Raw genomic sequence first — 68,474 nt, forward strand, 5'->3', positions numbered from 1 at the left:
TGGAGGGGACCAACCTGGGCTCCTTCAAGGGGATCCGTCCCCTGAGGCTTCAGGTCAGGCCCCCTTAGGAGGCCACATGGGGTCCAGGGCAGGAGGTCAAGGGTTGATGGAGGGTGTCCCACAGGGGGAATGATTAATTCGGCCTCGAGCCAGTTTCAGGGTTCTGGCTGCCCCGTCTCTGAGAGCAAGGCGGGCATGGGGCAGGCCCTTGCTCTCTGAGGGTAGCAAGGGTCGGTGGCATTGAGATCCTGATAACACTTTATGGATCCTGATCTCCTGGGAGGGCCCAGGTGGATTGCTGCCTGATGGTCCTGACACGGCCTTCCTGGAGAAGCAGGCAAGGGGCCTTGGGGAGAAACCAGGGCTAATAATTAATCAGACAGTGGACACACACTTCCCTTGTCTAGCTCATTCCCAGGCTGGGATCAGACTCAGTGCTGGCTTTGCAGAGTAAACCCCTCCACCAGGGCCACGTCCCTGACCCTTCAGTTTTTCAGTTGTGGTAGAATACACATGACTTAAGGTGTCCTGTTTTAACCATTTCCAGGGCACAAAGGTGCTGAGCGTGTGCCCCTGCCGGTGGCCTCACCACCTCCACCTCCAGGCCACACCAGGCAAGGCTCCACCACTGAGCCGACCCCCAGGTCCAGGCATCTGACTTTCAAGGCCAGTTTGGACCTTTCTTTCTGTAGCACTGGGCTACACCTTTAGGAGAGCTGGTGCCCGTCAGGCTGAGCAGGAGTGGCTGGCTTCAAGGGGGAGGTGCTTCCTCCTGGACCCTGGGGATGGGAGAGGCCCTGCCTGAGAACAATGGACACAGGATACCTGGTGAGGGTCTGTGGGTTTTGGGGGGGCCGTGGCAGCAGGCAGCCTTGTGGGGGGGCTCAGACTTGGGGCTTTTCACCCACAGCCTCCGAGACCATTGAAGGTAGTTTGTTGGGACTGCCCTGGCCCCAGGGATAGGCCAGCACAGTAGTTCTCAGGTAGCCAGGCCTGAGTGAGGCTCCTCTCCTGCCCCTGGCCACAGGTCCCAGCCTCAGCCCAGGCCTGTGTCCGTGTTCAAGGAGGACAGAGGCCAGAGAGGTGGAGAGCAAGGGACTGCGTCTGCTCCATGAGGCCTCCACCCCAGCTCCCTCTCTCTCTGTGACAGTGTCCACTTTATGCTTTGGATATAACCCTTGCTGCTTGACCACTGCAACTGATTTTTAAAGTGGACATGTTTCTTTTCTCTTCCTCCCAACCTGCTCTTCCCTAACCTCTCCCCCTCCCTAATGTCAGGGAAACAGGATTAAACTTTCTTTTTCCTTTTTCTCAAAACCATGTCCTCATTATTGGGTTGGCATTGGGGACAAGGACTAAGCTTTTGGTGACAGATCTGGCAACCCTGATGGGAACCAAGAACAGCCCCCACTCCAGCTTTCTTGGGTAGGCCTGGCTCTCCAAGGAGCCCCACTTCCATGCTAAGGATACGTGGTGACTGATGAGCTTGCTGAGAGTTAACTGCAGGACAGTTAGGAGACAGGTGAGTCTGCCTCAGGTCAAACCAGAGGAGCAGTTCCTGTGAGTAAAGGGAGGGACTGAGGGACCGTCCCAGTAGCTGCTGAAGTCACTTTTGATTCAGGGAATTCCTGTCTTCTCTCCCTGAAGTACGCAAATTGCTCCATCAGTTGGCCCACTTTGAGAAAAAGGAAACTGAACTCAGGGAGGTCATGACACTCTTGGCCATTTGGTAAGTCCCCTATTGTGTATGCCAACCCTTGATTCCACACACCTGGTTTCTCTCTGTGGGAACACCTGGTCCCTCTTTCTGGGGATATCTGTGGCTCCAGTGGTGTAGGAGTCACGGTTAAGTGGGACTAGAACCTATGGATATGTACTCCCTTCTGATCTGTTCTAGGTTCTCATCAGTTTTTTGGCCTTGGGCTTAGGAATTCCCTCTGGTTATCTGGCTTGTTAGTATCTGTTACCGCCCCTTTTAAGACATGGCCAGTACTGCATTGATCCTATAGGTAGTCTCTTGGGAAAGATCTTGGCTGGTCAATTTAAAGGTTCCCATCTTTCAGTCATGGTTTTGGGGCTCCTCTTTGGAGGTCTCTCTTTCTTTTTTGAACAATCTTGCAATTGGAGTTGATCTGCCACAGGCAAAGTGAGTTGAAGAAAGGGCCACCTATAGGTATAAGCCTAAGGTACTGTTTTACTGTAATGATCTGGCTTTTGAATAGCTTTCTGAATTATCATACAATCTTGCCGTTGGAGGTGGTCTGTTAAAGGAAAAGTAAGTGGAAGAAATTTGTACACGCAGGTCTGTCTGTTTCAGAGGTTACCATCTTTCAGCCCTGGTTTTGGTGATCCTCTCGTCTGTTTTTTTGTCTGTTACTGGCCCTTTAAGTCATGGGCCATGCTGTGTTTTTCTCACTAGTAGTCTCTTGAGCAGAGAGATCTTGGCTGCATGAGCCACCTATGGGTACGAACCTGCCTAAGAGAAAGAGGGTTTGCTGTAATACGATCTGGCCTTTAATGTTTTTTTCTGGACTACTGTACAATCTTGACATTGAAGTTGGTCTGGCAGGGGGAAACTGTATGATAGAGATTCCGTGTGTACAGGCACTTATGCAGTTGCATGATGAGGGGTCTGAACAGTCAGGAACTAAGTTGAAGGTGCCAAAGGCACTGCCCCTGGTGTGCAAGGACAGCAGACACCAGAAGAAAGGGGTAAAAATATTTCCACCTTTTAACCCCAGCTCTGGCACTCCCAGCACTGTTTCTCAGCCTGGCCCCAGGCAGCCACAGGTCATCTCACTGTGGGTCAAGGAAGCCAGACCTAAACTGGTGGGGGGAAATGCCAGAAAAGCTGCCTGTGCTGTAGAAAAACGGCCAAAGAGAACCTGGCCTCTGCCCTGCCTTCCAGCCCCTTCTGCCCCTGGCAGGGAGGTGGGGGTGTGGAGGCTGCTGGCCACAAAGGATGTGGCAGTAGGATCCAGCACTGTCAGGTTATGACCTGGGGACAGGAATAGTGTCCCCTCTGAAGATCTGACAGGACACCCCATTTGGTCATGTGATATTCATCACCGGGGCAAAGCAGTTCTTGCTATAATAGTATCCCATCAACCAAATGCCTGGGGAGACTGGCAGAATAAATAACTCACCCAGGAAAGAAAAACACAGAAACTAAGGCCAACCTGTGTCTTGTAGGCAGCCTCTGCAAAGGATCTCAAGGAAGGCTGAAGAAAAGGATGGAAGGGGCTCCTCCACGCATATCAATAGGCCTAGTGTAAGAGAAAGGCCTCTGGGTACAAGTGACAGGGGGGGACTCACTTAAAGTTGACGGCATTGTGGTAATGATAATGGAGACAGGTCAGGCTCAGAAATATCCTGTGCTCCAACCCCTTGAATGCGACCTGGGAGAAAACAGATTAAGGCACAATTTATTTGTATATGCTGAACTGTACAGCCCTCTCCTAAAATGAAATTTGTTGTGTAAATTAAATGCACAGATGACATTCATAACGTCTGTTTCAGAATATGAATTTAATAAAGGGTCCAAAACTAGAAAAGATAAAATAAAGTTATAGGTATGGAAATGTATTTTAGTGTGGAAAATTAGAAGGTAAAAGAAATGTTTCTGGATGAGAAAGTATTTTGTCTGGTGAAGTAATAGTCTTGGGCTAAAGTCTAAGATGAAAGAGGGCAAAACTAAGGATGTAAAGAAGTTGTGGATGTTTAAGTAAGTCACAGAAGGTTTTGGAAGGTAAATCTCAAAAGTTTGCATTTGTGATTAAATTGGCTATAATTAGCACAGTCAGTTATTTGAACTTTAATGTACTGATATGAAAGTTTGAAACATTGATCTGCTTTTATCTCTGGGTAATTTTCTTTTATTTGTTCAGTTTTATTATTTGGGGAAACTAAATCTTAAAGGAATTAATGTTTATACCTGTTTTAAAGTCTTAAATGATTACTTTGTAACTGGTTAAACAACTGTTACTTTAGGATATAACAATATAGTTGACATTCTAAATAAATGTGACTAGGTATATGTAAGCATCTGAGAACTCTCTTTAAGCCTTGTGTAAATCTTCTGTAAAAGTTTATAAATGAAAGTTTATGTAAGTTTAAAGGCAAGATAACCAACAGATGCTGTCTTTTATACATTGTATCTGACATAGAAGGGCCACACTGTCCTTTGAAGACCTGTCTTCTATCTGTTTGCTCTGACTCGGTCAATTCTTGATGATTAACACTGTTTGCTAAGCACATAAGAGATTTAAGGCTATCCTTTGATTTCTGTTAATCCATGAAGACCTGTGGTTATTGTTACTGTACACTCTGGATTCTAAATTATACTTTAAAATTTCAACTTGGTTAAATGTAATGCATAGAAGAGCATTTTGCCAAGTTGGTGTTATCCAAACTAAAATTATATGCTGCAAAAGTCTCAGATTTGTATAAAATAACAAATTTGGTTGACATTTATTCATGTCATTTGGTATTTTATAGCTAGATACAGTAACCTGTTGCCAACAAGTTATACATACAATTTTGTGTTACTCTTCACCCTGGCATTAGAATCTAAGTGCATTTTAAAAAGATAACAAGGAGAGCCTTGTGGAGAGCAGGATGGGAGAGCAGTGTCTGAGATCAGGGGTCTCTGATGACCTCATGGCTGTGGCATCCCCGGTGCCTGGGAATGTTTCTGTGCAAGGGCTCAGGATGCTCAGCTACTGTAGCAATGCCCTGCACAAGGAGGCTCTGTGCAAGAGCCCTATCAGCTCTGACCTTGATCTCAGGCACACAGCTCCTGGAAGGAAAGAACTCTTATGTTAGACAGCCACAGTGTTTCACCAGCTCCCTTCTCCAGTTCCTGCCCTCCTTACAGTAACTTTGAACAATGGACTTTCTTGAGAGCTACACAAAGCTCCTAATATTGCACTTTGCAGCTATGGAATGCAACTACAGAAAAGCTACATAGGATGTCCTAGTTTCTGTAACCTTCTGAATACACAGAATAATGGTTGCATAGTCTTTAACCTGATAGTGAGACATATATAAATAATGATTGCTGGTGTAACTCTTTAGATCTGCATCTCCATCAGACAGCAGAGCTCCACCTGATCCCAGTTTAATCTTCAAGATCTGTGTCTGTGAATCTTTATTTTCCAATCCCCCTTCACCCATCACTGGACCTGAGAGTTTGGTTAAACTGGTCAAGACAGAGCCTGATCTGTTTAAAGGTGATATTGTAAAACATGGGCACATCCTGTCACTTTTTCCACAAAAAGGGAGTTAAAAGCTCTCATAGCCTTTCTTTGATTCATGTTTCAGGTGTAATATTATGTTATTTGTGAAAAGTCCCACTTCACCTAGATAAGACTCTCTCTCCCACCTTACTCCATGTTAGAATGGTTCCAAAATAGGCTAGACTTCAGTTCATTTAAAGTTGTGTTCAAAAGATTGCTTTTGTTGTAAAGATTACTGTGATCTCAGACAGGGAATATAATATATAACTAGGTTAATGTTCAAGATTATAAAAATCATTTTTTCTTCGTTCATAGCTATTACACAAAGGGAATATGTTAATTTCATTTTCCTTGTAAACTTTATAACTGTTGCCTGTTAGTGTTTTGCAGAGGTACTGCTTCTAAAAACAACAACAACAACAAAAGCCTGGGTTAATTTGAGATAATAAGCCATCACCTACAGGACAGGTAGTATATAATGTTGACTACCAGTACCAACACTAACCCCAATTAGATGAAAGGGGTATTTGTAAAATTATAGATAATGAAGTTATAACCTGTTATTTCCTCTTTAAGACTGGTGAAACTGGCCTGCTGGGTGTTTAAAACCAAAAACTTGGAGACCAAAGTCAATGAAATAAAAGGACCAAGGAAAAAAGAGCCAGCACTTTGGCCCTTGCTCCCTAAAGTCAGCTAGGACCCAGAGAATGATGGAACCTCTTTCTGGGCCCTGCAACTCTGAGTCACCCAATCTGCTGATCAGGGAGACTGAGAGGACCCTAGAAAACAGGAAGCAAACCAGTGCACATTCTGCAAAGAAGAGAGTCATTGAAATGTCCCTGATGCTTCCAAGGCAAACCACACATGGTCAGCCAGACCCCAACCCATCCTGGCAAGTGGCACCACTGGTGGAGGGAAGGGAAAGGAGCCAGGAGGCTTCACCCATGTCCCCAAGAGTGTCTCTGAGGAATCTCCGCTGACTCTTAAGAGTAGATAGAAAAAAAAAAAAAGAAAAAAGAAAAAAAAATAGATAGGAACAAGGTCAGCTTTGACCAAGCTGGTCTTACACACCTGGTAGGAGAGCACAGCCTGAGCACAGTCCTACATGAACATTTAAAAAGGAAAACAATTGTTTTTAATGTAACCTAAGATATATACTGGTGTGCACCCTACCAAAAGTAAAGCTGGAGGCTATAAAGGAAGAGTTCTGGTGTGGGAAAGCCTAATAATAATGATCACAAAGAACTCTAGAGTTGCAAGTTCATCCTGAGTCAATTTGAGCCTGATCGAATAGACCTATAAATCTTCCTAACCCTCTATATTGATAAACTCTGTTTTTCACTGATAAGAGTGCATTACTGTCCTCATGGTTATCAGAGACTGAAATACTAATTGCTTTTGTGCTAATTGTTTACAAAAAGCAATGCTTTGCTGTCTTGTTTACTGTTGTCTTAGCATGATCCCTGCCCTGTGTGTGCCTTGTCCAGTCACCTGCCATCTGCCACTGTGGACCACGGGACTGCTCTGGTGCTGAGTGCCCTTAACTGTCCACACCCCACCTTAGAGAACAAGAACTTTGGGTTACTTCCCCCAACTTTGCCCCCTTTCAGCAGGAAGCAGCTTGGACATGTTGTCACCCATTTTTTCCATAAAGAATGGAAGCTAGAAATGGGCAGTGGGGAAATGTAACATTGGTTCACTTTAAATTTTGAATGCAGCCCTTGCTGCTCTGCCACTGGGACTTATTTTTAAAAGGACACGTTTCTCTCCCTGCTCCTCCCTAATCTCTCCCCTCCCTAGTCTCGGGGGAAACAGAATTGCTTTCCTCCCCATCCTAGGCAGAGCCATCTGTCCTGAGCACTCACCCCCCACAGGAAAGAAGTATCCAGACTTGGGGATGGCACCAGAAGTTCTGGGCAGTCACCATCTCCCAGATGGTGCATCGCAACTCCAGCAGAGAACACGAGGAATGTGGCCTTTGAGTCTCCCCTTTAAAAGGTCCCTGTTCCTGCTAATGGGCAGAATCACAGCCTCTGGGACGGGAGTCCCTGTGCTTCTCCTTTGCTAGCAAAGCAATCAAATTAGTTCTCTTTTCTCTGCTATTATGCTGAGTGCTATCAATTTTCTTGTAAGATCACTTCTGATGAGTCCTAGAAATTTTGATAACTTGTACTTTCATTTTCCTTTAATTAAATATATTTAATTCCATTAGACTTCTATTGTGACCCATGTATTTCTTGGTAGTAGGCTGTTCAATTCCCAACTATTTGGGGATGTTCTACTACAGTTCTCATCTATTCCTCCTGGTTTGTTTGGTGGTTTTAATCATGTAGAGTTGTTGGCTACTGTGATATATATATATTTTTTTTTTGCATCATTGATGACCAGGTAGTTTTTGTCCTTCTTGATATTAACATGGTGTATTAATGACCGGGCTCCTGGGAGGACCCACCCATATTGCTGTTCCTTCTACCTGTTACAGACTCATTTACTGCATGGCTGGTTGAAGGTTTTGCATGTCTGTGTTCACAAGGGACACTATCTCTTCCTTGTGAGCGGTTTGCTGACTTGGCAGCAGGGTGGTGTGAGAAGCCCTTCTGCTCATTTCTCCTGTAAGAGTTCGTGTATAGTCCATGTTGATTCCTCTTCAGATGTTGGTAGAGTCCAGGACTCTTCTTTGTAGAAAGTTATTTTAAATTTAACACCTTATTATAGATCTAAAGATTATTTCTTCTTGAGCCAGTTTCCACAGTCTGTGTCTGTCCGGGAGTTTGTGCACTTCACCTGGGTTGTCTGATTTGCTCCTATATGGGGAGGGTGGGCTGCAGGTCCTTGGCCCTCTCCTTGACCACCTCTCCAGAAGAGATTTGTGGGACCTTCAAGCAACTCTTTTCCAGGCTAGGATGTGAAAACGGGATGCCCAGACTGCTGCAGGCATGTGAGCACTCAGGAACCAGGCTTTTCCAAGGAAGGACTACAGAGTGGATGATGCTCAGGTTGCCCAGGAGACCTGGGATGCTCCTTACTCCCCAGTATGAGGACATACTGGGTGCGTGCTGGAAGATTTCCATGAGGCTCTGTGGGATAACAAAATCCCTGTAGGAGTTGCTTTTGAGGGATTTGTGGAGAAGTCTAAATCTGTGTGACAGATTTCAAGTCACATCTGGGTACGTGGCTTTGCTCAGAAGTTACCCCTGGGAAGACCCTAGTCCAGAAAGGACTGGCTACCCTCCCTTCCTTCCTTCCTTCCTTCCTTTTCCTCAACCATTCTTGCCCCTCTTCTCTCTTTGCTGACCTCCTCCAGGACTCTACCCATGGCCCCTGCCTGATTCCTCCCTGCTTCTGCTCCAACCTCCACTCCACATCTTGAATACGTGTCCATCCTCCATGGCCCAGGATTCTTGGAAGTGCTCACTTCTGTTATCAGGCTGCTCTCCAGGCCTGTTATCAGCAGGGCTGAGAGCTCATGGGCAGAGTTCACTTGGGATTCCTTCCAGTGCAGATGGGAGGCCAACCACAATGGGGCACCCCCACATCTCAGCTTCAGGACCTCCTCGCCCTCCTGGAAGAGTGCCCAGGAGCCAGTGTCGTGGTGTCATGGTGGCCCACAGGAAAAGAGCACTTCAAGGAAAAGGTGATGGTCAGCCGGGCTGAGGGCTGTTGAGAGGTGAGGTGGGATCAGAAGGAACGTGTGCAGGAGCTGAGACGTTTCAGCCTCTGAGGGCAGTACAGTCCTGCTGCACTCTCAGGACACAGGCTGGCGAGTGCCCAGGACACGCCAGGTGTGTGCACTGCAGCTCCTCACCTCTCAGCCCTGACCAGAGTGCCCAGCCTCCCATTTCACAGGTTCAGAACTGGAGGCACGAAGCCCAGAAGCAACCCGTCCAAGGTCACTGCTGCTGGGCTTACATCCAGGACCAGATCCCAGGCAGTTTGGCTCTGCACTTTGTCTTAGACAATGAAAGGGAAAGAAGCTGACATGGAGAACTGACTTTCAAGAACTGACACAGAAGCTGGGCATGGTGGCCACACCTGTGATCCCAGCAGCTCCAGAGGCAGAGGCAGGAGGATTGTGAGCTCAGAGCCAGCCTCAGCAATGTAGTGAGGCCCTAAGCAACTCATCAAGACCCTGTCTCTAAATAAAATACAAAATAGGGCTGGGGATGTGGCTCAGTGGTCGAGTGCCCCTGGGTTCAATCCCGAGTACTCCCCCCTGAGTACTGACACAGAAAACTGAATGTGCATGAAGAGCAACACAGTCATGCTTATGTGGGCTGAGTCTGCATCTGCAGGAGTATATGTGAGTCCCTGGTTCAGAGTCCCCTCCACCAGGGGCCAGCAAGGGCATGTGGTCTTCAGGAGTAGGCCATTGCCTAGGGGCCCCATGGTGCAGGCTGTGCTGTGAGGGGCCAGACTCTCCCCAGTCAGGCTGTGTGCTCTTGAGGTCGTTGCTTTGTCTTGTGATGTTCCCTCTGCAAAATCTGTCAGAGGAGCCAGTCAGGCCTCAGCAAATCAAGGGGGCTGGGATCCCAGATGGACAGCACCTCCCTGAGCCCAGGTACTCATGGGATCGCTCCCTCAGTCAAGGCCGGGATGCAGATGCCAAGGCAAGTCTAGCATCTCACACCATGTTTCTGAGGGCTTGTGCTGAACCCTGGCACAAGGAGACCCTCCTCTTCTTGTGGGATGCTGCCCAGCTGGCTCCTGGAGTGAGGGCCTTGCCTACCATGTGCCCACGGGTACCCAGGGCTCTGTGATAAGTGATTGGTTCATGGTCACAAAAGCCCTTCACAAAGCACAACCCACCCCAGGATGTGTGCTGTCAGCTCCCTCTCGGTCCCTTCAGGTCACATCCTGTGAGCCTTGGGCATCCTGTGAGCCCTCTGCCCACCAGAGACTCTCCCAGGCATGGGGCAGCCCCTGGAATTGGAAAGATGGGCGGGACATTTGGGAGGAAGTTCAAGCAGTAGGTGGGGTGGGACTGAGCAAGAACTGCACCTCAGACAGTGGTGGGGCCTACTGTCCACTCCCAGGCTCTGGATCTCCCTCCCCGAGGCAGCCAGCAGGGCTCCAGATGGAAGCAGGGTTGAACACCACCTGTGGCCAGGTGAGTGGCCAGAGCAGAAGGCTCTCCTCACACAGGGCCACTTGGCGTCTGAGCTCACTTCCTACAGCTGCCCTAATGAACCATGACAGGCTCAGTGATTGAAACGACACACATTTCTTCTCTCATGGTTCTGCAGATCCAAGTCCAAAATCAGTTTCACTGGGCTGAAAGCCAGGTGTTGGCTCCACCCGTGCTCTATCTGAAGTTCCAGGGAGGAGACCCCTGGATATGCGCCAGCTCCAGAGAGGTTCTCCCTGGAGACCTTGGTTCCTGGCCCCTTCCTCCGTCTCGAGTCCGCTCCTGTTGTCTCAAAGCACCTCTGTGTCAAATCACCCTCTGCATCCATCTTATGACACTGAGACCACATCTGGGTCCCTCTTGGGTAACCCAAGATACACTCCCCTCTCAGGATCCTGAATTTAATCCTGTCTACAAGGTCCCTTTGGACTATGAGGGGACACTCATATGTCCTAGGGATTGTTTGGGGACCACTATGTGACCCACCACAGACACATTCCCACAACATGCACCCATTCTGCACAGCTAGTGGATCCCCACATTTGAGAGGTCACTGGTGGTCCAGAGGTCACGAAGCACACCTCACCTCCAAACCTCTCATCAGCCCACTCGGACAGTGTGGGAAGCTGCAGAGACGGCCTAGTCCTGCACCTCCTCATGCCCAGGAGAGAACGGCCCTTCCCCAAGGTCCCCCGCACAGCCCTCCCTCCCTCTCAGGTTCCTGAGGTGGACGCCTGGACGCCCCTCCTCACCCCTGCCTGCAGAATTCACATCTGCAGCCTTAGCTGGAGGCCTGGTTCTGAACCAGTCACCTCTGCCATGCAGCTGGGCTGGTTCTGCAGTTAGCTGCTCACAGCTGTGGCTGGACGACACGCCCTGTGCAAGGAATGTTAACAGAGCAGCGGGACATCAAAGGTCATCAAGCACCGCACTTAAAGAGTGAAGTGCAGCCTGTGCCACAGAGCCTGCATTCAGGAGCTTAGCTGCCAGTCAGATGGACACCTCAGTGCCAGATGAGCCCCAGGGATGCCCAGACCTGGGGAATGGACACAGCAGAACAGCCCCCCACCCCCAGGACTTGGCTTGAGATCACCCTGGGTAGGGGTCACCTACCTGGTCCTTGATTCTGCCTCTGAGTGCTAGACCCACGGAGAAGCTGCCATGGAGGAGGCAGGGGCCTTCTGCTCCAGGTGAGTGCTGGTTCCCAGAGGGGTCACCTGGGAGAGGACTGGTCTCCGCCCGCTGGGGCCTCACCATGCTGATTCCCTTTGTCCACGCCCTTCCTCCAGCACCCCAGGCTCAGGGCTCTAGAGACTTTATTGCCACAGAGGTCTACAGGGTCTGCTCCCCACCCCAGGCTCAGCCCTGCCTCAAGGGCCCAGAGTGTGCAGCGAGCCCTAGGAATGCAGGGACCCAGTCTGGGAACAAGCTAACTGCTGCTGCTGAGGCCAGCCCTTCCCCAGCAACCCAGAGAGGGACAGAAAGGACAGAGGACAGCCCAGGTACACACTCTGGCCTTTCACCTGGCCTGGCTGGGTGTGTGGAAGGGAGGAAGTTGGAAGGGGGCTGTGGAGTAGGAAGGCTAGTATGTGGATTCTCATCACCAGTGAGGAGGTTGGAGCACAGACGTCGGCATGCCAAGATTCCCCCAGGGGAGCAGGGGGGTCTGGAGCTCACCCTCTGCCCCCGTGATCTCCACATGTGTTAGCCAGGAGCCCCTAGATAGAAACCCTGCCCACTGTGGAGCCCTAGAGCGTGTGCGGCGGGGGCGCGGGCGGGGGTCACCTGACAGCACACATCAGTCCCACTCACTTCTAGCTTGGAGCCCCGTGCTGCAGCTGCCCGTGAGCTACTCCTGGCCGCGCTGGAGGACCTGAGCCAGGAGCAGCTGAAGCGCTTCCGCCACAAGCTGCGGGACGCGCGGGTGGACGGGCGCAGCATCCCTTGGGGGAGGCTGGAGCGCGCCGACGCCATGGACCTAGCGGAGCAGCTGACCCATTTTTATGGGCCAGAGCCAGCGCTGGACGTGGCTCGCAAGACTCTGAAGAGAGCCGACGTGCGTGACGTGGCCGCACGGCTCAAGGCGCAGCGGCTGCAGCGTGAGCTCTGGTTGGGGGTTACCCAGGGTCCCTGCCCACCTCGCTCCCGGGTTCAGGGGCTTCACTGCCCGCCGCCCTCCTTCCAGCTTCCCCGAAAAATCCCTGGCGCTTTACCCACAAATTCGCAAGCCCTATGACTTAGTTCCTGGACGATGTAGAGGGTGACCTTGACCCCTGCTGCATCCCGCACTCACTTCAGGCTTCCCTTCCAGGACTCGGTCCCAGCTCTTCAGCGCTGCTCTCTGTGTCCGGTAGGTCTTTTGCGGGAGGCACACTGGGAAGGGTCTTGGGCTCAGAGCACTAGCGTCCCTCCGTCGCTTGGGTATTCCCACTGCGGGCCCTGGAAAAGCTGGCGCGGGAGGGAGCCGTGACGCGCTGGAGGAAACTGAGGCCTGACTGCCAGCGAGGGCACCGGCCCCAGGGTGCTGGAAAGCCCGCCCCACTCCTGCCCCGCTCCCTGCCGCTCTCCCAGAGTACAAGAAGAGGTACCGCGAGCACGTGTTGAGGCAACATGCCAAAGTGAAGGAGAGGAATGCCCGCTCGGTGAAAATCAACAAGCGCTTCACGAAGCTGCTCATCGCGTCCGAGACCGCCGCCCTGGAGGAGGAGGCGCTGGGGCCTGCGGAGGAGCCGGAGCCAGAGCGCGCACGGCGCTCAGACACACACACGTTCAACCGACTGTTCCGGCGCGACGAGGAAGGCCGGCGGCCGCTGACCGTAGTACTGCAGGGTCCGGCAGGCATTGGCAAGACCATGGCAGCCAAGAAAATCCTGTATGACTGGGCGGTAGGCAAGTTGTACCAAGGCCAAGTGGACTTTGCCTTCTTCATGCCATGCCGCGAGCTGCTGGAGCGGTCGGGCACACGCAGCTTGGCTGACCTGATCCTAGACCAGTGCCCCGACCGCGGTGCACCCGTGAGACAAATTCTTGCGCAGCCTCAGCGGCTGCTCTTCATCCTTGACGGCGCAGACGAGCTGCCGGCACCGGTGACCCCGGAGGCTGCACCCTGCACAGACCCCTTTGAGGCCGCTAGCGGCGCGCGGGTGCTGGGCGGGCTGCTGAGCAAAGCGCTGCTGCCCTCTGCCCGCCTGCTGGTGACCACGCGCGCTGCCGCCTCTGGGAGGCTGCGGGGCGGTCTGTGTTCACCACAGTGCGCAGAGGTGCGAGGTTTCTCCGACAAGGACAAGAAGAAGTACTTCTACAAGTTCTTCCAGGACGAGTGGAGGGCGGAGCGCGCCTATCGCTTCGTGAAAGAGAATGAGACGCTGTATGGCTTGTGTTTTGTGCCCTTCGTGTGTTGGATCGTGTGCACCGTGCTGCGCCAGCAGCTCGAGCTGGGTCAGGACCTGTCGCGCACCTCCAAGACCACCACTTCTGTGTACCTTCTTTTCATCGCCAGCGTGCTGAGCTCCGCTGGTGCCGACGGTCCTTGGGTGCAGAGAGAGCTGCGCAAGCTGTGCCTTCTGGCCCGTGAGGGCGTCCTCCAGCGTAAAGCGCAGTTTACTGAAAAGGACCTAGAGAGACTGGAGCTTCGGGGTTCCAAAGTGCAGACACTATTTCTCAGCAAGAAGGAGTTGCCAGGCGTGCTGGAGACTGAGGTCATCTACCAATTCATTGACCAGAGTTTCCAGGAGTTCTTTGCCGCACTGTCCTATATGCTTGAGGAGGGAGCTCCCGGTGCACCAACAGGTAGCGTCCAGTCCCTCCTGCGCACAGACACAGAGCTAAGTGGACACCTGGTGCTCACCACCCGCTTCCTCTTTGGGCTGCTGAGCGCAGAGCGGATGCGGGACATCGAGCATTACTTTGGCTGTGTGGTCTCAGAGCATGTGAAGGAGGATGTCCTGAGGTGGGTGCAGGGACAGGGCTGCCCCAAGACTGCACCAGAGAGGATGGAGGGGGGCAAAGGATCAGAGGATGCAGAGGAAACAGAGGAGGAGGAGGCAGAGGAGCCCTACATGCCCCTGGAGCTGTTGTACTGCCTGTATGAGACACAGGAGGATGCTTTTGTGCGCCGGGCCCTTCACAGTCTCCCAGAGCTGGCCCTGGAGCGAGTGCGCCTGAGTCGAATGGACCTGGAGGTTCTGAGCTACTGTGTGCGATGCTGCCCAGCTGGACAGGCATTGCGACTGGTCAGCATTGGACTGGTGGCTGCACAAGAGAAGAAAAAGAAGAAAAGCCTGGTGAAGCGGCTGCAGGGGTGAGTCTCCAGGGTAGGACTGCCCCCCTTGGCAGGCCCTGGTGTGCATGAAGCATGTATGCAGGGTATGCCTGTGTACCTGTGCCCATCTGGGCTAAGGGAGCACATCCATACCTGAGGCCTGTTCCCCCAAATTGCAGGGAGGGCCTTAGGGCTGCTTTTGTTTGCAAGGCAGCGGCCCAGTGCCCATCTTCTTCACTAGGGTGTCCTCACCATGTTCTAGCCCTCTGCCACACAGCTCTGGTCTAGCTCCTCCTGTTATGCTTTCTCAACAAGTTCTATAGTACACCATGCCCTCTGAACCGGGCACCTGCTGTCCCTGCCCCTCAACACTCTGCTTTCTGCCTGTCCTTAAAGCCTGCCCTCACTCCTTCAGCTGGCCTGGGATTCCGCTGGCCCAAGAAGTGCCCTGATGACCACTCTATGCCATGACATTCTCCATGCCTGTTTCTTAAACCAGAATCCCAGCTCCTCCTCGACAAAACTTGTGCAAGAGTTACTTTGAATTTAGCTCCACTCAGCACCTGTCCTGGGTGCTCAACATCTTTCAGAGGATGAATGTTAGGACATGGACATGGCTGGGCCTAGGGACCTGCAGGCCCCTGGGTTTCACCCTAGGTTCAGTGGGTGCAGGGGTGAAGGGGTCCTGACAGGGGTCCTGGCTCAACATGAGGTGATGGCCAAGGCAGCACCAAGACCTGGGGACTGCAGAGAAGAAGAGGCCCTGTCTAGGAGGCCCTGAAGGGGGGCAGTGGGCCTCACCTTCCTCTCTTCTTGCAGTTCTCGAGCCTCCACGAAACAACTCCTGGGCTCCCCACTGCGTCCACTTTGTGAGGCCATGACTGGCAAACAGTGTGGCCTAAGCAGCCTGACGTGAGTAACCATGCCCCAGCCCCTCCCAGGGGGCAGGATGCCCTGTCCAGAGACAGGAGTATGGGGAAGGCAGGGAGCTGACAGGGACCCCATTAGAAAGTGAGGTGCTAGTGGGAAAGCTGTAGTGCTGGTGGAAATTAGAGGGGCCTCTGGGGGCAGAGAGGATGGCAAGGTACTTCTTTCCAAAGGAGGCTGCTGGGTGCTATTGGAGACTCCTGGGCCATCCTTCTAGAGGAAGGCATCAAGTGCCCGCTCTGAGGTCAGGCTGCCTATGAGTCCTGGCCTCTGTGTGCCCTTGGACAAGTCAGTCTACCTGGGCTTCTGCTTCCTCCCTGTGAAATGCAGCCAGTGGCCTCTACCTTGGAGGATTGGTGTGAGACTTTGTGAGGCATGAACAGTACTTAGAATGAGATAGTTTTCCAACTACTGTGGGAAAGGGGCAGGAATGCCTGCTGCCAGGTGTGGTGAGATGGGACAGTTGTGCATCCGTGGCAACATGGTCGAGTGGTTCACTGGGTGGAGGGCCAGGTTCAGCAATCTGGAAATCCTCATAAGGAACCAAAAGGGTGCCCACATTTGGCCAGCTGGTGGGGTCTGGCCCACCTTAGTTTGTGTGGTTGGGGTGGAGAAGTGGCCGGGGGGCTTGCACACAGATCCACAAGCTTCTTGACTACAGGTTGTCCCACTGCAAACTCCCCGATACCGTCTGCCAAGACCTCTCTGAGGCCCTGAGGGTCGCCCCAGCCCTGACAGAGCTGGGCCTCCTGCACAACAGGCTCAGCGAGGTGGGCCTGCGTATGCTGATCGAAGGCCTGGCCTGGCCCCAGTGCCGCGTGCAGACACTCAGGTGAGGCCTGGCCTGGGAGGGACAGAGGGATGGGACCCCTTCCCAACAGCTCCTGAGTCTGCCCTCCTCCCAGGGTGCAGCTCTCTGGCCTCCTGGGAGCACTCCAGTACCTGGTGGGCATGCTCCGTCAGAGCCCTGCCCTGACCACCCTGGATCTCAGTGGCTGCCAGCTGCCTGACCCCTTAGTGACCTACATGTGTGCAGTCCTGCAGCACCCAGGATGCAGCTTGCAGACCCTCAGGTAGAATCAGGGTAGGACAGAGTGTGGGGACAGAGCCTGGTAACCCCAGGGTGGGTGGATGCCGGGACTCCCTGACCTTCAAGAGGAGCCTCTTCAGATAACTCCCAAGAGTCCAGGCTCACACACAGATCTGGGAGCCCAACCTGGAGCCCAGACTCTGAAGCCCTGGCCTCAGCCCTGTCCCTGACCACTCTGTTGACCAAATATCCACATCCTATGACCAGTGATTCTGATACCCTTTTACTCCCCTGAAGTCCCAAGCCTCTAACAAAGCCCCTGACTGACATCTTCTGTCACTTGGGCCTTTGGCACAGCCTAGGCCAGCAGCCCCTTCATCACCCCACCCCCACTGTGCCCCAGTATTGTCACCCCAGCCCTGGGCTTTCTCTGTCAGCTGACCCATACCCTCTGTCCCCTGCATGTGGCTGCAGTCTAGCCTCTGTGGAGCTGAGTGAGCAGGCGAAGCAGGAGCTGCAGGCTGTGAAGACAGCAAAGCCAGATCTGGTCATCCTACACCCGGAGCTGGACAGTGCCCCCAAGCCTCCCAGGGGATTTAATAGTGTCCTCTGAGGTCCTGAGGCCAGAGCAGGGCAGAGTGCCCTGTGGTCAGAGCCCCTGTGGAGAGGTCTGGAGAGGTCATCTCAGTCCCAAAGGCAGGAGGGTACTGCCCTCAGACTCCAGCAACTCTTCTGATCAGAGAGGGCCTGGACAGGCAAGTGGGAGGCCCAGACACAGGGGTCTGGTCCTGGTCAGGCCTGGGACAAGCCCCTCACATTCCTCCTCCCCCAGCCCCACAGCCACTGCCACTGTCCTTTCCTGGGCCCCTTGCAGATGCCCCTGCAACAGTGATGCTGATGAGGCCCCTGTTAATTGAGTGCCCAGTGTGTTGGCAGAGTGACCGTTTCTCTGACCTGGCCCCTACCTGCGGTGGAGCCTCAACCCCCACAACTCTGGCCCCGTAGGCAGAAAGTGGTGGAGCCCTCCTTGGAAACTTGGGTCTTGGCATTAGGAGTGAAGCCATCCCTGAAGTAGTGTGATCTGAGCCCAGAGGTGTCCACTAGCTGCCCGAGATCTATGGGAAGGTGGAGATGGAGCCAATGCCTGGCTCAGGATGGGAGCCCCGATGGTGCCATCATGGCAATAAACTCTCCTTCAGACGCACTTGCTCTGGTTTCTGCTGTTCTTGGCCAGGACCCCATATGTGTTGAGTCTTTCTTCCAGCTCACCTGCACAGGAGGGCAGTTTAGGCCACACTCACCTCGGAGGAAACAGGCTCAGTGGGCGGCTTGACTTCAGAAAACTTGGAAGCACAACCTGGCCTTGCCAGCCAGTGCCAATAGTGGACGTTCCCAGAAACTTTGAGTCTTCTCTGCTCAGCACAGCAAGGCTCTGCCAGCTCTTGAGGTCTCCGTCCAAGTGAGGGGCACCCTGGAATCTGCCCCTTCACTTCCCAGGGGAAATCCCCTCCATAATCGCTTTATAAATCCATTCCTTCATTCCACAACGCAGACAAAACCCCTGCCCCCGGGAGCTGGCATTCTAGGCAGACAGACAGACAATAAATAAGCATGCCATACAACAAGACCCAGGAAATGCATGATACGTGAGTGCAGAGTTCAGGAAACTCAGACGATTCACCAACATGATACAGTAGACACTGTTAGCCAGGCACACGGGCACACGCCAGTCATGCCAGCAACATGGGAGGCTGAGGCAAGTGTGAGGTTCTCAGACTCTGGGTAACTCTTCTGAGCAGAGGGGCCCTGGACCGGCAAGTGGACAGCCCAAACAGACACAGGCCCTTGCCTGGTATTGGACAGCCCTTGAGATGTGCCCTTCACCACACATCCTTGGGATTCCTCCTCCCCAGCCTGGGCAACTTAGTAAGCATCTGTCCCAACTTTTTAAAAAAGGTCTGGGGATGTGGCTCAGTGGTACAGTACCCCTGAGTTCAATCTCCAATGCCAGAAAAAAAGAAGGTATGCGATACATGAACACATAACTCAATAAATAAACGTACAGATACATGCTGTGGGGGCAAGTCAGGACAGCGAGGCGCTGGGGGAGGGAGCAAGAGTCTTAGGGAGTCTCACTGAGCACTGGGCACTGTAGGAGGAAGAGGAGGGAGCTCTTGAGAGAAAGTGCCCCAGGCCCTGAGGCATGCTCAGAAATTCCAGAAGCAGTGGAGCCAGCTGGCTGCTGTGGCGCAGGAGATGGATCAGGGAGCCAAGGCAGGGTTGTGGGGGCTCCGAATGGGCCCGGGTGGGCCCCACTGCAGGCCTCTAAGCAGGCATAGCATGGCCCAGAAGGTCCTGGTGGCTGTTGCTCTGTGTCAGCACCAGAAGCCCCAGAAGCAGCTAATCCAGCAAACCTAGGAAGGACACGGGAAGACATGTCCCCATTGGATGTGAGGTATGGTGACAGAGGGACAAGGTGAGCCAAGGCTTCCGCCTGGAGCAGCTGGACAGGCAGCAATGCTGTCACCTGTGCTGGGGGCCAAGGTGGCGGTGGAGCAGGTTTCAGGAACTGCTGAATCTGGGCAGGTGGACAGACACAGTCATGTAAGTCAGGCCAGGGAGCCTGAGCCACAGGACGGACAGGCCCAGGGCTGTACTCAGAGCTCCCACGGGCAAGTGGAAAGAGGCAGACCAAAGTGCGCAAGCTGAGAGAGCCGAAGGAGGGGTCTCCAAGCAAGGGAGGCATCTGGAGAAGGGGAAGGAATCGCATCCAGAGCCCACGCAGGTGCCCCAATCCATCCTTGCAGAGCGGACACCTTGGGGGTCAAGGCTCGACTCCCCACTCAGATCCCTGGTTGGCCACGGCAAGGGACCACCAGGCTCGCAGCGGTCTGGAAGACACAGCCGCAGCGAGGAAGAGGGGCCTCAGGCCAAAGCGGTCGGCGGCCAGCTGCCCCGCCCCGTGGGCGGCCTGGGGGCGGGGCAAGGGGCTTTCCTGGTCACGTGGCAGTGGTGCGGCTCGCCTTCCCCGACCTGGGGAGCCGGGGGACGCAGATCCGGGGGCCGAGCTAGGGCTGCGGTGAGTCTCTGAGAGTAGCCACCTGCCCTCCCCAGCCGCTGGGCTCCTGCGCGCCGCCCGCTCCCGTCCCAGCTCCGCCAGCCGCCGCCTTCGACCCTCCGCTCCCGGACGGGCTGGTCCCCGGGGCTGAGCTTAAAATTCCACCCTCAGGGCTTCCGGGCTCTGGAAGGTGGGGTCGGGACCGCTTTGTGGACCGTGCAGCTTGGGAAGCCGGCCCAGAGACCCGCCAGGGTTAGGATCGGCTCTAATGCAGGTTCGAGGGGACGGTTTGGCGACCGGAGGTCCATAGTGGAGTGTTTTCCCGGGTGGCCCCTAGATCCTGCCATATCTGGGGCGTCAGCCAAGTTCTGAGAGGACTTCAGGGTTTACAGTCTGAGGAAGGAAGCCCAGCCAGTCACGGCCTCCTCACCCGCTTCCGCAGGTCACCCGCTAATTAGTGTTCTATGGCGGAAACCCGGGAAGACCCGACCACATTTACTGCCCGGTCTCTGCCCAGCGATCCCCGGTTCTTGGCCACTGTGACCAATGCATACCTGGGCACACGCGTGTATCATGACACCCTGCATGTGAGTGGCGTGTACAATGGGGCTGGGAGTGGCACACACCGAGCAAGTCTGCCCAGCCCGCTCAACGTCAAGCTGGAGGCACCCCCAGGGCCAGGAGAGCAGATGGCCGAGACCTTTGCCCTGGACACCAACACAGGTAGCTGCACCATCCTGGCTCCTCCCGGCCGGCCGCTGTGGAGCACAGCCCCTGCCAGCTTCACCTCACTTTGAGCAGGAAGTCTCAAAGGAAAAGAGGCCCCGTCTCCGCTTCTCCCCTTTCCCTCCCTCTGGGTGGGTCTCCTGGGTCCTGGGCAGGAACCTGGGTCCTGTGCAGCCATGGCTTCCTAGACAGAGCAGTGAGTCTTGGAGGCAGCATCCATCCCACTGTGGGAAGAAGCTACCAGAGGTCTGAGGGACACCACTGCCAGCCCAGGGAGGGCCAAGTGCGGTGTGGTCTGTGGCGCTGGGAGGCCACAGCTTTGCAGCCTGCCTGGGGGGCCCTGTCTTCCCTCTCAAACCCTGTCCGGTGACTGAAGCTCCCTTCCCTCCCCAGGATCCTTTCTGCACACCCTGGAGAGCTCCAACTTCAAGGCTTGCCAGCGAATCTACGCCCACCGCACACTGCCCCACGTTCTGGCCTTCAGTGTGTCCATTGCACGCTTGGCTGCAGGGAGCTGGCCCATCACAGTGCTGCTGCGTTCATCCTTCTCCCCAGAAAGCCCAGACCTGGACTTGCAACTGGGGCCTGACTTCCAGGGAGTCCGGTGAGGAGGGGCTGGGCAGCTGTCCCAGCTGGGCAGCTCAAAGAGGGAGCTGCCCCTAAGATGGCTGCTCTCTTTCAGGTACCTGTGTGGCCACACACTCACCCCTGAGCAACCTGGGGGGCCGCAACAGGAGGTGCACATGCTGTGGACACCAGTGCCCCCGACGCTGACCCTGGGGGAAGGCGAGGAGGACAGGACCTGGGAGTTCCTAACTGTAGTGGGCAGCAGCCAGGCAGAGGCCCAGGCCCACCTCCAGGAGGCCCTGCAGCTGCAGGCCAGGGGCACTCTGTACCCAGCCCATGCACAGTCCTGGGCCCAGCTGTGGGCAGGCTGCGGCGTGGACGTGGTGGGACCGCTGCCCCTGCGCCAGGCCCTTCGTGGCTCCCTCTACTACCTGCTCAGTGCCCTGCCCCCACCCGGGGCTGTAGGGTACGTCTGTCATGGCCTCAGCCCCGGGGGCCTCTCCAACGGGAGCCAGGAGGAGTGCTACTGGGGCCATGTCTTCTGGGACCAGGTACACATCATCCAGCACCACCGTGTCATGGGAAGCACTTCCTCTGCCCTTCCTGGGATTGGGGTTGTGATGGGGAAGCACAGGGGCTGTGCAGGTGGGAAGGCTTCCTGGAGGAGGTGGTGCCTCAGCAGATGTAGGAGTCTGTTGGACAGTGACAAGCAAGAGCAGCAGAAGGTGCATGTGGCAGGGCCTGTGGCACGTGCAGCAGGGGCTTCGCTGGTGGAAGGAGCAGCAGCACAGTATGCAGCAAGGCCCTGGGCCTGGAGTTTACCCGAGGCTAAGGAAACCAGGACATTTAATCAGGGGAGTGACACAGAGGCAGCTTCTGGGGAGACCCCAAGCTGCCAAGTGGTGGAGCCGGGTGGAGGAGGGCGAGGAGTGGGGCCAAGAAAGGCTGAGGACACAGACGTGGGGAGACTTGTTGGCCTCTGGGTGAGGAGGCATGGAGGGTATTGCTCAGGTGCTCCCACCTCAGGGTGCCTCCTAAATCAGCTCTGACTCATTTTATGGATGAGGCTAGGGAGGCCTCCTGTAGTGGCCTGTGCCCAGATTTGGGCCTGGGCAACCCACCTGCTGGCTGGGGAGGGGACGTGGTGGGCTGGGGAGGGGCTGGTAGATCTGGGTGGGCATCAGGAAGAACCTGGAAGGAGGCAGCAGGCCTCCAAGAGGCAGGGAGGTCGCACCAATTGCCCTGCTTGCTTGCTGTGCACTGGCTGGAGGCCCGGCCAGGGCAGGCTGTGGCAGTAGGGGAGGGAGAAGGTGTGAGCCCTTCTAGTTCCAGAACAAAGACTGTTCTCAGGATCTCTGGATATTCCCAAATATCCTGATGTTCCACCCAGAGGCTGCCAGGGCCATCCTGGAGTACCGCATCAGGACACTGAGTGGGGCCCTTGAGAATGCCCGGAACCTGTGCTACCAGGTGAGGGAGCCTGGGCACTACCCCATGGTACCCCACCCAGGTCCACCACAGCAAAAACTGGGCAAGAGCCTCCTGGCCTGTGGCGGGAGCATGCAGTGGGCTCCAGAGCCCCACCTGCTCCTCTCTTTGCCCCTCCACAAGGTCCCATGGGGTAAAGACTGGAGCTTTTTCATCTGCTCTCTCCCCCACAGGGAGCCAAGTTTGCTTGGGAGAGTGCAGGCTCAGGCTTGGAGGTCTGCCCTGAGGACATTTATGGGGTTCAGGAGATCCACATCAATGGGGCTGTCCTGTTGGCTTTCCAGCTATACTACTACACCACCCAGGTGAGGTGTCCCCGCCACCAACCATGTCCCCTAGGCCTGCTGATGGGGGACAGTCCTGGGAAGCTGTCAAAAGAGGGGATTTGGGAAGCCAGGTCTTCCTTTCTGGACACTGGACAAGTAGGCACTCAGCACACACAGGACCCTTGACCCCCAGGACCTGCAACTTTTCCGGGAGTCTGGTGGCTGGGATGTGGTCAGTGCTGTGGCTGAGTTCTGGTGTAGCCGTGTAGAGTGGAGCCCCAAGGAGAAGCAGTACCACCTGAGAGGTGAGGAGGTCCCTGGGGGCATGGCCAGGAGGAGGGGCTGCTGGGGGCCGCCTGAACTGAGCCCTGTCTGACTTGTGTGCCCAGGAGTCATTCCGCCTGATGAGTACCATTCAGGAGTCAACAACTCCACGTACACCAATGTCCTGGTCCAGACCAGGTCAGACTCTAGACCCTGCCCCAGCCCCACCCCAGCAAGCAAGGCCAGCCAGAAGCACTGAGGCTCCTGCCTGTCCCCTCTCTACAGCCTGCACTTTGCAGCTGATCTGGCCCAGGACCTGGGTCTGCCTGTCCCTAACCAGTGGCTGGTGGTGGCTGATAAGATCAAGGTGCCCTTTGACCCGGAGCGGAACTTCCACCCTGAGTTTGATGGGTATGAGCCTGGTGAGTGGACACTGAGTTCTGTCAAGGGCCTTCTCCCTGGTCCAAGACGCGTGCATTACCCTGACATGCCCCAACACCTTCCCCAGGAGAGGAGGTGAAGCAGGCTGATGTCGTGCTCCTGGGGTACCCAGTCCCCTTCCCCCTGAATCCTGATGTCCGCAGAAAGAACCTGGAGATTTACGAGGCTGCGACATCCCCCTGGGGCCCAGCCATGACCTGGGTGAGAAGCCTGGGGGTGGCCCCACCCCGCTGGCCTCAGTCTTTCTCTTCATACAATGGTTCTCACCCCACTGAACTCTGAACTCTGACCCTAGAGCATGTTTGCAGTGGGCTGGATGGAGCTGAAGGACCCATCAAGGGCACGAAGCCTTCTGGACAAGAGCTTTACCAGTGTAACTGAGCCCTTCAAGGTTAGCCTGGCCCTGGCTCAGGACCCTGTCACTGACCACTCTGCTCCCAGTGGCCGTGGGGGGAGGTACAGCCCAGCCTCTGGGTCACCTCGGGATCATGGCCCTGGCAATTCCTGCCTGACCTTGGGATGGCAGCCCCAGGAGGGCCAGTGCCCTGGGGGCCTTGGCACCGACAGCTCCTGCCCTGCAGGTGTGGACAGAGAATGCAGACGGGTCTGGCGCAGTGAACTTCCTGACAGGCATGGGGGGCTTCCTGCAGGCAGTGCTCTTTGGATGCACAGGCCTCAGGTGAGTGCAGAGTGGCCCAGAGGGTAGCCCCCTACCCCCACCTTCTCACACAGCTCTCCCTGCAGGGTCACCAGGACAGGTATGACCTTTGACCCCCTGTGTCCGGCGGGGGTCTCCGGAGTGTGCGTCTCTGGCATCTCCTACCAGGGGAACAAGCTCAACTTTGCCATCTCTGAGGACTGTGTGACAGTTGAGGTCACTGCCCAGGTGGAACGCTGGGCCCCCCTGCTGGAGGCCGAGCTGTGGCCCTCACAGGTTCGGCTCCCTCTGCTGCCAGGTAGGTGAGGGTCTGAGAGATGAGACCAGGGCGCCCAGTGTGTGCCGTCACCCACAGGACACCCCTCCCTACCTGCAGGACACAAGGCCTCCTTTCCCCTCTCGGCTGGCCGAATACAAAGGTCACTCCCATAGCTGCCTGAAGCACTGACTCCGAGAATTTCCTGGGAGAATTTTCGAAGACATTAGACCCATGCTGCCGAGCCTCTGGGACACCCCAGAGCTCTCCGCCCCCCAGGCCCTCACCCTGGAGCCCTGCCCCTGAGTGACCAGGGAAACTGGCTTCAGAGATGTCTCCTGAGCCCCACTTTTCACCTGCTGCCCCGTGTCCCTCACCCCACTCTCCCCCAGTCCCAGGCTGTCGGCCTGGCCTGAGCCCCTCCCCAGCCTGGACTGCAGCAGTTTCCCCACACCTCATCTGCCCGTTGGTCTGACCCCGACACCCCGTCTCTCAGTGCCCCATCTTGCTCCCCAGGCACTTTCCAGGGCCCCTGCAGCCAGGGCCTGAGTGTCCACACTGACTCCCTTAGACTCGGTCACAGGGCCTTTAGGGGAGTGACTGTCAGCTCTCATGAGGAAGCAGGCAGCAGGGATGGGGGCACTGCCACAGGGAGGAAGGGCCTCCGCCACTGCAGAGTTGCCAGAAGAGAGCTTTTCCTGTAGTGCAGCTGAGGTCAGGCAGGGCTGGAGCAGGCCTGCACACGGGCGTCATCTCCAACTCCTTGACTGCAGGTCAGATGGCCTCTGGCACTATAGGGTGAGGTGGGCAGCCTGTTCTCAACCACGTGGCCTAAGAAGAGGGAAGGGAGTGCCATTGCTGGAGGACAAGCCGGGGGTGGGGGTGTCGGAGCAAGACCCTCAAATTCCCCACTGGCCACCAGAGGAGCTAGTGCAAGTGCATTTGGGTTCAGGGTCACAGTCCCAGGCCTGGCTGCGATAGGCAGGCTGTTCAAAGACGGAGGCTTTTCCTGGAGCAGCTCCTGAGACCTCAGCCAGCCCTGGGGTGGGTCACCAGTGGCTTCCCCAGAACAGGTGAGATGGCATCTGGAACCAGGATAATGGTGAGGTCCAGACCCTGCACCAAGCCACCTGCAGAGTCCAAGTCAGTGCTGGGAAGAGATTTGCTCTTATAAAGGCCTGCACACTTCTTCTGAAAGTGGGGTTGTGTGGTGTCACTTTTCCATTTCACCTGGTGGCGGGCACAACAGCTTGGACACTCAGGGCAGGGGTGCCCTCATGACTGCCCCACCTCCTTTGCTGTGTCCTGCCACACCCCTGGTCTCAGTGGAGAGACCTTCTCCCAGTACCCAGTACCCAGCAGGCAGAGCACTCCACACATGCAGGGGAGGGTCCTGGGCTTCAGGCAGCTCTAGAGCTGGGAATCCAAGCGTCTGCACCTTCCAGGGCCTGTCTTCCTGTCTCCTGTGCTCAGCCATTCAGGCCGGGCCACCTGCCTCCACACCCAGGAGATCTGAAAGGAGGGTTTCACAGCCACCCTAATAGTAACTGGAATGCAGAGGGCAGGATCCATGACGCCATGCCTCCAGTGGCTGCAGTGAGCAAGCAGCATGCTTACTGGAGCTTGGGAGCAAGGCGGGCAGGGTTGAGGGTCACGTCGCAGACCACATGCAGGCCAGTGCATGGCCTGAAACCAAGGGTGCCTACAGACTTCTCACTTCAGGCCCTGTAAACACTATGGCTGAGCTATAAGGCAGATCTGCCGAGGCCTGTGGGCACCTTCTGTCTGCTGTGGGCCGGGCACTGTTCCAATGGGAGTGGACATTCATTTTTGCAGCCTCAGAGTCAGGATTGGGCATAGACATCAGAATGGGATGGCAGGTGGCCTTGCACCCATAGGGTGGAGGTGGCCTGGTACTTGCTGTGTCTACGTGCCATACATGTACAGTCACCTCTGTGCATGTGGTGGGGTCACGGGTGACAGTATGTGTGCCAGCGTGCCTGGCCAGGATCCACCAACCTGCAGCCAAGATGAGCCTGGGCAGAGAGGGCTACTGTGACATTTCTCCAGGTGACTTGGCCACACTGTCAGTGCTTGGCCACAGGCCAGACAGTCTCCCCATTGTTTGAGAGATCATTTTGGGGGTATGCTCCCAGCAACACACAGGCTGGCTGCTGCTCCCAGCCTCTTCATCTTGAACCAAACCTGGGACTAGGGTCAGCATACTGTCTCCATTCTGGGTCAAGCAGCGGTCACACACTTCCCTTGACCCAGATCCCCTGTGGGAATTGCTCCAGGGCCCAGCATGGGCAGGTGTGTCCAGCACAGGTCACATACCCTATCTTCAGCAAGGGTCTCAGGCATGTCATAGGGTGGTGACTGTGTGGGGTCTCCACATACAGCAATAGACAAAGGACCCCACCCCTATCCCTGGAAGAGCTGACTGGCAAAGGGGTCTTCACAGGGGGAGGGAAGGGACCCTGAGTGGGGTGTTTGAACCCCTGAGCTTCCTCCTGGTTAAGACCTCTGCAATTAGTTCAGCCTTTCACTGTCCAGGCCACAGGGAGGCAGCAGGGCCTCACCTCAGCCTCCGCCTGTGCCTGAGTGTGTGCATCCCCCTCCCAAGTGCTAGGCCCTGCCAGTTTTGCTCTGTGTGTGTGTGTGTGTGTGTGTGTGTGTGTGTGTGCGCCGTGTGGTACACAGGGAGGTAAGAGGGTACAGGAATGTGTCCCCAGCACAGGCTCAGACAGGGTTCCCACACCCACTTCCTCCCTGACTGCTTCTGCACAGACATGTAGAGGCAAGAGGGAAGGAGGGAGGGAAGACGTGGCCTTGCCTCCATGTGGTGTGTACGTGCATGGGTGGTGGAATGCAGTGTCCAGCCCCACCCAGCAAGAGGGTGACCGGGGGGAGGGAGCCCACCACCACACTGAGATCACTGAGATTTGAAGGGGCACACAAGTCACAGGGACAGACCAGGAGGGGCAGAACACATCCGGGCGGGGCCCCTTTCTGAACACAGGCCACCAAACCACAGGCAGCTGGGATCAGAGGCCTGTGTTCCCAACTTCATGCTAAAACACTCGGGCACCTCCCCAGAAGCCGCAGGATGCCCCGTGGCAAAGTGAAGGGAGACAGTTGGGAACAGTTGAGCAGAGCAGGGTAAGAAAGGGTGAGCCTTGGGGGGGGGTCCCCACACAGCTCCCTCCCCCACTGAAGCCAGGAAGGAGGCCCTGGAGGCATGTCAGGGACCTGGCACTTTTAATTGTGGACAGAGGTTGAGCCTGGCGAGTGAGAGGAAAGGGTCAGAGGTAGGAGTTGGGGACCCTCAGGGATGGGCCAGTTCCTTGGGATCTTAATGGTCAGCTCTGGGTAGCCAGGTTGGGCCAGGGGCCTCCGGGGTCAGGGTAGGGCAGGGCTCAAGGCCCTGTAAGAGCTGGCATCCAGCTCCGGGACTCCAGGGGTTGGCGTCCTCGGGCAGGACAGGGTCAGGATCCAGCCTGTCAGTCATAGTCTGCATCATGGAACTTGGTGCTGAAGAAGGCTGCGGAGTTCTTGGCCAGGCGGGAGAGGTGCAGGGCACCGGTCACCACCAGCCCCAGAAGCAGCAGCGGGGGCACCAATGTCCACATGGCAGCCAGGATGTTGTAGCACTTGGCTCTGGAACCGTACCTCCGCGCTGCCTCCAGATCGCCAGCCACCTTCTGGTCTCGAGCCTGCAGAGCAGCCGCAGATACAGATCAACAGGTGCCCTGAGGCTGGCTGCCAGGTGCACTCAGAACACCTGGAGGGTCCACACCGCACCCAGAATCTGGGTGGAGGGGTGTGGCCTGAGGGGACGCTCCCTGGCTGAACCCTCTTCCTCCACTGTCCCCAGCGTGACATGCTGCTTGGTTCTTGGTGGGCCTTGGTCATGATGGCCCCCACCCCATGGGTGCTGCAAGGGGTGCCTGGCTCCTTGTGTCCAAGACATGGACCCAGTGGCCATCTCTGGTCATTGTCAGCTCCCAAGATCCCTCTGCAGGTAGGGAGTCCTCTGGAGAGCTAAGACCCTGAACTCTCCCCACATCCCCAGCCCCTGAACGCTCCCCACATCCCCCAGCCCCTGAACTCTCCCCACATCCCCAGCCCCTGAACGCTCCCCACATCCCCAGCCCCTGAACGCTCCCCACATCCCCAGCCCCTGAACGCTCCCCACATCCCCAGCCCCTGAACTCTCATGACATCCCCATCCCCTGAACTCTCCCCACATCCCCAGCCCCTGAACTCTCCCCACATCCCCAGCCCCTGAACTCTCCCCACATCCCCAGCCCCTGAACGCTCCCCACATCCCCAGCCCCTGAACGCTCCCCACATCCCCAAGCCCCTGACCTCTCCCCACATCCCCAGCCCCTGAACGCTCCCCACATCCCCAGCCCCTGAACGCTCCCCACATCCCCAGCCCCTGAACACTCCCCACATCCCCCAGCCCCTGAACTCTCCCCCCAGCCCAGCCCCTGAACTCTCCCCCCATCCCCAGCCCCTGAACTCTCCCCACATCCCCAAGCCCCTGAACTCTCCCCACATCCCCAAGCCCCTGAACGCTCCCCACAGCCCCTGACCCCTCCCCCCAGCCCCAGCCCCTGACCTCTCCCCACAGCCCCTTCCCACAACTTTCCCTACCCACCTTGATGGAGTGCACCAGTGCCAGGAAGCCTAGGCAGCAGAGGTTCAGGTAGAGTGTGCTGAAGACTGACCATATCAAGTAGTCGCGAGGCGGGGGACTTGGTGACCCCAGTGCCAGAGCCGTGTGGGCAGCACCATCGACCTTGCGGGGAGTGGAGGCCCGGGGGCTCTCACGGGGGTAGGACGTGTCCATGGGTTCCAGCGCCGTCTCTCCCTTGCTGGGACTCGCACTTCCAGGGTGGGCACCAGGTCTGCTTATAGCCCTGGCCACCCTCCCTGCCCACCAGCTCTGCCTGCTAAATATAGCCCAAATTACAGCCTGAGTCTGGGAGCAAGGCGGAGGCCCTTCTGCCCCAGTGTCCCCACCCTCACCCTAGGACTCTGACAGACCACCCACCAGAGCCCCCCTGGTATCTGGCCACCTACCCCAAGGAGACCCCAGGTCAGACGGCTGAGGGGCAGTGGCTATCCACTACCTTCCAGATCCAGCCAGACTGCGGGTGCCCTGCTGCCTCAGCCAAAGGCAAGGGCCAGAGCCCTCCAGGCATGGACCAAGCCTCCTCCTCCCAGCAAAGGCTGCTGACCCCTCCTGCCCCAGGACTCAGGCTCCACACCCCCCACTGCTCTGTGAGGTAGGTGGGGGTGGGGACCAGATGCACCTGTCAGAGATGAGATCTGAGGAGAAACACCAGGGGAGAGGGACAGTGAGGCAGCCCCCAGGGACCGGACACACCCCAGCAGTGCTGCCCAGGCTACAGGGAGCTTCCCTCGCCTTCCAAGAGTCCTGGGTAGGTGTGCCCCCAGCCATCCTCTGCCTCCCAGGTGGACAGGCCCTTCTCAGTCGCCTGCCCTCTGTGGTCCTGAAGTGCTAGTGGGTGGGGTTGTCCCTTGAGGGCTCAGGGCTTCCTCCTGCTGTCCTCCCCTTGGGAGTGCTCTCCAGCCTCAGGCTACAAATGTCCCTGGGGCCAGTGACCCACATGTGTGTGCTGGGAGTGACTCTTTCCCAGCTCCAGGCTCACGTGGCCAAGTGTGCTCAGGGACCACCTTGCCCCAACCTAACTCTTCAGCAGGAAGCCTCTGAATTCCCCCTGACACCTGTTCTGTCTGCCTTCCCCAAAGCCCGACCAGCTGCTCAGACCAAAAGCTTATCCCTGCCCCTCTGTCTCCTAACCAAACCCTGTGGCCACACCCCCACTGGGACCCCCAGAGACCAAGATGCCCACTTCTTCTCTGGGGGCTCCCTGCTGCTCAGCTGGAGCACCCAGAGGCCATGGTGATCCTGTAGGAGCAACCCATCCATCACTGCCCAGAGCATAGCAAAGGCTCCCAACTCACTCCCATGACCACAACTCTGACCAGCAACAAACTGTGAGGTCCTTCCCATTCGCTTTCCATGAAATGCAAACTCCAGGGAGATTACTGGAATACTTATTAGGGAAATCTGAGTCCTGTGGAAGGAGCAGAAGGATGCAGGAAGAGCTGACCACCGAGAAGCTCTGGGCAAGGGACAACCCACTAGAGACGTCTACAGTAGGGCATCCAGGAGATCACTCTACGTGGTCACACACTGGAAGCAGGATATGGCCTGGGAGGGAAAGACCTCAGGCGGCATCAACAATGGCAGCAGGAGAGAGAGCCTCAATCAGGAAGCTGAGTGGATGTGCACTGCAGAACTCAAGAAAAGCCTGCAGTGTACATGTAGCTCCCACACCCAGACCCGAGACGCCCCACCTGGCACTCAGCTACACCTGGAGTCCCAGAAGTGGGTCTGCAGCCATCCGCTCCCCTCTGCCAGAGCCTTCCCTCCTGCAGGACCAGACCCGAGAGGGATCGGAGGACGGATGGGGCCAGCGCCCGGACCCAGGAGGCTCTGTGCCTGGCTCCACTCTTCATGGTTGCATAGCCAGCAGGGAGCAACCCAGGCCCTTTCACCTGGCTGACCACACTACAATGGCTCTTGCCCAGCCAGCCACTGACCCAGCATGGCTTCTGTCAACCCCCGTTGTTTCTGTTCCAGTCACACATTTGGGGAATGGAGAGTGCCTGCTGGGAGGGCCCGTGGCCTGGGGCCCACGGTGAGTGGACTTTGGATCTAGACACTGCTGAGCCCTTGGTGCCCCCACACCCCCATGGACAAGGAGCCATGACAATGCTCTGGGTGTCGAGATCCTGACCCGCTCCTGTGTCCACTGGTGCCTGGTGCCCCTGAAGTCCCCTGTTCTTGGGTCCAGTGCCCAAGTGATGTCCACATGGTCTGTGGGGAAGGACTCAGGCGTGAGAGTGTGCCCATGGCCATGGCGTGGCAGCGTCCCTTGTCCTGCCCTGTCACGGGGCAGCGTCTGAAGCTGAGTGAAGGCCCAGGTCTGCTGCAGGGAGCATCACCCTGGGCCCTGCCTCCCACCACTGCTCCTGAGCTGGTGGGGACTAGGCAGTGTCCTCCTGCACAGGCCTGTTTCCCCCAGGGACGCAGTCTTTGTGAACGCCCAAGAGCTCTCTGCCTGCCGAGATGCAGAGTGAGATGACTGCCGTCCCCCTGGGTCTCCTGCCCCCTCCCGAGTGCACGCCCCAGCTGCAGGCGGCTGGCAGAGACCCTCAGGGCCCTCCCTTCCCTGGTCTTGGTGAACGGGGTGTCCCTGGCCTTCCCACAGCAGCAGATCAATTGTGGCTTTCCCATCCTGTGTACCTTTCCTGGGGCTCAGGACGGACCCCACCATGGGCAAAGGCAAATCCCCTCCACAGGCCCCAGGAGGCTGGCAAGTGCGGGTCGCCCCAGTGAGGCAGCAGCCTGGGAGATGTGTCCCACACTGTGGGGAAGAAGGGGTACGGGGGCTGAGAATGTGGCCCTGCTGCACCCTGGTTCCTCAGGTCCAGTCTTGTGGCCTGCCACGTGTCCCCGGAATCCGAGCGCTCCTGGGACGGGAGGTTGAGGCCCAGCTTGGTCAGGCTGTGCAGGAGAAGAGGTGGCAGGCGATTCAGGGCTCACTGCAGCAGGGGGTGGAGGGCCAGGTTAGCCCAGGGGCGCCCCTAAGGCCACCACTCCAGGCCCAGACACAAACCCCGTCGTGGGTGTGGCTGGTCAGAACTTTGTTCTTCCCTGAAGGCCAAGGACCCTGGGCTGCTGCCCCCCACCTCTGGGCTATGGACTCCTGACTTCTGTCCCCTGCAGCCTTCCTGGGGGCTGGGCCATGGGAAGTTCAGGCTCTGCCCATCCAGTTGAGACATCAAATATGGGGAAAGCCCCGTGCCACCTAGCACTGAGCACCCACAGCAGGAGGCCAGAAGCCTGCAGAACTGGGGACATGATGCTACCGCAGAGGGAGTGGGGTTCAGATTCTGCACAGGCTGGGACTGCCCCAGCCCCTCCCCAGGCGGGATCACAGCACACTCGGGGACAACGCACTGCACTGACTCCCACTGTGGACAGACGTGCGAGTGTGAAAGCTTCAGATGGTGCGGGTGCAGGGGGCAGGCCTCAGGCCAGGCGCAGGGCCAGCTCGGGAGGGTGGGGGACATGGCAAGCATGGAAACGTGACCTTGCCTCAAATATGAAAAGCATTTCAAGTGTCCCTCGTTTACTTTGGTGCTGAGGATGGAACCCCGAGTGCACGCGTAGCCTGGCACCCGTCATTGAGCCACACCTGCACACCTGTATTCTGGTCTAACGAACATCAGCACGAGGATGGTCCCAATGACGCTGATGACCGTGGCCTGAGGTTCAGTTTCTTCACAGTGGAGGCGTAAGTCTGGGACCCGGTGAAGTCACCCACCATCTTCCTGTCCCTAGACTGGGAGACCAGATGGAGAGGGCCCTGAGCGGTCAGGGGGGAGCCAGGTGCCGCTGCCCAGTCCCCCAGGGTCCTCGCTGCCCTCCCCTTTCACACGCTCAGACTGTGCAGGACGCCCCCACGCTGGCTGCTCACCCCAGGTGAGGTGCAGCTTCACCTCGCAGCACGTCCGACCCCGGCCCCTCCCACCGCCCCAGCGCCCCTCAGCACACACACCTTTATGGAGGAAGCGAAGGCTATGAAGCAGGCAGCAGAAGTCCAGGAAGATGGTGTTGAGCAGGGACCAGGTGAGAGTCAGGTGGGATGTGCTGCCTGCTGACACTGACCCCAGTGGGCATGGGGGAGCCGAGCCAGGCTCCTGACGCGTCTGGTTCTTCATTCAGAGAAGGCTGATACTGCAGAGGAGGGAGCTCAGGAGTGTGGTTCTCGCTGCCACCGAAGCCCTTTGGTGGCTGAGGCCCAGACGCTGGGGGTGGTCCTACTCGGGTCTGGCCCCTCCTCAGCAGCCTCCTCCCATGTACCCTTCAGTTCTGCTTCCTCAGAGGTTTCTGCTTCCTTGTGTTTGTCAATTGTCTGAGGAAAGAAGATGGGGAAAGAAATTAGGAAGTGGGGGTTTCACCAGGGCAGGGTGTCAGGAGAGGCCCAGGCCAGGGTGCTTCCTGTCCAGGAACCCAAATCAGGACCTGCCTCTGCTGACCCCTCCGTGTTAGGGCTGTGGGGGACCCGCCCGCTTCTCCCAGACCTGGGAGTGTCCACAGTCCAGGCCAACGGCAGCAGGAGTCCACAGCCCCTGTACACCCAGGTCCCTGAGGGCATGGTGAGGCAGCTGGCCGCTCCCTCCTCTCAGTCCTGTGGGGAGGGTCTGCAGAGCACCCCTGGCTTGCAGTGCAGGAGAGCACTCCCGGCCTGCATGGCCCCAGCCTGCAGGCTAGCCTGCCCCACCAGTGAGTAAGGAATGGCCAAAACCTCTGCACTCCCTTCCTCGGCGCTGGAAAGCAGTATGCTGGGCCTCCACGGCCCTGGGCGGACCCCTGGGTCAGGCAAAACTCTGATTAAAGGCATGTGCTGTTCTTTGCTCTGGTTGACATGTGCTAAGGGAGCTGGCTCTGACCCTTGGGGTGGGTGAGGGCGGTGACCCCGGGGTAGGAATTCAGTGCTGAAGCCATCGATGCTGAGTCTCAGAAGAGGGCCCATGAGCCACTGAGGCAGCTGCACTCCAGAGCAGCATGTCCCGGACCACGTCCTGGTAACGCTCGGGCAGTGAGGCAGCACGGGAGACAGGTGCCCAGCCCTGTTGCTCACCTGGGGGCGCCTCCAGCCCAGCTGGGCGCTGGCCCTCGCTCAGGGTTGGCACCTACCCACCTCCCCTCTGGACATGCCCCATCCTCCCTGAGGGTCTCCGGACTTTCCTGAAGGAACCCAGCTGGGCGCTGGCCCTCGCTCAGGGTTGGCACCTACCCACCTCCCCTCTGGACACGCCCCATCCTCCCTGAGGGTCTCCGGACTTTCCTGAAGGAACCCAGCTGGGCGCTGGCTGGCAGCAGCTGGAGTTCTTTTCCGTTATGCGTGTGGGAACCCGGGTCCCATCCGTCTGGGACCTCCTCGGAGCCTCTGGGAAGACGTGTCTGTCCTGTGACATCACTGTGGGGCCTCAGGGCTGCTGTGGCGGAGGACACGCAGTGTGGCCCTGGTGCTGGATCCTGTTGGAGCCACTCATCCCTCACTATCCAGGGCACAGCAGAGGCTCCCAACTCACTCCCATGACCACAACTCTGACCAGCACGAACTGTGAGGTCCTTCCCGTTGGCTTTCCATGAAATGCAAACTCCAGGGAGATGGAGGGTAGAACATTTATTAGGGAGGTCTTAGACCTGTGGACGGAGCAGAAGGGTGCAGGAAGAGCTGCATGGCGTGGCAGCGTCTCTTGTCCTCCCCGTCACAGGGCAGTGTCTGAGGTTGAGTGAAGGCCCAGGGTGTGCTGTGGGGAGCATCGCCCTGGCCACCACCTCAAGGCCTTTCCCTTGTCATCTCTAATGATAAACATGGCCACAGAGGGTATAGTGATGCTGGACACTGAGAACTCTGACTCGAAGACAATGGAGACAAAATGGAGTCAGGCAAGCACAAATACAGAGTACAGCCTCCATGGGGCCCCGCATGGCAGGGCCACCCAGCTACAGGGACGTGCAGGCAACCGCTCTGAGGGCTGCTGGGATAGCTTGAGGTGCTGTGACCCAGGTGCACCTTAGCCATTGCCAGCCCTTTAACCTGGCAACATTACCCTGTGGCAAGAAGGAGCCAGCAAAGCAGCTGGCTCTGAGGACCCCTGAGTGCAGTTGGAGGGGGATGAGCAAGGTCCTTTGGTGTGTGACAAAGTGTGAGTTAGTGTGGGACCTTTCAAGGGCCATGTGGGAGGAGCTGAGGCAGCAGTGCGTCTTCCCTTTGTCACCATGAAAAGCCCTGGCTTCTCAGCAGAACTGCCCACCAGGAGCAGGACCGTGCCAGAACCTGCAGGCGGCAGCACCCATGGGACAGCAACCCTGCAGGTGGGGACAGAAGCAGCACATCCTGGAAGGAGCAGAAGGCTGGTCCTGACCCCTGTGTCCTGCGCTGCTTCCCAGCGCCTGTCCCTCTGCTGACCCTTGGGGCTGCAGAGGATGCATTTGGGACAGACGATGGAGAGGCAGAGCTCAGTGAGGGGCAGCTGGACAGGGGAGAAGCCTCTCTCCAGCCCAGTCAGGGCAGCTTGAGGACACTGGCAGGGCAACCTCCCCGTGGACAGAACTGGATGCAGGCCCCAGGCAGCCTGTGTGTGGGGGAGATGTGGCCCAGGATTCAAGGTACTTGGAGGCCTGGACATGGCAAAGTCCTAGCAGTAGGTGAAGGAGGCAGAGCGGGGTCCCAGGTCCTGAGGAGGGCTGGTGGAAGTGGCCACTAAGTGTGGGATTAAGGGAAAAGTCTTGCTCTCAGAAATAAGGTACCTGTGCAATGCTGGGCAAGCCCCCGGAGCATGAGGTGGACCTCAGGAACGTGGTGAGCCAGGGTGCCCAGAGCCACTGTGGGGATGTGCTGGTGAGCTGTCAGTCAAGTCAGGGCCTGGTGTCGCAGGCCTCCAACACTCTGGGCTGTGCCTCAGGTTATTCTGCACTTCAGCTCCTGCCCGAGGCCATCTCTTCCCACTGCAGCCCCAGGGGTGGCCCAAGGGAGACAATACCTGATCAGAACTGGACACCCGGGGGAGGCCCAGGGCCTGAGACCCAGAGCCCTGGTGCAGTGGATGCAGCAGGGTCACTGCAGCTCGGGTGCCAGAGCCGGGACCCCACGCAGCCTCCAGGACCGTAGCTCCCAGCAAGAGTCCAGGACGTGCCCTCCTGTAATCAGGGAAGGACACCTGACCCTTCAGGCTGACCTGGAACGGCAGCTGGCCACAGGGGCACCTCACCATCCCTGAGCAGGGGCACCAGGCTCGTCCTGTAAGACCAAGGTCATCCAGTGGCCGGATTCACACCTGAGATGACCAGGTGACGGGGATCAGAGGATGCATACAAGGCTGTGTGGCTCTGCCGGGAGGTGGCTGGCAAGTGCACTGACCCCACCCCCCGCCAGCCCAGGAAAGCCCCACTTCAGCCACTAGCTCCAGAGTTCCGTCCCTGGCCCGGAAGGCACCCCAGGGCCAGCAACATGCGCCACTGCGTGTCTGGCCTGCAGTCAGGAGGTGCAGCGGGGTCAGGTCTCCCCAAACTCCACCTTCATGAGAGGATTCAGCAGTGGAGGCCCAGGACAGTGATACAGGTCTGGTGGGATGGGGTCCTTGTTCCCCAGTCGAAGACGGAACCAGACAACTGCCGAGGCAAGCACGGCAAGCACGGCAAGCACGTCTTATTTAAGAAAGCGACAGAGAAGGACTTCTCCTAATGAAGCAGGATCACAGGAGGGCAGTTAGCGTAGACGCGGGGTCGGGTAGGGAGGATTGAAGCAGATTTGAAGAGAATGGAAATGCACTTTATTGACTCCCACTGTGGACAGATGTGTGAGTATAAATGCTTCAGGTGGTGTGGGTGCAGGGGGCAGGCCTCAGGCCAGGTGCAGGGCCAGCTCGGGAGGGTCAGGGACATGGCCAGACTAGAAGCCCTCAAGATTCTTCATCTGTGAAATGGCCTAGAAGACCGACAACAAGAAAATGATGAAAACAACGATGGAGCCGATGGTCAGAAGGATGTTGAAGATCAGGGCCCAGATGTTCAGGCACTTGGCAGTGGAGGCGAAGGCCTGGGCCCCAGTGATGTCACCCACCATCTTCCTGTCCCTAGACTGGGGAGACGAGATGGAGAGGGCCCTGAGCGGTCAGTGGAGAGCCAGGTGCCGCTGCCCAGTCCCCCAGGGTCCTCGCTGCCCTCCCCTGTCACACGCTCAGACCGTGCAGGACGCCCCCGCGCTGGCTGCTCACCCCAGCTTGGGCAGTGTTACCCTGGGTCCCCTGTGCTTTGCCTGAGACAGCGTGGGGCGCCACACTCTGCAGTGTGCAGGGGTATTGCTGCCATCGGGCAGTAGGGAGAAGTCCTCTGGGTTGGGACGGGGACGAGTGACCCCAGGGTCCCCAGGCTGCTCCCTCCTGTGCCTGCCCTGGGAGATCCCCCAGCGGCCCCCACTTACCCACAAAGAGGAGGGCACACACGGGGCGACGCTCGCCAGTCACAGGGGGCGATGCGCAGCACCCCCCCACGCGCACCCCCAGGTGAGGTGCAGCTTCACCTCCCAGCACCTCCCGACCTGGCCCCTCCCACCGCCCCAGCGCCCCTCAGCACACACACCTTTATGGAGTAGGCGAAGGCTATGAAGCCCAGGCAGCAGAAGTTCATGAAGAGCGTGTTGAACAGGGACCAGACCACATGGTCGGGCACCGAGATCTCGCTGGGCATGTTGATCACGGTGGTTGTCACAGGAGCCGGGCCGTGCGGGACCCCCAGCACGGCCACCTCATGCTCCTCCTGGAGCTTCTCATAGTGTGTGGGGCGCCCGGCACTGGGGTACATCAGGATGGAGTGGGAAGACTGGTTCATGCTGCTCACGGGAGCCCAGCGGTGGGGTGGCTGGAGGGTGGTTGGCCTGCCCACCCCTTCTGCAGTACTTTCGGTTTCCCAGAAGTTTCCTTTTCCTGGCTGTTGCGAGCTGGGAATTTGCCAAATATTGAGGGGTGGAACTAAAACTAGGATCAAATTACTCTAGGGAAGAGTGGGAGGGAGGATCGGGTGGGCGGGGCCTCCTGTCCAGAAACCCAGACCAGGACCTCTCAGCTGACCCCTCCTGGGGGCTTTTCCCAGCCTGGGAGTCTCCCAGCCCTGCCAACAGCAGGAGGAGCTCCTTGTGCACGTTCTGGGCCCAGCCAGCCCCCACAGCCCCTCACCCCCAGGTCCACCACTGTGGTGGTCCATCTTGCTGTCACAGCCATGTTCTTGGACTGAAGTTCTGAAGGAGAGGACAAGGTAGCACACTAACACACTGGGCTTCCAGAACGTGAGGAAGGACCTGGCACACACTGTCAGCCTCAGCGCAGGGCTTGCTGTAGAAAGTTGATGACCAAGCATTTGCCAAGTTACCTCTCTAGTGTTCAGTGTACAATGTCACAGAAGTCCGATTTCCAACATGGCAGTGGGTAGGAAACCGATGAATAACGGGGTTCACAGGAGCAACTCCTGTCCCTTCCAGGCACTGGTTTTAGCTGCCCTTGTACCATTCTGCTCCTGGCCATCGGCCTGAGGGAGGTCCTTGCTGTGCCCTGGGTGCAGGATGGTTGTGGGGTGTTCTTTGTGAGCCCGACGGTGGAAGCATGTTGAAGCTCAGGTCATGCTGCAGCTAGGATGGAGACGCTCCATGGTGTAGACACCAGAGCTCTGCAGAGCACACAGACCTGCGTGCAGGAGGGTGGCTTCGTGGCAAGGCCCACAGGGGACAGGTGCACCCAAGCTCCCTGGAGTACAGGCGGGAGGTGCCTGTGCCCCCCTGGTGGAGGGGAGGACCGGACCTCCGCTCTCCAAGAGTCACTTTGCCCTCAGGGCCATCGTCCTAGTGAGGGCCTCTGAGGGAAGGTTGACTGCAGCCTGGCCTCCTCCGCTGCCCTCTGACCCTGGTCACTGTCTGCAGACACCAGGGCACGGCGCCCTCAGTCCACTGCTGCCCGTGCGGGCTCTTGTTCCTGGTGTGGCACTCCAGTGGGGTCAGCAACAAGAACCCAGGGGCTGCGCAGCAGCTGGGTCACTCTGATGCTTGTCCCTTGGGCCTCTACCTGGGCCCATGTTGGTCCTGCCCAAACCTTGAAGGGTTTCTCCAGCCCCACTGCCCCGACCACTGTGCAGAAAGACCCCCTTCACTGACCACTCCTCCCTGCACCCCAGGGCTTCAGCTGCCTTCCTACCCCAGGGATGGCACAGAAGTCATTTCCACTTGGTTCCTTCGGGTGGGGAGGGGAAGAACCACCCAGAGCATCGCACCTCAGTCGAAAGGGCTGTGCTGTAAGTTGTCCTTAGAAGGACTTCTCTGTCCCCGACTGATTTTACTTTTGGCTGATTATCAACCTCACTTCTGGAAAGCAATCTCTCATCAAGACTCTGCTGTCTGAGTCTGGGCAGCCAGGAGGGGACTGCCCTGGTCACCAGGAGGGTGTGCAGCTGAGCAACAACCCTCAGGGACCAGGACACCTGCAGTGGGCTCTGGCTGGCACTGGGGAACCTGGGAGCCTGACCTGGAGTCTTGGGTGACATTAGCTCCAGTGAGAACGTGCAGCCAGGGACAAGTCCACACTGGAGAAAGAACACGCCGGGGCTTGCAGGATGAGGTGGCCTGCGGTCAGAAACAGGAAAGGACAAGAGCAAGAGGAGATGGCAGTGACCAGACACAGAGCACCTGCACTTCCACCTGCCCGTCCCACTGGCAGCAAGGGCAGCTGCCACGTGGCCCTCCTCTCTGGCCTCGGATCTGGCCACAGGACCCTCCTCCCCGGCCTCAGGTCTGGCCACAGGACCCTCCTCCCCAGCCTCGGGTCTGGCCACAGGACCCTCCTCGCTGGCCTTGGGTCTGGCCACAGGACCCTCCTCCCCAGCCTCGGGTCTGGCCACAGGACCCTCCTCCCCAGCCTCGGGTCTGGCTACAGGACACTCCTCGCTGGCCTCGGGTCTGGCTACAGGACACTCCTCCCCGGCCTCGGGTCTGGCCACAGGACCCTCCTCCCCGGCCTCTCTGGCTACAGGACCCTCCTCGCTGGCCTCGGGTCTGGCCACAGGACACTCGCACAGGGGAGAATCCGTAATGCGAAAGAAGCAGAGACCTGCTGTGGGTGGGGCTTGCCCCGTGCAGTGCTGCTCAGCTCAGAGGTGACCAGGATGGAGGCCCGGCCCACCAGCCCTGCCTGGGGCCTGAGCAGGGACGATGGCCACAGCGAGTGAAGGTTTCCTTTCTATGGGGGCGTGCGGTCACAGGTCCTAGGATGGGATGCAACAGCAGCTAAAGCATGGAAAGCCGGAATGGGACGTTAAGACACCAGTAGCTCCTCCCAGCTGTGACCCTGGGGACACCCGTCTGACCTGGGGAGCACCTCTGAGGCATGTGCTGGGCTGGAGCAGATAGGGACGGAGCTCGGCCACGGCGGGCGCGCTCAGCACAAACCCCCCAGCAGCTCCAGGAATCATCTGATGGGAAAAACCTCCAGATTACTAAGAATGTGGGAGACCGGCACTAAAAATAAAACCTGGCTGACTCTGTCAAACACAGCACTTTGCAGCCAACATTAATCTATGTGGATGTGGTTTACATGATAAGTAAAATGGTTTAATAAATGTATGATAACTCGACATATTTTGGAATGGTGGCAATTGTGCATTTGCTCTATGGAAAGTGTATCTGGTGCAATTTCAATCTATTTAAATATGTTACATTACGTTTTATGATGCGAATGGGACTAATCCTCGAAGTGATCATGGAAGATAACGATAGGTAGACACATCACCAGGACAGGTAAACGTGTCGCAATACCTCGCCACAATACCTGTAGCCAGTGTTAGAGAAGCAATCAGAACACACACAGGAAACTGAATTGTGTGTATGTGAACATGAACAGCAGATGCACATCAGAACTGAGAAGTACAGGGGAAACAGCTCCCCAAGCCAAGAGGCACTGGGGTTTCTGGACCTGAGCTGATGAAGCCATCTGTGGTTGGGGTCCCCAGCGCAGAGGAAGCACACAGATGTCCTTGGTTGGTTATTGTCACTGTAACACAATGTCGAGAGCTATGGTTTAGATGTGAAGTGTCCCCCCAAAACTCACGTGAGACAATGCAAAAATGTTCAGAGGTGACGTGATTGAGTCACGAGAGCCCTAACCTAATCAGTGCACTGGCTCCCGACAGATGAACTGGGGGGCAACTGCAGGTGTGGCTGGAGGAGGTGAGTCCCTGGGGGCAGAGCTCTCTCTGCGTCTTGGCTGTGATGAGCTGACACCCTTCCCCCACGTGCTTCCCCATGCGACTCTGCCTCCCCTTGGCTGACCGTGGACTGAACCTCTAAAACCTTGAGCCCAAGTGAGCTCTCCCTGTCTACACCCTGTTGTCGGGTCTCTTGGTCACAGCAGTGCAATGCTGGCTACCACGCTGGGCAGTGATCTTGTAGACAGAGGTCTATTTTGGCTCATGGTTCTGGAGATCCAGTTCACCGTCCAGCAGCCCCATCACTTTGGGCCTCTGATGAGGACAGCACCCAGCTGGAGCAGGACGGGGGCACACTCTTATTTGAGGAACCAGGAAGGAAGAGAGAACGGCTAAGGTGTCCCCAAGAGGGCTTCAGACCCCTCGGGCCACCTGCCCACATTTCACAACGCCCCAGAGGCCACCTGCAGACCACACCTCTAATCCAAGACCTTTAAGGGACATCCCAGCAATCCAGAAGGAGAGGTCACTGAAGAAAGCCCCACGGGAGTCAGAGGAATGTGCAGCGGGTGTGTCCAGGGGACTCACAATCCTCCTCACCGCTTTAGTTCCCATCAAAGTTGCCCGTGTCGGTTCAGAACAGAACCTCCAGCCAGGCAAGGGGGCCACGCCTGTGATCCCAGCGACTCAGGAGGCTAAGGCAGGAGGATCTGGAGTTCAAAGCCAGTCTTAGCAAAAGCGAGGTGCTAAGCAACTCAGAGAGACCCTGTCTCTAAATAAAATACAAAATAGGACTGGGGATGTGGCTCAGTGGTCAAGTGCCCCTGAGCTCAATCCCCAGTACACCTCGCCCTGCCAAAACAGAACATAGCCTTCATTCTTCTTGTAAGACACAAACTTTGGGGTAAAGATCTAAATGATATAAGACAGAATTGATACACCACAGACGCTCCGGGACAGGCACAGCCGTGTTACCGCAGGAGAGCCAGGGCAGGTGGCCCAGCCAGCGTGGAAACACACAGAGAGCCAAGACCTCGGCAGGACGTCACAGAGCTGCGGGTGCTGGGGCTTGTGGTGCCCACGGTGACCCACAGGATCAAGCTTGGCACCTCTGCCTTCCTGTTCTGTGTTTGTCTGTCTCCTTTATTTCTGAAGCAGACTGAACCGGGGGGCCTATCCGTTGCTGAGCACAGCTTCCTCGTGTGAAAACGGAGGCTGGGAGGCTGTCCACCTGGGGCAGACGTGAAGGAGGCTGAGAGGGGAGATGCCCCTGGCCGCCTGTCCAGCGGGGCCCAGCCTGGCCTGTGTATGTCCTGCTTCTCTCACTTTGCTGCCTCTTCTCTTTTCCTCCCTTTCAGAGCCTCCAAAGATAAAATTTTTGAAACAAAAAGTTTCTTCCATCTTTCTTCAAAGACAGCTTTGACTAACCCTCTTCTCCTACTTTGACCCCAAGTGCTCAGCACTTGGAGCAGCGAGGGGCACACACAGCCTCTTCCCTGGGTGGGTTGGTGCCCAGTGATGTTACCCAGACCCTGAAGCTGCTCAGCATTGCTCCTGGGCATGTCAATAAAGTGGTGATACAAGGTCTGTCGCCCTAATTCACCCAGCCTGCCTCGGCCCCTTCACGACCGAGGCCAGAGTGGCAGGGAGGGCTGCAGCCTCCGGTTCTAGACTCCAGGGTGCTGCTCACAGTCTGCAGTTGGGAGCACAGAAGCAGCCGCCTTGTGGGAACTGAGGCGCCTTCCAGGACCAGAGGTCCCACAGACCAACATCCTGAGCAAGCAGGGACATTGCCCCTCAAGTGACAAGGACTTCCCCAGAGTCATCTGGCCAAACCATCACTGGGAGAGGGGGCGGCGAGGCGCAGTTGAACCAGCACGCAGACCTTGCCTCTGCCCTGTCCTTTCTCCACACCCTGAGGCTCCTGCCATCACCCGATGTGAGGTGCTGAAAGTGGCCACAGGGACTAAAGCTCTCCTGCTTTTCACTGTGACCTTTTCTCTTGGTTTTTGGGGTGAGTGACTAGAACTGGATTGTTGGGAACCCCAGTCAGGTCTCTGACCCAAGACTGGTAAAAACCAGACCAAAGCACTTTATCTGCAGGAAAACAAGAATAAGCATCACATCCCGTGTCTCCAAACACCAGGGGAACAGGAGAGGGTGGAGGGAAGCCTCCAAGCCCCAGGCTGAACTGCCCCCGGAGTCTGCTCCGGTCTCCTCCTTGCTCACCAGGAGGGAAACTGCTCGGCCTCCCAGGGCACCAGGCAAGAGCCTCCTTGTGTCTCACCTTTTTGTCTTCAGAGCTGGGCTTTGAAATTAGAGTTTGTCTTTCTTTCTTCCTCCTTCCTTCCTTCCTCCCTCCCTCCCTTCCTTCCTTCCTTCCTTTTTTTAAAATAACACATTTACTCTCAACATATTCAAACAACTTTTAATTTTCTTCACTTTTTATGGGGTGATCCCCAGCACCTCAGGCAAGCCAGGCAAGCTCTCTACCCCTGACCAACAGCCCCAGCATGGCCTGGCTTCTTGCTGTCAACCCAGCCCGAGGCCTGTCTTCCCCGAAGTGGGACTCCTTAAACAGCAGAGGCTGGGCAGTCTTGTCAGGAGCGGTTAAAGCGTGAGATGTGAGAGTTAGGTAGTTTCTCAAATGCTGGTTTATCCACTGCAGAGTCACACACTTTACTTGATCTAACTCTAGTCCTAACCTAACTCTGGTCTCACACCTGACATCCCCATGCTCACCACCGACATGTCTCAAGTCCAGCTTCCCTGGGAGCCATCGGTCCCCAGAGGAGACAAGAGCATGTGAATTCCCCACAGGGGAATTCAGAGGGAATGCAGAGGTTGGGGGCCTCTCCTCAGCTCAGCTTGCCCGGGGTATCAGCTCTCTGGTGACATCTGGTGACCTCTGGTGTCCTCAGCTCTCTGACCAAGGCTGGCCTGGTCTCAGCTCTCTGCCATCCTGTCCCCTGCTCTCTGGCCTGTCTTCTTATAGTTCTTCTTGTGTCCATCCAGGCTCAATAAGGTGGATAGTACTTGTGGGTGTCGGGTGTGTGGCTCTAAGCCACTTCTTTTTGGTCACACCCCGTTTTGGGGGTCTTTCACGGGTTATGCCTTTTTTGGGGGTTACATCATTGGGTTTTTGCACAGTCCCATATAACACTGCAATTTTCATATAATATTCCATATAGTACAGTTCTGTATTAGTGAAATATAACAAAGCAATGTAAAATAGTAAAGATGCACATGGCCAAAGCAAAACAAAGCATGCCACTCATAACAAGGCTCCTTGCCTTTGTCCCTTGCCAGTCACCAAGTCCATGGTGGCCACCACGGGTCCTCTCAACTCCCACCTTGTCTTCACGTGGGAGTAAGCGTGGATGGACACATGAACCTTGAGGGGCGTGCAGGTCGGGCTGTGGGCTTCCCGAGAGGCTGTGAGGAGGCCCAGGAGGCCGCAGGGTCCGAGGAGGCCGCAGTGGGGAGCCCAGCCGGAGAGCAGATTGCCAAGGCTCACGGGTGCTCAGAGCGGAGGAGGAAGCAGCCCCGGATCGTGTTCGGGGCGCGGAGCCGTCAGAGCAGGCAAGAGGGTTCGGGGCCAGGGCGGCGTGCCAGCAGGGGGCCGGAGGGGAGCTGAAGGCCGGCCGGTGGGGACCGGGAAGCAGAGGCCCCTTGTTGGCGCTGAGCCGTCCACCTGGAGACAGCCGCCTGGACCGGACACGGCCCCCAGGCCCGCGCACGCCAGGTGTCCCCGCAAGGCTCGCAGGTGAAGGGCGGGCGGGCGGGCGGGGCGGTTCCCGTCCCGTGCGTCGGGTGCGTGAGCTATCGCAGGCGCTCCCCTCACAGGTGGACCTTCGGAGTTGCTCCACCGACAGACCCAGGGCTCTGTGCCCTTGCTCAGGGCGGTGCTGTGCAGGCCCTGGTTGTGGACCGGTACCAGGCAGGCGCCGGGCCCTCCCGCCTTGGCACTCGGACTCGAGCGGGCCACTTGGGGACCAGGCACCAGCTCTGCAGCGTGGACTGGAAACTCCAGAGCGAGGCTCGGCCTGCGCAGCACGGCTCTGAGCCTGCCCGTGACTGGCAGTGGGGTGCAGACGACGTCCACATTTCCACCACCCCTGGGGGAGGAGGTCCCAAGGTTCATACCAGGTTGGCAGCCAACTGGCTGGGAGTCCCAACTGCCTGACTGGATATGCCAGGTTGAAAGGGAATTCATCTCTCGTGTGATTTGTCACCAAGGGGAAAGTCACCAGTGCTTTTGGTTTTGTCTTATGTCTGCGTCCCGGCTGAGGCTCAGACTTACTGCGTGCCCGTGTTGTGAGGAGCTGCGTGATTAACACAAACCTGGCGCGCCTGTCTTCCCACGTGTCAGAGCACTGAACGTGGATGAATTCACGAGCCACACGCTCTCGCTCACCACACTCGGGCTCGCTTGGTGGTGGACCACGGCAGCCACAGCTGCCTTCATTCCGTGACAATCTGAAGTACTGACGTCTCTCTCAAGTCACAGAGGACACCTTACCGTGATGTGTGGGTCACAGAACTGCCAAGAAAGGGTCAGCAGTGGCCACAGGGTTCGGGCACAGAGCCGAACAGAGCCAGAGAGCTGATGCTGACCAGGTGGGCAGATAAGGGTTGTGCCGCCCAACACAGGGTCCAGCCGCAGAGCCCCAGGGACAGGCTGCCGCCTGCTTACCAGGTGAGCTGCCTTAGGTGTGTCCCGCCTTCCAGGTGACAGCTGGGTCCTTGATGCTCTGGGTGTTGGACATGCTCACGAGCTGGCGTCCCAGGTAACCAGATTGACAGGCCCGTGTCCGCGTGCCTCTGATCTAACCCTACAGGTGCTCGCGTGGTCCTTTTTAGCACAACCACGTCACCAGTTCATGCCTCGCGACTGCTGCTCAGCTGGTTGGTCGTGTCCTTAACCTCTGTGCGTCCGACGTCTGTGGTTTCCAGCTTGGCCGGACGAGTCACACGCCACTCTGCCGAGCGCTGGGCCGGAATGGAGACGCTCAGGGCAAAGGGCTGCTCTCTGGAACGGAGTGACCTGGGGCTGGGTGAAGACTGTTCCCCAGGATTCAGGCAGGAGGTGGGGCTGGCAGGGCGATTTAGAAATCCTGCTCCCACAGTCAGGAGCCAGTCTGGAAGGCCAGGCGCTGATGCCAGGAGCTCCAAGCGGCAGGGCCCTGAGCCTCGCCACGCTCCTGCAGAGGTCTTCCTGGCCTCAGCCTCTGTGCTCTCTGCGTGTGTTTGGGAGGGATTAATTAAGTCCTTCATGGAGTGAATACGCTATTGGACAGCCTGATCACAAACAGACCAGAGATACTTTTGATTCAAAAAACACTACACTTAAGAAAGAAATCCTAAACACTTGTCCCATTGCTGGTTGCCACATCTATTTCCATCACTCCGACACTTGACTGGGTTCTGTTGGAGTGGAGGACTCAATATTTGACTGGGTTCTGTTGGAGTGGAGGACTCAACATTTGACTGGGTTCTGTTGGAGTGGAGGACTCAACATTTGGCTGGGTTCTGTTGGAGTGGAGGACTCAACACTTGACACGGTTCTGTTGGAGTGGAGGACTCAACATTTGACTGGGTTCTGTTGGAGTGGAGGACTCAACATTTGACTGGGTTCTGTTGGAGTGGAGGACTCAACATGTGACTGGGTTCTGTTGGAGTGTAGGACTCAACACTTGACACGATTCTGTTGGAGTGGAGGACTCAACACTTGACTGGGTTCTGTTGGAGTGGAGGACTCAACACTTGACTGGGTTCTGTTGGAGTGGAGGAATCAACACTTGACTGGGTTCTGTTGGAGTAGAGGACTCAACATTTGACTGGGTTCTGTTGGAGTGGAGGACTCAACATTTGACTGGATTCTGTTGGAGTGGAGGACTCAACACTTGACACGGTTCTGTTGGAGTGGAGGACTCAACACTTCACTGGGTTCTGTTGGAGTGGAGGACTCAACACTTGACACGGTACTGTTGGAGTGGAGGACTCAACATTTGACTGGGTTCTGTTGGAGTGGAGGACTCAACATTTGACTGGGTTCTGTTGGAGTGGAAGACTCAACACTTGACTGGGTTCTGTTGGAGTGGAGGACTCAACATTTGACTGGGTTCTGTTGGAGTAGAGGACTCAACATTTGACTGGGTTCTGTTGGAGTGGAGGACTCAACATTTGACTGGGTTCTGTTGGAGTAGAGGACTCAACACTTGACACGGTTATGTTGGAGTGGAGGACTCAACACTTGAGACGGTTCTGTTGGAGTGGAGGACTCAACATTTGAGTGGGTTCTGTTGGAGTGGAGGACTCAACACTTGACTGGGTTCTGTTGGAGTGGAGGACTCAACATTTGACCGGGTTCTGTTGGAGTGGAAGACTCAACACTTGAAACGGTTCTGTTGGAGTGGAGGACTCAACACTTGACACGGTTCTGTTGGAGTAGAGGACTCAACACTTGACTGGGTTCTGTTGGAGTGGAGGACTCAACACTTGACTGGGTTCTGTTGGAGTGGAGGACTCAACACTTGACTGGGTTCTGTTGGAGTGGAGGACACAACACTTGAGACGGTACTGTTGGAGTGGAGGACTCAACATTTGACTGGGTTCTGTTGGAGTGGAGGACTCAACACTTGACTGGGTTCTGTTGGAGTGGAGGACTCAACACTTGACTCGGTTCTGTTGGAGTGGAGGACTCAACACTTGACATGGTTCTGTTGGAGTGGAGGACTCAACACTTGACTGGGTTCTGTTGGAGTGGAGGACTCAACACTTGACTCGGTTCTGTTGGAGTGGAGGACTCAACACTTGACATGGTTCTGTTGGAGTGGAGGACTCAACATTTGACTGGGTTCTGTTGGAGTAGAGGACTCAACACTTGACTGGGTTCTGTTGGAGTGGAGGACTCAACACTTGACACGGTTCTGTTGGAGTGGAGGACTCAACATTTGACTGGGTTTTGTTGGAGTGGAGGACTCAACACTTGACTGGGTTCTGTTGGAGTGGAGGACTCAACATTTGACTGGGTTCTGTTGGAGTGGAGGACTCAACACTTGATACGGTTCTGTTGGAGTGGAGGACTCAACACTTGACATGGTTCTGTTGGAGTGGAGGACTCAACACTTGACACGGTTCTGTTGGAGTGGAGGACTCAACACTTGACACGGTTCTGTTGGAGTGGAGGACTCAACACTTGACACGGTTCTGTTGGAGTGGAGGACTCAACACTTGACTGGGTTCTGTTAGAGTGGAGGACTCAACACTTGACACGGTTCTGTTGGAGTGGAGGACTCAACATTTGACTGGGTTCTGTTGGAGTGGAGGACTCAACACTTGACACGGTTCTGTTGGAGTGGAGGACTCAACACTTGACTCGGTTCTGTTGGAGTGGAGGACTCAACACTTGACTGGGTTCGGTTGGAGTGGAGGACTCAACACTTGACTGGGTTCTGCTTGAGTGGAGGACTCAACACTTGACACGGTTCTGTTGGAGTGGAGGACTAAACATTTGACTGGGTTCTGTTGGAGTGGAGGACTAAACATTTGACTGGGTTCTGTTGGAGTGGAGGACTCAACATTTGACTGGGTTCTGTTGGAGTGGAGGACTCAACATTTGACTGGGTTCTGTTGGAGTGGAGGACTCAACACTTGACACGGTTCTGTTGGAGTGGAGGACTCAACACTTGACTGGGTTCGGTTGGAGTGGAGGACTCAACACTTGACACGGTTCTGTTGGAGTGGAGGACTCAACACTTGACACGGTTCTGTTGGAGTGGAGGACTCAACACTTGACTGGGTTCTGGTGGAGTGGAGGACTCAACACTTGACATGGTTCTGTTGGAGTAGAGGACTCAACATTTGACTGGGTTCTGTTGGAGTGGAGGACTCAACACTTGACTGGGTTCTGTTGGAGTGGAGGACTCAACACTTGACACGGTTCTGTTGGAGTGGAGGACTCAACACTTGACTGGGTTCTGTTGGAGGGGAGGACTCATCATTTGACTGGGTTCTGTTGGAGGGGAGGACTCAACACTTGACTCGGTTCTGTTGGAGTGGAGGACTCAACACTTGACTCGGTTCTGTTGGAGGGGAGGACTCAACATTTGAGTGGGTTCTGTTGGAGTGGAGGACTCAACATTTGACTGGGTTCTGTTGGAGTGGAGGACTCAACACTTGACTCGGTTCTGTTGGAGTAGAGGACTCAACACTTGACACGGTTCTGTTGGAGTGGAGGACTCAACACTTGACTCGGTACTGTTGGAGTGGAGGACTCAACACTTGACTCGGTTCTGTTGGAGTGGAGGACTCAACACTTGACACGGTTCTGTTGGAGTGGAGGACTCAACACTTGACACGGTTCTGTTGGAGTGGAGGACTCAACACTTGACTGGGTTCTGTTGGAGTGGAGGACTCAACACTTGACACGGTTCTGTTGCAGTGGAGGACTAAACATTTGACTGGGTTCTGTTGGAGTGGAGGACTCAACACTTGACACGGTTCTGTTGGAGTGGAGGACTCAACACTTGACACGGTTCTGTTGGAGTAGAGGACTCAACATTTGACTGGATTCTGTTGGAGTGGAGGACTCAACACTTGACTCGGTTCTGTTGGAGTGGAGGACTCAACACTTGACTGGGTTCTGTTGGAGTGGAGGACTCAACACTTGACATGGTTCTGTTGGAGTGGAGGACTCAATACTTGACTGGGTTCTGTTGGAGTGGAGGACTCAACACTTGACACGTTTCTGTTGGAGTGGAGGACTAAACATTTGACTGGGTTCTTTTGGAGTGGAGGACTCAACATTTGACTGGGTTCTGTTGGAGTGGAGGACTCAACATTTGACTGGGTTCTGTTGGAGTGGAGGACTCAACACTTGACACGGTTCTGTTGGAGTGGAGGACTCAACACTTGACTCGGTTCTGTTGGAGTGGAGGACTCAACACTTGAGTGGGTTCGGTTGCAGTGGAGGACTCAACACTTGACACGGTTCTGTTGGAGTGGAGGACTCAACACTTGACTGGGTTCTGTTGGAGTGGAGGACTCAACACTTGACACGTTTCTGTTGGAGTGGAGGACTAAACATTTGACTAGGTTCTGTTGGAGTGGAGGACTCAACATTTGACTGGGTTCTGTTGGAGTGGAGGACTCAACATTTGACTGGGTTCTGTTGGAGTGGAGGACTCAACACTTGACACGGTTCTGTTGGAGTGGAGGACTCAACACTTGACTCGGTTCTGTTGGAGTGGAGGACTCAACACTTGAGTGGGTTCGGTTGGAGTGGAGGACTCAACACTTGACACGGTTCTGTTGGAGTGGAGGACTCAACACTTGACTGGGTTCTGTTGGAGTGGAGGACTCAACACTTGACTGGGTTCTGTTGGAGTGGAGGACTCAACACTTGACACGGTTCTGTTGGAGTAGAGGACTCAACATTTGACTGGGTTCTGTTGGAGTGGACGACTCAACATTTGACTGGGTTCTGTTGGAGTGGAGGACTCAACACTTGACACGGTTCTGTTGGAGTGGAGGACTCAACACTTGACACGGTTCTGTTGGAGTAGAGGACTCAACATTTGACTGGGTTCTGTTGGAGTGGAGGACTCAACACTTGACTCGGTTCTGTTGGAGTGGAGGACTCAACACTTGACACGGTTCTGTTGGAGTAGAGGACTCAACATTTGACTGGGTTCTGTTGGAATGGAGGACTCAACACTTGACACGGTTCTGTTGGAGTGGAGGACTCAACACTTGACTGGGTTCTGTTGGAGGGGAGGACTCATCATTTGACTGGGTTCTGTTGGAGGGGAGGACTCAACACTTGACTCGGTTCTGTTGGAGTGGAGGACTCAACACTTGCCTCGGTTCTGTTGGAGGGGAGGACTCAACATTTGAGTGGGTTCTGTTGGAGTGGAGGACTCAACATTTGACTGGGTTCTGTTGGAGTGGAGGACTCAACCCTTGACTCGGTTCTGTTGGAGTAGAGGACTCAACACTTGACACGGTTCTGTTGGAGTGGAGGACTCAACACTTGACTCGGTACTGTTGGAGTGGAGGACTCAACACTTGACTCGGTTCTGTTGGAGTGGAGGACTCAACACTTGACACGGTTCTGTTGGAGTGGAGGACTCAACACTTGACACGGTTCTGTTGGAGTGGAGGACTCAACACTTGACTGGGTTCTGTTGGAGTGGAGGACTCAACACTTGACACGGTTCTGTTGGAGTGGAGGACTAAACATTTGACTGGGTTCTGTTGGAGTGGAGGACTCAACACTTGACACGGTTCTGTTGGAGTGGAGGACTCAACACTTGACTCGGTTCTGTTGGAGTGGAGGACTCAACACTTGACTGGGTTCGGTTGGAGTGGAGGACTCAACACTTGACACGGTTCTGTTGGAGTGGAGGACTCAACACTTGACACGGTTCTGTTGGAGTGGAGGACTCAACACTTGACTGGGTTCTGTTGGAGTGGAGGACTCAACACTTGACACGGTTCTGTTGGAGTGGAGGACTAAACATTTGACTGGGTTCTGTTGGAGTGGAGGACTCAACACTTGACTGGGTTCTGTTGGAGTGGAGGACTCAACATTTGACTGGGTTCTGTTGGAGTGGAGGACTCAACACTTGACACGGTTCTGTGGGAGTGGAGGACTCAACACTTGACTCGGTTCTGTTGGAGTGGAGGACTCAACACTTGACTGGGTTCGGTTGGAGTGGAGGACTCAACACTTGACACGGTTCTGTTGGAGTGGAGGACTCAACACTTGACACGGTTCTGTTGGAGTGGAGGACTCAACACTTGACTGGGTTCTGTTGGAGTGGAGGACTCAACACTTGACACGGTTCTGTTGGAGTAGAGGACTCAACATTTGACTGGGTTCTGTTGGAGTGGACGACTCAACATTTGACTGGGTTCTGTTGGAGTGGAGGACTCAACACTTGACACGGTTCTGTTGGAGTGGAGGACTCAACACTTGACACGGTTCTGTTGGAGTAGAGGACTCAACATTTGACTGGGTTCTGTTGGAGTGGAGGACTCAACACTTGACTCGGTTCTGTTGGAGTGGAGGACTCAACACTTGACACGGTTCTGTTGGAGTGGAGGACTCAACACTTGACATGGTTCTGTTGGAGTGGAGGACTCAATACTTGACTGGGTTCTGTTGGAGTGGAGGACTCAACACTTGACACGTTTCTGTTGGAGTGGAGGACTAAACATTTGACTGGGTTCTTTTGGAGTGGAGGACTCAACATTTGACTGGGTTCTGTTGGAGTGGAGGACTCAACATTTGACTGGGTTCTGTTGGAGTGGAGGACTCAACACTTGACACGGTTCTGTTGGAGTGGAGGACTCAACACTTGACTCGGTTCTGTTGGAGTGGAGGACTCAACACTTGAGTGGGTTCGGTTGCAGTGGAGGACTCAACACTTGACACGGTTCTGTTGGAGTGGAGGACTCAACACTTGACTGGGTTCTGTTGGAGTGGAGGACTCAACACTTGACACGTTTCTGTTGGAGTGGAGGACTAAACATTTGACTAGGTTCTGTTGGAGTGGAGGACTCAACATTTGACTGGGTTCTGTTGGAGTGGAGGACTCAACATTTGACTGGGTTCTGTTGGAGTGGAGGACTCAACACTTGACACGGTTCTGTTGGAGTGGAGGACTCAACACTTGACTCGGTTCTGTTGGAGTGGAGGACTCAACACTTGAGTGGGTTCGGTTGGAGTGGAGGACTCAACACTTGACACGGTTCTGTTGGAGTGGAGGACTCAACACTTGACTCGGTTCTGTTGGAGTGGAGGACTCAACACTTGACTGGGTCTGTTGGAGTGGAGGACTCAACACTTGACACGGTTCTGTTGGAGTAGAGGACTCAACATTTGACTGGGTTCTGTTGGAGTGGACGACTCAACATTTGACTGGGTTCTGTTGGAGTGGAGGACTCAACACTTGACACGGTTCTGTTGGAGTGGAGGACTCAACACTTGACACGGTTCTGTTGGAGTAGAGGACTCAACATTTGACTGGGTTCTGTTGGAGTGGAGGACTCAACACTTGACTCGGTTCTGTTGGAGTGGAGGACTCAACACTTGACACGGTTCTGTTGGAGTGGAGGACTCAACATTTGACTGGGTTCTGTTGGAGTGGAGGACTCAACACTTGACACGGTTCTGTTGGAGTGGAGGACTCAACACTTGACTGGGTTCTGTTGGAGGGGAGGACTCATCATTTGACTGGGTTCTGTTGGAGGGGAGGACTCAACACTTGACTCGGTTCTGTTGGAGTGGAGGACTCAACACTTGCCTCGGTTCTGTTGGAGGGGAGGACTCAACATTTGAGTGGGTTCTGTTGGAGTGGAGGACTCAACATTTGACTGGGTTCTGTTGGAGTGGAGGACTCAACCCTTGACTCGGTTCTGTTGGAGTAGAGGACTCAACACTTGACACGGTTCTGTTGGAGTGGAGGACTCAACACTTGACTCGGTACTGTTGGAGTGGAGGACTCAACACTTGACTCGGTTCTGTTGGAGTGGAGGACTCAACACTTGACACGGTTCTGTTGGAGTGGAGGACTCAACACTTGACACGGTTCTGTTGGAGTGGAGGACTCAACACTTGACTGGGTTCTGTTGGAGTGGAGGACTCAACACTTGACACGGTTCTGTTGGAGTGGAGGACTAAACATTTGACTGGGTTCTGTTGGAGTGGAGGACTCAACACTTGACACGGTTCTGTTGGAGTGGAGGACTCAACACTTGACTCGGTTCTGTTGGAGTGGAGGACTCAACACTTGACTGGGTTCGGTTGGAGTGGAGGACTCAACACTTGACACGGTTCTGTTGGAGTGGAGGACTCAACACTTGACACGGTTCTGTTGGAGTGGAGGTCTCAACACTTGACTGGGTTCTGTTGGAGTGGAGGACTCAACACTTGACACGTTTCTGTTGGAGTGGAGGACTAAACATTTGACTGGGTTCTTTTGGAGTGGAGGACTCAACATTTGACTGGGTTCTGTTGGAGTGGAGGACTCAACATTTGACTGGGTTCTGTTGGAGTGGAGGACTCAACACTTGACACGGTTCTGTTGGAGTGGAGGACTCAACACTTGACTCGGTTCTGTTGGAGTGGAGGACTCAACACTTGAGTGGGTTCGGTTGCAGTGGAGGACTCAACACTTGACACGGTTCTGTTGGAGTGGAGGACTCAACACTTGACTGGGTTCTGTTGGAGTGGAGGACTCAACACTTGACACGTTTCTGTTGGAGTGGAGGACTAAACATTTGACTAGGTTCTGTTGGAGTGGAGGACTCAACATTTGACTGGGTTCTGTTGGAGTGGAGGACTCAACATTTGACTGGGTTCTGTTGGAGTGGAGGACTCAACACTTGACACGGTTCTGTTGGAGTGGAGGACTCAACACTTGACTCGGTTCTGTTGGAGTGGAGGACTCAACACTTGAGTGGGTTCGGTTGGAGTGGAGGACTCAACACTTGACACGGTTCTGTTGGAGTGGAGGACTCAACACTTGACTCGGTTCTGTTGGAGTGGAGGACTCAACACTTGACTGGGTCTGTTGGAGTGGAGGACTCAACACTTGACACGGTTCTGTTGGAGTAGAGGACTCAACATTTGACTGGGTTCTGTTGGAGTGGACGACTCAACATTTGACTGGGTTCTGTTGGAGTGGAGGACTCAACACTTGACACGGTTCTGTTGGAGTGGAGGACTCAACACTTGACACGGTTCTGTTGGAGTAGAGGACTCAACATTTGACTGGGTTCTGTTGGAGTGGAGGACTCAACACTTGACTCGGTTCTGTTGGAGTGGAGGACTCAACACTTGACACGGTTCTGTTGGAGTGGAGGACTCAACATTTGACTGGGTTCTGTTGGAGTGGAGGACTCAACACTTGACACGGTTCTGTTGGAGTGGAGGACTCAACACTTGACTGGGTTCTGTTGGAGGGGAGGACTCATCATTTGACTGGGTTCTGTTGGAGGGGAGGACTCAACACTTGACTCGGTTCTGTTGGAGTGGAGGACTCAACACTTGCCTCGGTTCTGTTGGAGGGGAGGACTCAACATTTGAGTGGGTTCTGTTGGAGTGGAGGACTCAACATTTGACTGGGTTCTGTTGGAGTGGAGGACTCAACCCTTGACTCGGTTCTGTTGGAGTAGAGGACTCAACACTTGACACGGTTCTGTTGGAGTGGAGGACTCAACACTTGACTCGGTACTGTTGGAGTGGAGGACTCAACACTTGACTCGGTTCTGTTGGAGTGGAGGACTCAACACTTGACACGGTTCTGTTGGAGTGGAGGACTCAACACTTGACACGGTTCTGTTGGAGTGGAGGACTCAACACTTGACTGGGTTCTGTTGGAGTGGAGGACTCAACACTTGACACGGTTCTGTTGGAGTGGAGGACTAAACATTTGACTGGGTTCTGTTGGAGTGGAGGACTCAACACTTGACACGGTTCTGTTGGAGTGGAGGACTCAACACTTGACTCGGTTCTGTTGGAGTGGAGGACTCAACACTTGACTGGGTTCGGTTGGAGTGGAGGACTCAACACTTGACACGGTTCTGTTGGAGTGGAGGACTCAACACTTGACACGGTTCTGTTGGAGTGGAGGTCTCAACACTTGACTGGGTTCTGTTGGAGTGGAGGACTCAACACTTGACACGGTTCTGTTGGAGTGGAGGACTAAACATTTGACTGGGTTCTGTTGGAGTGGAGGACTCAACACTTGACTGGGTTCTGTTGGAGTGGAGGACTCAACATTTGACTGGGTTCTGTTGGAGTGGAGGACTCAACACTTGACACGGTTCTGTGGGAGTGGAGGACTCAACACTTGACTCGGTTCTGTTGGAGTGGAGGACTCAACACTTGACTGGGTTCGGTTGGAGTGGAGGACTCAACACTTGACACGGTTCTGTTGGAGTGGAGGACTCAACACTTGACACGGTTCTGTTGGAGTGGAGGACTCAACACTTGACTGGGTTCTGTTGGAGTGGAGGACTCAACACTTGACACGGTTCTGTTGGAGTAGAGGACTCAACATTTGACTGGGTTCTGTTGGAGTGGAGGACTCAACATTTGACTGGGTTCTGTTGGAGTGGAGGACTCAACACTTGACACGGTTCTGTTGGAGTGGAGGACTCAACAGTTGACACGGTTCTGTTGGAGTAGAGGACTCAACATTTGACTGGGTTCTGTTGGAGTGGAGGACTCAACACTTGACTCGGTTCTGTTGGAGTGGAGGACTCAACACTTGACTCGGTTCTGTTGGAGTGGAGGACTCAACACTTGACACGGTTCTGTTGGAGTGGAGGACTCAACACTTGACTGGGTTCTGTTGGAGTGGAGGACTCAACACTTGACACGTTTCTGTTGGAGTGGAGGACTAAACATTTGACTGGGTTCTGTTGGAGTGGAGGACTCAACATTTGACTGGGTTCTGTTGGAGTGGAGGTCTCAACATTTGACTGGGTTCTGTTGGAGTGGAGGACTCAACACTTGACTCGGTTCTGTTGGAGTGGAGGACTCAACACTTGACTCGGTTCTGTTGGAGTGGAGGACTCAACACTTGAGTGGGTTCGGTTGGAGTGGAGGACTCAACACTTGACACGGTTCTGTTGGAGTGGAGGACTCAACACTTGACTGGGTTCTGTTGGAGTGGAGGACTCAACACTTGACACGGTTCTGTTGGAGTGGAGGACTCAACACTTGACACGGTTCTGTTGGAGTAGAGGACTCAACATTTGACTGGGTTCTGTTGGAGTGGAGGACTCAACATTTGACTGGGTTCTGTTGGAGTGGAGGACTCAACACTTGACACGGTTCTGTTGGAGTGGAGGACTCAACACTTGACACGGTTCTGTTGGAGTAGAGGACTCAACATTTGACTGGGTTCTGTTGGAGTGGAGGACTCAACACTTGACTCGGTTCTGTTGGAGTGGAGGACTCAACATTTGACTGGGTTCTGTTGGAGTGGAGGACTCAACACTTGACTCGGTTCTGTTGGAGTGGAGGACTCAACACTTGACACGGTTCTGTTGGAGTAGAGGACTCAACATTTGACTGGGTTCTGTTGGAGTGGAGGACTCAACACTTGACTCGGTTCTGTTGGAGTGGACGACTCAACACTTGACTCGGTTCTGTTGGAGGGGAGGACTCAACATTTGACTGGGTTCTGTTGGAGTGGAGGACTCAACATTTGACTGGGTTCGGTTGGAGTGGAGGACTCAACACTTGACACGGTTCTGTTGGAGTGGAGGACTCAACATTTGACTGGGTTCTGTTGGAGTGGAGGACTCAACACTTGACTGGGTTCTGTTGGAGTGGAGGACTCAACACTTGACTGGGTTCTGTTGGAGTGGGGACTCAACATTTGACTGGGTTCTGTTGGAGTGGAGGACTCAACACTTGACTGGGTTCTGTTGGAGGGGAGGACTCATCATTTGACTGGGTTCTCTTGGAGGGGAGGACTCAACATTTGACTGGGTTCTGTTGGAGTGGAGGACTCAACACTTGACTCGGTTCTTTTGGAAGATCATTCTCCCTCTCGGAGGTCATAGGCGTGGCATATCTCCATGTGCAGTTGCTTTTTAATATTAATAATCAATATGTCATTAGAAACTTATTGGAAAAGCATTGGGAAGGTTTTACTGTATTGGGACACAAAATAGTGCACATTAAAAATTTAGTAGTAATACATAGATGAAATATATAAAATAAACAATTGTAGCTATGCTCAAGTTAAAAGGAGGCTGTGTTTACTTTAGTATAATAATTTCTAAATATAGATGGCTAAAGAGGCATTCTTCTGAGCTTGGATGTTTAGCTTTTGTTGCTTTCCTAGTTTTAATAGTTGATTGTAGACATATTTTACATAATAAAAATATTTAGGTTAGTCATAAATATAATTTGTGCTTTTCTTATGTTTAGTCTAATAATTTGAGAATCATAAGATTATAGTCCACCATTAAATGAAATAGAATAGACTAAATACTAACTATCAGTTGATTTCTTTGCCCTTTGTTAATAATAGTAAATACTTTTCACTGTTAAACACTGGAGTTCATAGTGGGGGTGGTCTCTCAGAAAAGCTAGTGACATGTTTGTTCTGGAGGTTGGAGGCTGGCAGATCGCGGTGCCTCAGTTTGGCTGGGGTTGTTTTGATCTGGTCTGGGCTGTCACACAGAGGGAATGTGTAATTTGAGAGGAAACATAGATTGTACTTTTGAAGGTTTTTCTTTTTTTTAAACTAACCATAAAATGATATAATCATTACTAAAGAAAAAACGTATTAAAAGGCTGGCAGAAAAATAAGGATAGAGATTCAACCTCAGAACACTTGGTGTCTCTGTCTGCTGTTTCTCTGCCATGCTGATGCCTCCCATCCACCTAGGACCCCCGACCGCTGCTAGGGCAGGTGGTTATGGAATGATCCAATTAAAAAAGAACATAAGCCAGGTGCAGTGTCACACACCTGTAATCCCAGAGACTCAGGAGGCGAGGCAGGAGGATCACAAGTTCAAGGCCAGCGTCAGCAACTTAGCAAGGCCCTAAGCAGCCCAGCAGGATCCTTTCTCAAAATAAAACAATAAAAAGTGCTGGGGATGAGTTCAGTGATAAAGTGCCCCTGGGTTCAATCTCCAGGCCAAAAAAAACGGCTGAACTAAAACATTTATTGAGCCAAACACAGGTCCAAGGACGTTGGTGTCAGGCTTCATGGTTCTCACAGGACAGACACGCTGTCCACTGGTAAGTAGGCCAGCCACTCTGTGAGGAGCCGCCAGTCTCGGGAGCAGTGTTCACAGCTACTCAAAACAAGAAAATTAAGTCTTTTGGTCCCCAAAGGGCTTGGGATTTCCGGAGGGTGCCTGGAAGTCCAGGAGAGATCTTAGATGATGAGGCTCGTGTGACGAACATTAAATCATACAGGAAACATGGTCAGATAAGCCTCCAGGCCACCCGTGCCCCGCCAGCTGGTGGTGACAGTCGCAGTGGTGGCCAGGCCCAGGGCCGCCAACACGGCCGCGGCAGTGGCCGCATCTCCCCGGCGGCTGCTGCGGCAGGTCTCCCTCCACCTCACAGGCCAAGGAACTGCCCCCTGAAGTGTGGACTGACTTCCAGAGGCCAGCACAGGACTCGTGGGTCATGGGACTGCTGACCCAAAGTGGAGGAGAAAGGCGGTTCCCTGGGGCTGGGAGGCTTGGCCACGCTCGCGGCCTTTTGTCCAGGACGTTGCCGGTTCTTCCCGCGTCACCCTGCAATCTGACAACAGCAGCCCTTGGGCCATCCGCAGCGCACGCCCTCCGTGAGCAGAACCGGAGCACATCTCTCTCCCGCCGAGGCCGCCAGAGTCGGCACTGTCTGTGAGTGCTCCTGGTTTTACGACAATGTAGTCCTTGGCATATTTCAAAAAGAACCCGTTGTCTTGGTCACAGAGTAGGTTGGGGACAACGGCTGGAGTGCAGGGCTCGGCCTGGAATGCCGTTTGGGATGGGGCCAGGCCCTGCAGGGGTGACTCGGGAAGCCAGCAGAGCCCTCGGAGATGCCGCCTGGCACGGTGCTTCCCTGATGGTTCTGCCTGGCACTACGAATGCCACACCCTACAGAAACCTCGAACCTGCTGGGAACCCTCAGAAGGTTAAGCAAGAGGAACCAGAGAGGCCACCACGAGGGCTGCCTGAGATTCCTCGTCCAGAGCCCACGTCCAGCGGTGCGGAGTCAGACCCAGGGTCGGGACAGGCGAGCCTGACACCCAGCTGCAGCCCAGTCCCCAGAGCAGCTCCCAGGAGCCCCTGGGGTCTCTCGCCTTCACTGCACTTGTGCAGAAAATCAGGCCGAGTTTAATGCGACTGAACTCATTTGACAAATACCATGTTTCACTGCATAATCGTTGCCGACTTTATGCCAAATTTTAGGGAAAATGGTGGGGTGCATCCATTATGTGATTTTTTTTTTAATTGTTCTGGTATTGTTTAAAAATTATTAGTGACCTGTCTTTGGTGAGAGAGAAGGATGCGTGGAATATCCGTGCCGCATACATTCATGAATGTGCATTAAAACAGTCCGAACGGATGCACAGCATTTCTTTGTGACAGGTTAGCAAACACTTTTCCAGTCTGAAAAATTGATACATTAACTGTTGATCTGGGCGTTATAAACGAAGAACTTCACTGGAGGAAACTCGCTAGTTCCACAAAGTACAGACTTACAACTTTCTCTGTCACTGGCTCTGTCACCTGACATGCATCTTCAGTGCCACCCAGGCAAGGTGGTCACCACAAGTACCAAAGCGCGCCAACCAGATCACTGCTCAGCTCTCGGACACACTGATGGTGCCTGTGAGCCGAGAATTTCAGGCTTGGGGTCCTGGAGCACAAGAGGACAAGGCCATCGGCCACTGGCGGAGGCCTTTCCAGTGCACGAGGAGCAGGTTCATGCCATACAGCAACTACACAACGGAGGGTTATAAACCAATTTTTGGACTAAAAAAAAATGGGATGAGAAGGTTGCACAGTGGTGACGATTATGTGATGAAAGGTGGTGAACTGATTTCTTCGTGATCGTCTTCTGAAATGGGTTCTGGAGAGATTTACATGTCAGACAAAGTCATGTGCACTTGTCTTTGCATTCCAGCTCTGATCGTTATTATTGTTTTGGATTTTAATATTTACCTGTGACTTGGACTGCATCTTAAGCTTTTCTTGTCTTGAAGCCTAATGTTTCCAAATTCCCACCCAGTTTTCTGATACGGACTCAGTGAAATTAGAAATGCTCTGTTTTGAAGCTTCAGATGAGACCAATTGACTTAAGACAGTCTCGGGGGAATTACCTCCAACTGCGGCCAGGAAAGCAGGTCTGGCCACCCCAGCCTCCAGTCCAGCAGAAGGGGCTCTGGGTCCAAATTGCAAGTCTTCTCAGCTGACTGCCCTCCAGATGAGGCCTGGCTTTATCATATTTGGAGCTGGTTGTTCAGAGAAACTGCAGGGGTCTGCAGACACAGGGGTGGCTGTGAAGGGCAGCCTCCTGTAGCAGAGTCTCAGGTCCAGCCACCGGTGTGGGCACAGGCTTCTCTGCCCGACAGCCTCCTTTCTGCTAGGAGTGATCTTTCGACAGAGGACAAACTGGGGGTGAGGGTTAGACCCAACAGCGATGACTGGTACCTGGGGACAGCCTTTCTCCCCACTCACTGTCCCCAGCCTGCATGGCCTCCCTTCTGTGGAGAGGCCCTGTCCCCTGCTGAGCTCTCTACAAGGCCACCTTGACTCTCTCTGAGTCTCACCCTGAATGTGTGTGGCTCCCATGCTCGGGCACAAATAAGATGTGTGGTTTGTTATTCCTGTTATCTGGCTATTGTCTGTTTATTTTACAAAGTAAAATGATTGAATCTTCAGAGGGAAAAGGGTAACTTGAACCTTCCCTCCACAACCAGGCCCTGTCCTAGAGCTAGCCAGGGACTTTCCACAAATCAGCCCATTAACATAAACCCAGGTGTATGGGCTTGCAGTGAGTAGCAGACAGTCTTTGGGCCTCCCAGAAACCACAGGCTCACCGTAGCTTGAGCCCAGAGCCCCTCATGGAACCAGAACCCACATCAGCACATTGCAGAGGGACCCAGGGTGTGGCCAGAGGGAGCAGAAGGGACCCAGGGTGTGGCCGCTGGGCATGTTCGTCACTGCCACTGTGGAAGGTCCCTAGGTTCTTGTCTCTCTTCCTTCTCTGGGGGGCTGCATGTGGTGTGCAGCCCCTCCCACACACTGAGCATCGCGGGTGCTTACTGAGGTTTCCAGCCACTTCCTGCACCTGTGCTGCTTTTGCATTGTCAGGAAATTTCCCAGCAGTACCTAGGCGAAGCCACGGCGGTCAGGGCCTGAGTGAGTGAGCCTGTCATCAACAGACCCAACTCGACTCTGTCTCCACCACGTCAGGGCTCACTGAGGAGCAGGGACTGACCAGGACACCACCGTCAACGGAGGCAACTCACTGGACGTGTGGAGGTCACTGAGAGTCATAAGCCAGGCAATCACAGCGTCTCTCATTCCAATCTCGGTTTCTAACACCAGTGAGACTCCAGTCACACACCAGGCTCCCACAATACGTGACAGGAAATGGAAGGCTGAGAAAGGGCTGGGCGGCCAAGGGTGCAGGAGGCTGAACCCAGAGCACAGGCAGAGAGCAGATGGGGTGTGAGGTCAGTGCAGGGGCCAGTTAGGTAAGATCACAAAGGTCTGGAGAGCTTCTGCCGGCCCGCAAGCAGGAACGGACATTGAGGCAGCAGTTCAGCGTCCCCACAAAGTGGTGGCTCCAAGTGTCGGCGTGGAGCGGGCTCTGAGGTCACCAGAGGCAGGAGAAAGCTCCCTCTGAGGAAGCCGAGGACAGGGATCGAGAGTCGTTGCTGTGGCGATTTTCCTGGGCAAGGCTCGTGACGAGTGACCAGGTGACAGTGCAGGGAGCCACTGGCACCGGTCTCAAGAGGCTCCTCCTTCTTGGGCTTTAAGGGAGGATACTGCTTCATGCACTGGTCTGGTGTGTTCACAGTTTGATACGCCCATCCACCCATGTGCTTCCGATTAACTCGATAGGTTCACGGGTGGTCTTTTGATGTTGTTTTGTTTCGTTTTTGATCAGGGAAATGAACCCACAGACCCATAGAGCCAGCACTTCTTTACTGTTACATACAGAAAGGGCCTTGCTAAGTCGCTGAGTCTAGTTTTGAACTAGCCATCCTCTTGCCTGCCTCCCAAGCCACCAGGATAGAGGTGGACATTTTTATTAGCACATATAATGTATTTGTCAGTTTGTGTCTTATGGCTGTACAAGGCAGATAGCGGTTGTACATTTGTCAAAAAGGTATAGGGTGATCCACCTCAGCACTCAAACTCAAACTGGAGCAGCTCCTGGCAAACCACAGCTTGATAGGATGGAGTACATCAGAGAAGACAGGCTGGGGCCTGCTGTTCTGCACACCATGGAGTCACTAGGGTAGGCACAGACTGAGAGCTGCAGTTCTGTACACCATGGAGTCACTAGGGTAGGCACAGCCTGAGAGCTGCTGTTCTATACACCATGGAGTCAATCAGGGCAGCATAACCTGAGAGCTGCTGTTCTATACACCATGGAGTCACTCAGGGCAGCATAACCTGAGAGCTGCTGTTCTGTACACCATGGAGTCACTCAGGGCAGGCCCAGCCTGAGAGCTGATGTTCTACACCATGGAGTCACTAGAGCAGGCACAGCCTGAGAGCTACTGTTCTACACCATGGAGTCACTAGGGCAGGCACAGCGTGAGAGCTGCTGTTCTGCACCATGGAGTCACTGAGGCAGGCACAGCCTGAGAGCTGCTGTTCTGCACACCATGGAGTCACTAGGGCAGGCACAGCCTGAGAGCTGCAGTTCTGTACACCATGGAGTCACTAGGGCAGGCACAGCCTGAGAGCTCCTGTTCTACACACCATGGAGTCACTAGGGCAGGCACAGCCTGAGAGCTGCTGTTCTACACCATGGAGTCACCAGGGCAGGCACAGCCTGAGAGCTGCTGTTGTACAAACCATGGAGTCACTAGGGCGGGCACAGCCTGAGAGCTGCTGTTCTATACACCATGGAGTCACTCAGGGCAGCATAGCCTGAGAGCTGCTGTTCTATACACCATGGAGTCACTCAGGGCAGGCCCAGCCTGAGAGCTGATGTTCTACACCATGGAGTCACTAGAGCAGGCACAGCTTGAGAGCTGCTGTTCTACACCATGGAGTAACTAGGGCAGGCACAGCCTGAGAGCTGCTGTTCTGCACCATGGAGTCACTGGGGCTGGCACAGCCTGAGAGCTGCTGTTCTACACCATGGAGTCACTGGGGCAGGCACAGCTTGAGAGCTGCTGTTCTACACCATGGAGTCACTAGGGCAGGCACAGCCTGAGAGCTGATGTTCTTCACCATGGAGTCACCAGGGCAGGCGCAGCCTGAGAGCTGCTGTTCTACACCATGGAGTCACTAGGGCAGGCACAGCCTGAGAGCTGCTGTTCTATACCATGGAGTCACTGGGGCAGGCACAGCCTGAGAGCTGCTGTTCTATACACCATGGAGTCAATCAGGGCAGCATAACCTGAGAGCTGCTGTTCTATACACCATGGAGTCACTCAGGGCAGCATAACCTGAGAGCTGCTGTTCTGTACACAATGGAGTCACTCAGGGCAGGCCCAGCCTGAGAGCTGATGTTCTACACCATGGAGTCACTAGGGCAGGCACAGCATGAGAGCTGCTGTTCTGCACCATGGAGTCACTGAGGCAGGCACAGCCTGAGAGCTGCTGTTCTACACCATGGAGTCACCAGGGCAGGCGCAGCCTGAGAGCTGCTGTTCTACACCATGGAGTCACTAGGGCAGGCACAGCCTGAGAGCTGCTGTTCTATACCATGGAGTCACTGGGGCAGGCACAGCCTGAGAGCTGCTGTTCTATACACCATGGAGTCACTCAGGGCAGCATAACCTGAGAGCTGCTGTTCTGTACACCATGGAGTAACTCAGGGAAGGCCCAGCCTGAGAGCTGATGTTCTACACCATGGAGTCACTAGAGCAGGCACAGCCTGAGAGCTGCTGTTCTACACCATGGAGTCACTAGGGCAGGCACAGCATGAGAGCTGCTGTTCTGCACCATGGAGTCACTGGGGCAGGCACAGCCTGAGAGCTGCTGTTCTACACCATGGAGTCACTAGGGCAGGCACAGCCTGAGAGCTGCTATTGTACAAACCATGGAGTCACTTGAGCAGGCACAGCCAGAGAGCTGCTGTTCTATACACCATGGAGTCACTCAGGGCAGGCCCAGCCTGAGAGCTGATGTTCTACACCATGGAGTCACTAGGGCAGGCACAGCCTGAGAGCTGCTGTTCTACACCATGGAGTCACTAGGGCAGGCATAGCCTGAGAGCTGCTGTTCTGCACACCATGGAGTCAATAGGGCAGGCACAGCCTGAGAGCTGCTGTTCTACACCATGGAGTCACTAGGGCAGGCACAGCCTGAGAGCTGCTGTTCTACACCATGGAGTCACCAGGGCAGGCGCAGCCTGAGAGCTGCTGTTCTACACCATGGAGTCAATAGGGCAGGCACAGCCTGAGAGCTGCTGTTCTATACCATGGAGTCACTGGGGCAGGCACAGCCTGAGAGCTGATGTTCTAAACCATGGAGTCACTAGGGCAGGCACAGCCTGAGAGCTGCTGTTCTACACCATGGAGTCACCAGGGCAGGCGCAGCCTGAGAGCTGCTGTTTTACACCATGGAGTCACTAGGGCAGGCACAGCCTGAGAGCTGCTGTTCTACACCATGGAGTCACCAGGGCAGGCACAGCCTGAGAGCTGCTGTTCTACACCATGGAGTCACTAGGGCAGGCACAGCCTGAGAGCTGCTGTTCTATACCATGGAGTCACTGGGTCAGGCACAGCCTGAGAGCTGCTGTTCTATACACCATGGAGTCACTCAGGGCAGCATAACTGAGAGCTGCTGTTCTGTACACCATGGAGTCACTCAGGGCAGGCCCAGCCTGAGAGCTGATGTTCTACACCATGGAGTCACTAGAGCAGGCACAGCCTGAGAGCTGCTGTTCTATACCATGGAGTCACTGGGGCAGGCACAGCCTGAGAGCTGCTGTTCTACACCATGGAGTCACTAGGGCAGGCACAGCCTGAGAGCTGCTGTTCTACACCATGGAGTCACCAGGGCAGGCGCAGCCTGAGAGCTGCTGTTCTACACCATGGAGTCACTAGGGCAGGCACAGCCAGAGAGCTGCTGTTCTATACCATGGAGTCACTGGGGCAGGCACAGCCTGAGAGCTGAAGTTCTAAGCCATGGAGTCACTTGGGCAGGCACAGCCTGAGAGCTGCTGTTCTACACCATGGAGTCACTCAGGGCAGGCGCAGCCTGAGAGCTGCTGTTCTACACCATGGAGTCACCAGGGCAGGCACAGCCTGAGAGCTGCTGTTCTACACCATGGAGTCACCAGGGCAGGCACAGCCTGAGAGCTGCTGTTCTACACCATGGAGTCACTAGGGCAGGCATAGCCTGAGAGCTGCTGTTCTATACCATGGAGTCACTGGGGCAGGCACAGCCTGAGAGCTGCTGTTCTATACACCATGGAGTCAATCAGGGCAGCATAACCTGAGAGCTGCTGTTCTATACACCATGGAGTCACTCAGGGCAGCATAACCTGAGAGCTGCTGTTCTGCACACCATGGAGTCACTCAGGGCAGGCCCAGCCTGAGAGCTGATGTTCTACACCATGGAGTCACTAGAGCAGGCACAGCCTGAGAGCTGCTGTTCTACACCATGGAGTCACTAGGGCAGGCACAGCCTGAGAGCTGCTATTGTACAAACCATGGAGTCACTTGAGCAGGCACAGCCAGAGAGCTGCTGTTCTATACACCATGGAGTCACTCAGGGCAGCATAACCTGAGAGCTGCAGTTCTATACACCATGGAGTCACCAGGGCAGGCGCAGCCTGAGAGCTGCTGTTCTACACCATGGAGTCACTAGGGCAGGCACAGCCTGAGAGCTGCTGTTCTATACCATGGAGTCACTCAGGGCAGCATAACCTGAGAGTTGCTGTTCTGTACACCATGGAGTCACTCAGGGCAGGCCCAGCCTGAGAGCTGATGTTCTACACCATGGAGTCACTAGGGCAGGCACAGCCTGAGAGCTGCTGTTCTACACCATGGAATCACCAGGGCAGGCACAGCCTGAGAGCTGCTGTTCTACACCATGGAGTCACTAGGGCAGGCACAGCCTGAGAGCTGCTGTTCTATACCATGTAGTCACTGGGGCAGGCACAGCCTGAGAGCTGCTGTTCTATACACCATGGAGTCAATCAGGGCAGCATAACCTGAGAGCTGCTGTTCTATACACCATGGAGTCACTCAGGGCAGCATAACCTGAGAGCTGCTGTTCTGTACACCATGGAGTCACTCAGGGCAGGCCCAGCCTGAGAGCTGATGTTCTACACCATGGAGTCACTAGAGCAGGCACAGCCTGAGAGCTACTGTTCTACACCATGGAGTCACTAGGGCAGGCACAGCATGAGAGCTGCTGTTCTGCACCATGGAGTCACTGAGGCAGGCACAACCTGAGAGCTGCTGTTCTACACCATGGAGTCACCAGGGCAGGCGCAGCCTGAGAGCTGCTGTTCTACACCATGGAGTCACTAGGGCAGGCACAGCCTGAGAGCTGCTGTTCTATACCATGGAGTCACTGGGGCAGGCACAGCCTGAGAGCTGCTGTTCTATACACCATGGAGTCACTCAGGGCAGCATAACCTGAGAGCTGCTGTTCTATACACCATGGAGTCACTCAGGGCAGGCCCAGCCTGAGAGCTGATGTTCTACACCATGGAGTCACTAGGGCAGGCACAGCCTGAGAGCTGCTGTTCCACACCATGGAGTCACCAGGGCAGGCACAGCCTGAGAGCTGCTGTTCTACACCATGGAGTCACCAGGGCAGGCGCAGCCTGAGAGCTGCTGTTCTACACCATGGAGTCACTAGGGCAGGCACAGCCTGAGAGCTGCTGTTCTACACCATGGAGTCACTAGGGCAGGCACAGCCTGAGAGCTGCTGTTCTACACCATGGAGTCACCAGGGCAGGCGCAGCCTGAGAGCTGCTGTTCTACACACCATGGAGTCACCAGGGCAGGCACAGCCTGAGAGCTCCTGTGCTACACACCATGGAGTCACTAGGGCAGGCACAGCCTGAGAGCTGCTGTTCTACACCATGGAGTCACTAGGGCAGGCACAGCCTGAGAGCTGCTGTTCTACACCATGGAGTCACCAGGGCAGGCGCAGCCTGAGAGCTGCTGTTCTACACCATGGAGTCACCAGGGCAGGCACAGCCTGAGAGCTGCTGTTGTACAAACCAAGGAGTCACTCAGGGCAGGCCCAGCCTGAGAGTTGATGTTCTACACCATGGAGTCACTAGAGCAGGCACAGCTTGAGAGCTGTTGTTCTACACCATGGAGTCACTAGGGCAGGCACAGCCTGAGAGCTGCTGTTCTATACACCATGGAGTCACTGGGGCTGGCACAGCCTGAGAGCTGCTGTTCTACACAATGGAGTCACTGGGGCTGGCACAGCCTGAGAGCTGCTGTTCTACACAATGGAGTCACTAGAGCAGGCACAGCTTGAGAGCTGCTGTTCTACACCATGGAGTCACTAGGGCAGGCACAGCCTGAGAGCTGCTGTTCTACACCATGGAGTCACCAGGGCAGGCGCAGCCTGAGAGCTGCTGTTCTACACCATGGAGTCACT

The 68,474-nt window shown here is 55.5% G+C and overlaps 4 protein-coding genes across 7 annotated transcripts; 2 read left to right on the plus strand and 2 right to left on the minus strand.

The window, feature by feature from the left end:
• Nucleotides 1–11,174: 11,174 nt before the first annotated feature.
• Nucleotides 11,175–17,740, plus strand: Nlrp6 (NLR family pyrin domain containing 6). 3 transcript variants are annotated; one of them, XM_047515879.1, is made up of 8 exons: nt 11,175–11,552; nt 12,181–12,461; nt 12,674–12,712; nt 12,934–14,662; nt 15,443–15,535; nt 16,212–16,382; nt 16,456–16,623; nt 17,055–17,740. In XM_047515879.1, the coding sequence occupies exons 1-8, from the start codon at nt 11,524–11,526 to the stop codon at nt 17,191–17,193; spliced, it is 2,649 nt and encodes an 882-aa protein (XP_047371835.1). In that variant the 5' UTR covers nt 11,175–11,523; the 3' UTR covers nt 17,194–17,740. The 3 variants fall into 3 exon arrangements, with proteins under 3 accessions (XP_047371835.1, XP_047371836.1, XP_047371837.1); XM_047515881.1 differs by lacking the exon at nt 11,175–11,552 and adding an exon at nt 11,758–11,864; XM_047515880.1 differs by lacking the exon at nt 16,456–16,623.
• Nucleotides 17,741–19,595: 1,855 nt separating this feature from the next.
• Pgghg (protein-glucosylgalactosylhydroxylysine glucosidase) lies at nt 19,596–25,501 on the plus strand. The gene is made up of 15 exons (XM_047519582.1): nt 19,596–19,659; nt 19,810–19,912; nt 20,081–20,361; nt 20,758–20,968; nt 21,047–21,482; nt 22,282–22,401; nt 22,593–22,724; nt 22,879–22,990; nt 23,075–23,147; nt 23,235–23,371; nt 23,458–23,591; nt 23,686–23,781; nt 23,972–24,069; nt 24,135–24,346; nt 24,425–25,501. The coding sequence occupies exons 3-15, from the start codon at nt 20,103–20,105 to the stop codon at nt 24,478–24,480; spliced, it is 2,076 nt and encodes a 691-aa protein (XP_047375538.1). The 5' UTR covers nt 19,596–19,659; nt 19,810–19,912; nt 20,081–20,102; the 3' UTR covers nt 24,481–25,501.
• Nucleotides 25,502–27,555: 2,054 nt separating this feature from the next.
• Ifitm5 (interferon induced transmembrane protein 5) lies at nt 27,556–36,158 on the minus strand. 2 transcript variants are annotated; one of them, XM_047519675.1, is made up of 6 exons: nt 34,213–36,158; nt 32,971–33,327; nt 32,616–32,754; nt 29,396–31,913; nt 28,971–29,265; nt 27,556–28,020 (listed from the first exon to the last, which is right to left on the minus strand). In XM_047519675.1, the coding sequence occupies exons 5-6, from the start codon at nt 29,160–29,162 to the stop codon at nt 27,808–27,810; spliced, it is 405 nt and encodes a 134-aa protein (XP_047375631.1). In that variant the 5' UTR covers nt 29,163–29,265; nt 29,396–31,913; nt 32,616–32,754; nt 32,971–33,327; nt 34,213–36,158; the 3' UTR covers nt 27,556–27,807. The 2 variants fall into 2 exon arrangements, with proteins under 2 accessions (XP_047375631.1, XP_047375630.1); XM_047519674.1 differs by having other exon boundaries at nt 28,971–31,913.
• A 576-nt stretch (nt 36,159–36,734) lies between these two features.
• Nucleotides 36,735–37,907, minus strand: LOC124958942 (interferon-induced transmembrane protein 1-like). The gene is made up of 2 exons (XM_047517549.1): nt 37,566–37,907; nt 36,735–37,065 (listed from the first exon to the last, which is right to left on the minus strand). The coding sequence occupies exons 1-2, from the start codon at nt 37,812–37,814 to the stop codon at nt 36,913–36,915; spliced, it is 402 nt and encodes a 133-aa protein (XP_047373505.1). The 5' UTR covers nt 37,815–37,907; the 3' UTR covers nt 36,735–36,912.
• Between the last annotated feature and the right edge of the window lie 30,567 nt (nt 37,908–68,474).

This window comes from Sciurus carolinensis, chromosome 11 (genome assembly GCF_902686445.1).
Source record: "Sciurus carolinensis chromosome 11, mSciCar1.2, whole genome shotgun sequence".
Lineage (NCBI taxonomy): Eukaryota > Metazoa > Chordata > Mammalia > Rodentia > Sciuridae > Sciurus > Sciurus carolinensis.

Excerpts from the sequence above, each read along its gene's own strand:
- Nlrp6 (XM_047515879.1), top strand. The coding sequence starts at position 11,524 with ATGGAGGAGGCAGGGGCCTTCTGCTCCAG. Across the intron at positions 11,553-12,180 it reads GCAGGGGCCTTCTGCTCCAG|CTTGGAGCCCCGTGCTGCAG; the intron begins GTGAGTGCTGGT and ends ACTCACTTCTAG. Across the intron at positions 16,383-16,455 it reads TGCCGCGTGCAGACACTCAG|GGTGCAGCTCTCTGGCCTCC; the intron begins GTGAGGCCTGGC and ends CCCTCCTCCCAG.
- Pgghg (XM_047519582.1), top strand. The coding sequence starts at position 20,103 with ATGGCGGAAACCCGGGAAGACCCGACCACATTTACTGCCCGGTCTCTG. Across the intron at positions 20,362-20,757 it reads TGCCCTGGACACCAACACAG|GATCCTTTCTGCACACCCTG; the intron begins GTAGCTGCACCA and ends TTCCCTCCCCAG. Across the intron at positions 23,148-23,234 it reads AATGTCCTGGTCCAGACCAG|CCTGCACTTTGCAGCTGATC; the intron begins GTCAGACTCTAG and ends CCCTCTCTACAG.
- Ifitm5 (XM_047519675.1), bottom strand. The coding sequence starts at position 29,162 with ATGGACACGTCCTACCCCCGTGAGAGCCCCCGGGCCTCCACTCCCCGC. Across the intron at positions 28,021-28,970 it reads CACTGGTGCACTCCATCAAG|GCTCGAGACCAGAAGGTGGC; the intron begins GTGGGTAGGGAA and ends GCTGCTCTGCAG.
- LOC124958942 (XM_047517549.1), bottom strand. The coding sequence starts at position 37,814 with ATGAACCAGTCTTCCCACTCCATCCTGATGTACCCCAGTGCCGGGCGC. Across the intron at positions 37,066-37,565 it reads CCTTCGCCTACTCCATAAAG|TCTAGGGACAGGAAGATGGT; the intron begins GTGTGTGTGCTG and ends TCGTCTCCCCAG.